We start from the raw sequence: 70277 nt of genomic DNA, 5'->3' as shown, positions 1-70277 counted from the left end.
GCTGAACTGAGCATAAAACTGTAACAATGTTGCAGTGCTAAATTATCAAACAACTATTGTATGAAACTTTTGTTCTTCCTGCCTTTATGAAGCCACCACACAAAAAAGCATTTCAGTCAAGATAAACCCATTTCAAAAATGTTCCATTATGTTTTATGAAAGATCGTAATAATTTTAGCCTACAAGTATTTGGAAAAAAAATTCAATAGCATTTCAGAGCCCTACACTGTATGTTTGATGCATATGAAAGAGTTTGAACTTCAACAAAAAGTGCCTATTTCTTCCACTGTACTTGATTTATTCTTAGCTTTCCCTCTTGTCTCCCAACTCAGTGGTAATGATCAATTTTCCCCAATTAATAAATTTGCTCCAAAAGTTAATTCAGAACCATTTAACCCCTAGAACTGCAGGAAGGAGGCCATGTCAGAAAGATTTCAACATAGTACAGCCCAGAAAATTTGAACTGTGTCTCTGTAATTTCACATAGAATTGAACACAATCAAAGAACCGTCATGCATCTAATCTTTGTTGAGCACATACATTAAAACCAGGGGATGAGTGGTTTCAATGACAGTGTTAGTTACCGGGCAAATAAATGCCCGTGGCCATACTCCAGCCTCTGTAGTTCCCTTCTCTGCTGCCAGGGGGCGCCCTGACTCATGCAGAGAGAGAGAGGCGTGTTGGCGCTGACTGAGAGGTTTGGATGGGGGGCGGTCAGAGAAACTGCTGAAGCCAACAAGGCGTGATGGGGGCAGGAAGGAAGTGTTAACTAAATTAAGGCCCCGCGGGCCCCGCCTCTCTGGCCAAGACACGGTCATCACTCCGCAGGACCTCAGACTGGAGGGGGGGACACACATCACCCTCACAACATTTAAATACAGCTAGTGATAATAGCTAAACAGTCTAAAGACACCTGCATACAAGCAGTAGTCTGTGTATAAGTGTGTGTGTGTATGAGTGTGTGTCAGCCTCTGGTGTCAGCTTTTGAACAACTTTGTTATAAATGTAGATTACTAGTATTTAAATTTATTAGCCTTGGCAACGTCCACAGACTAGCGGTGAGGGGTCTGCAACAGGCTGGAATGTAAGAATCGGATTCACGGGCAAAGCATCTGGAAAGATATTGTTCCATATCAGCAGTAATAGGTAGCTGCCATATTTGGAGGAGGCGGCTTCATTCCTTATGAGCCTGCAAGTGTCCATATCATTACTCTGTATTGTAAACCTACTTTATGTCCTTTGATGTTGCTTCCTGTATGTGGACATATATAAAAGACTTAAATGTGTGTGTGTGTGTGTTTATGTGTGCGGGTGCGTGTGTGTGTTTTGCCAGGGGCTGTTACCAGTCAAACGGTGCTGACATCAAACGCTTTCCTTTTAATAAAGTAATTAGCTTGATTACTAAATGATGCTAACTACACTGCTAAAACACAAGCAACGCAGGAATACTGTTGTCATATCAACTGGAATTAAGCCGAAATGGTTACACTGCATCAGGCGTAAATGAAGTGTCTTCATACTAATGCAATCATACATGTGTGACTAATGAGGAAGAATAGACGGCATCACAAATTGAAAGTATGCAGTTCACAAGAGCAATAAACTTGTGTTTGTGCGTGTGCGTGTGTGTGTGTGGGGGGGGAGGGGAGGGGGGGGTTCAAAGGCTTCAGAGACCTATGAATCTAAATGAGACCTTTGTTTTATTAAGAGGCGGTGTGAAATTTGCATGTCAATTGAAAATGCTAAAATGTTGCCACGTTTGTGTGACGGGGGTGAGCTGCCATTTTACATTCACTCATCACTGCGGTTGAAATTCTGTTTACATGCTGTTGCAGCATTCATTTCACTCATTGTCCTGTCATGTGAGCTGTAGGGCAGAGCTCACCCACACACACACGCACACAAACGAGTCCCCCCACACCCACACACACAGACAGAGCTCCGCCACACCCACTAACACCCACACAGACAGAGCTCCCCCACACAAACAGAGCCCCCCCACACCCACTAACAACTACACATGCAGAGAGCACCCCAACCCCCACTGGCACCGCCCCCACCCCACACACACTCACATAGCTTCCCCACACCCACTGACCCCCACACGGACAGGAGCTCACCCGCACACCACAGACAGCTCACAGACACACAGACAGCGGGAGTTCATGAAAATATCAAATGTCGTTAAATTCCATTAATGGGGTCTGGTATTGTGTATTGTGTGAGTATGGCATTTAGTTAACTTCACAGGACAAACACGTGTTGCGTTTGTTTGCGTTTTCATGTTATGTTTGTGACCGAAACCCTCATACCTCCGCTTACCTTTGAGCCAGGAGGAGCAGTTAGGCCCAAGAAGGCATAGACAGCATAGTCCTCTCGGGCATCAAAAAACGCTTCGTAATTCTGGGAACATACACAGAGATCAGGGTATTAAATGGTGATGTGCATGTTTCATGATGACCATAACTTCCTGTGGGAGCACACTGCGAGGTCTGCAGGAGCTCATGCGTATATCAGATAAAGTCAGTGGTAAAGGCAGAGGGGTGGGATTTGTTTCATTCTAAGTGATGGAATATAAAATATATATCTATATCTAAATATACAGGAATATTTCAGGTGTAGGTGTGTGTGTGTGTCTAGCAGTTCTGTTACTCTGTACTGACAGAAGGAGGTCTGTGTGGATTGGGTTGCATACTGTATTTAGAGGATTGATTGTTTTGTTTTTTTTGTGAAGTCAGATGCCATTTCTGCTTCTTGGCAAAGATCAGGTATCTGCACGTTCTTCAAAGAAAAATCTAAGCGTTGCATATTTTTTGAGGAATAAATCAATCTCATAGATCATTGTGTAAAGATATAAATGTACAGATCATCAGAATCTGATTTTGTCGATTTCTCTAAGTACTCCTCACTGGCATTCCTTGGCTTACCAGGCTGTTTGTGATTTTTGAGCTCACCAGTGCTCTCTTTCTTCGTAATAATTTTCCAAAGTTGATTTGGTTAGCCTAAGGTTTGGCCAATGTCTCTGACTGTTTTTTTTTTTTTTTTTCATATTTCTCAGCCTTATGATGGCTTCCTTGACTTCAACTGGCACAACTCTAGTCCTCATGTTGACAAACACCAATAACAGACTCCAAAGGCAATCCAAATCCTAGAATCAAAATTAGACACTGAAAGCTCTCATACATCTACACTAAGGAAGCAAATGAACACACCTGACTAATCAGAAACATCAATGACACCACTTGTCCCAAACATTACGACACCCTGAAATGGGGGGACTATTTATAAAAAAGTACTGTAACTTCTACAAGGTGAAACCAAAATGTATAAAAATGCCCTTAAATAAAAGCAGAGAACCTAACCAGATGTGAATTGTTTGATTACAGAATTAAAAATTGTGGAATACAGAGCCACATTAAAAAAAAAAAAAGAAATGTGTTTTTGTCCCAAACATCATGATACTCACTAAGTGCATTCTCATAAGCACACAATGTGTTCTCACTGCCCAGCGTGCTGGGCAGTAGTTGCGTAGCTGAACATGGATTTGGACTGCATCACAGTGGGACATGTTCAGTGAGCTACAATGCATATTACTGACATCATAAAAAAAATTAGAATCTTAATTTTAAATGTGCACTGTTGTGTGGTTATAAAATATGTAAAACACCAATTAACTGAAACTCTCATGTAACGTAATAAAATTTTGTCTTAGTTCCTGAATAGCTGCCTTTTTTTGCAATACAATTTTTTGTTGCTTTTTTGTGTTCTTTTCCTTACAGCGCTGAAACTATGTAAATAGTTGTAAAATGAAAGCACTACCTAATAAATGCAGTATCTTTGGCCTGGCCAGCTAAAGGACCATTAGCGCCTTTCCTTCTGTGAAAGTCTGTCGTGACTCGATATGGAAGAGCAGTGGGTACTAGGCCTAACGGTTAAGGAGCGGGGCCAAACAAGGATCTTCAGATCCTCGGGCCCTCAGTGGAGTGAGCCAGGGTTCAACCCAACGCCTCAGCGCAGTCTCTGAGCTGTGCAGGAAGGGGAGACGCACGCTGCTCACCCCGCAATACCGCTCCTCGTTGAAGATCTGCGGGGGCAGGGGATTCCCGGCGACTGGCCGGCTGTTCTCCGGAACGTTCTCCCGCATCCACTTCCTGTTGTCCTCGTTGACGACGATGTCGCACTCCTCAAACTCGATCTTGTTGGCCGCGAGGAAACCCATGACATCCTGCTGCTGCTTCTTGATCTGGTGTTTGAGAGGGTGGGGCCAGAGTGGCAGTTTGCATTAACAACTGATCATCTTAAGACGTTTTGCAACTTCACAGGCACAGGCACAGATACAGGTACAGGCACAGGCACAGGCACAGGCACAGGCACAGGCACAGGTACAGGTACAGGTACAGGTACAGGTACAGGCACAGGCACATGCAGGGTATTCCAAAGACATTTTCCTCCAGTTGCATTTTACCGTGGCGATATACATACATAAATATACACAGTTAAAAATATTACATTGACAGTGGTGGGATAATTACCACTTACTGGGTGGGACATCTGCACACAGCAGGCAATTGGCAGATGCCTTCTACCCATAATGTTGCTCCGCATCCTTTTAGCAAACACTCTCCTCGGGGTTCTGCGCTAACATTTCTTTCCAAGGAGCACTCGTACTCCGATGCTGAAAAATTTAAGAGCACACTAATGCATCCCAGTCAGTAGACGTGCTCCTAAATTAAGAAAGTAATGGAACTCACTGAAAAGATAAACTACGACCCACAACTCCCGACTGTAATTTGCATCAATTTTCAGGAGCAAATGGTTCTAATATGGGAGCACTGTAGAGCCCTGCTCCTCCAGAGTGACTTGGAAGGCAAAGTACATCAGCATTTTCGGTTTATTAAGCTTTCTTTAATAACAGAAAAGTACAGTTCGTCTAAGGGTCTTATCCAAACATAACCTCTTCGGATAGTGGAAAGACACTGAAATGCCTGGGGAGAACAGGAAGGCGCACGCAAACAGAGCCAGATCTGAACCCTTAACCTCGTGCTAACAGCCTTATCCACCGTACCACTGTGCCATCCTACAACCGGCAACTTGCAACGTGCATTGTCACCGAAGCTAGCACAATCCACAACAGGCGGAGAGAAAAATAGGCCTACATCTAAATCCCGGGTTCCGCTCTGAAGCCCGAGTTGCTGCCTAAGCTCTGCGACTCCCCGCAGAGACGCGCCGCTCTCTCTCATTCCTCAGACCCACGACCCCCTGGGGCTGCACAGCCTGCGTCTCACACATCCACAGCAGCTCACCTACCGGATCTCCAGCAGAATCCAGAAGAGCTGATGTGCGAGCGAGCGGACTGATGGAGCCGAGCGCAAAACAAGCCAGGGCCCCTCATTAGCCGCCCGAGAAAACAGCAGGACGGCCGGGCGTGGCCCCGTCCTGCCTCTGCTGGGGGCACGCGGGCAGCGGTGGTCACACAGACACCAGCCCGATCCAGCTCAGGTGCCCCACTGAGCCGGACGTCCAGCTGGCTATGCAGGAGCATTACAACAGCACTTCGCAAATGTCCCAATTGAGGACTTCGGCTGGAAATGACTGACCACGCTTACCTGATGGACAAGCCCGCTATGAAGTACGTTCTATTGGTAAAAGAGCTGCGCTCTCTAAAAATAATGTTTAGGCCTACCAGGCTACAAACATGCGCATCTCATACATTTGAAATTCATTTTGTAAAAACTGTAAGATGAGCAGATCTCTAGACTTGTGAGCTTTGAGATTTATGGAAAGGGAAAGGGAAAGGGAAAGTGAGACTCATCGGTGCCTTTGACCGAGGTTTGTTATGACCGCACGGACCTTGACCAGGAGACACTTCACTAAAAATGAGCGTGCATAGTTTCATGCATATAGAACCATGCATAAACTCAACTTCCTGTGAGTTTATGGAGTTTTATGAGGGTTCAGTGACACATGGACCAAAGACAGGTAGGTCACAGTGTCATTAATGAGTGTTATAAAGAGGGTAGTGTAGACAGACACAATAATCTGCAGCTACACACCATACAGTCCTGCACGTCCTTTCAGCCATAAAATTAGACTACATCTACTTAGATGTCTGGCTGGGTTCCACGCAGTGTTGTACTACTTGAAAGCTGGTGTTCATTCAATACATGCATCTCTCTTTAAATAGTGAATTAATTCATCTTAATTTGGTTTATTTTTTAGTATAGTTTTATTAGTCTGCATGTGAAACACTATTCTAATCACTTAGAATTTAAATTTTAACTGAAAATTCATAGGGTGGCTTTGAACACTGTACTTTTCAAGTTTCAACTTTTTTGTTTCAGAGGCAAGATACAGGAATAAAATGCAGTTGGTTGCTTGCTACTAGATCGTGAAAGTTCCAGCTGTAACTAGTCAGACACCTACCCAGCAGGAGAGGCTTGGTCCCTCTATAAATATAGACCGTAACAATCTTTCTCAAACTGGCAGATGACCATCTACAACCTACCGACCATTGCTGTTGATTCAGAAGAGTGCAGACAAGCATGTGCACTCCTCCAAATCACATGATGCCAGCCACAGCTTCTTTTCACACTGTGGTTGACAAGTCTGAGGAAGGTGCTTCATGTGCAGCTCAATGGTCTTGAGGGAGCCTGATCGACCAGCAGGGGTCACTGGTGCGCAATGAGACAATGTCATCCTGACCTGCTGAAACCCTCTTTCTTTTCTCTTAAGCAGCTCTAGAGCCAATTTTGCATCATCATGTGGGGCTTCCAGCCAGTCAAAACTGGCATGGTCTGGATTCAACACCAGACCGTTGGGCCTCTCCATGCACTGGAGCAGTGCTTTAGCACGAAGCTTTAGAGAATAATTTACGTGCTGAGGGCTCCTGAGGAAATGGGGCCAGAGGAAAGCTGGATGCCTGAACAGAGCGCCACGCCCAAGTTTATGTAGTGCTCTTTGGAAAAGTCAACTCTAGCAGTCAGCAAATGGCAGATCCACAGTCCCAAAGAAATAATTCAGGAGCCAATGAGGACAATATAAAAATTAAAGAGATAAGGTCAAAGCTGCCAATTAAATCACATGACAGAAAAGAGAAGCCAGTCCTATAACACAAAGCAGGAAAGACCTCCGCCTTGCAGCTGTGGGCCTTTGGACAGCAGTACCTGAAAAAATGAGGAAAGGTACAAATGTACAAAGAGACAAGGAAACTGGAAACTGCAGAGTCATGGGAGGAGAACAGATAATGGCCAAATATGGCCAAATCAGGGGAGCCCAGTGTCTGATTGCTGCCATAGAACCTTGTCTCTCCAACACCAGTCTGCTCGCCTCAAATAATCCAACTGTTACAATGCTTGCTAAATAGGCTAAATATTTTTCTATTTCTCACAGAAGAGTGAGAATTGGGCATGTCTAAATATTGTTTTGGCTCTCCCTCTCTAGACTGTCAGGAAAGGGAAGCTGCAGTTTGTGAGATTGGTTCGACTGCAATCCTGCAATGTGATTAGTGCTACTAATCTAATTTAACTCCTCCCCCTGACTTTTCCTGTTGTCCACAAGCATCATTAAAATATTTGTGAGACACATGGAGATTACTGATTTTTTGTGTGAATTTTTTCAAAAATGAATGGCAATTTTTATTTCACACATTCTTTTCCAGAACTGAAATACCTTTGCTCAAAAGCTCATTTCATGTTGAAATTCATCGACATGCAGGATACAAAAAAAGTCTGAACAATGAAGTCTGGCCTGAATTATCAAGGTTTCCGCAGTATCAAGGTTTAACACACCTAACAATTAAGAAAAACAAAATCCTGTTTCATAGATTTATTTTAGGTACTGAAACCGCAACAATTCTGAAGAAGCAACTGACAGTTGGTTTATTCGCAGAGCACATCTCTAGAAGTGCTGGTGAGCTTTGTGTGTGTGTGGGTGTGGGCGAGCTTTTATTATCCGTTCAGAGAAAATACAATTTATTCTGGCATCTGGGCCAGTGGAAACGTACCTGGGGCAAGTAATACACTGACCTAACGGCCCGATTGTGCAGTAGAAAAAAATTCTTAAAGTAGGGCCCTAATAAAAAATATTCCTTGCTTGCAGTAGGCTATCTTCTATGCTATGGCAGAAATTTGCAGTTTATAATTAGTATAATGTTGCATGCAGAAGCTCCTGATATCAGCCATTCCTATTTAGTGAGCCCTCGTGTGAACTCCCTCGAAGCTTTGGAGGAGACAGGAGGGCATTTCACAAACTTCCTGATGAAAAATGCAGCGAGGCTGTAGAGTCAGCGGGCTGGAACCACCAATCCTTCCAGACGCACACACCACAGAACAGTTTTACTGCCGGTGTAGAATGATCTTATGTTAGGTCATCCTCTCATCCGTCTGCAAGGTGCAGATTTGATTATACGCTGGTGCTGTTCAAAGGTCAATGGGCAACTGCACATTAACCACAGCTGGTGTACCCTCAGCCTGGACAGCTTCAGGGAGTGCTGCACCCGAAAGATACTGCAAGCATTCACTTCTGTACAGGAGCACCAATTTTATGAAAGCACACTTCCATGTTAATGGGGAGTAGGATGGAGAGGCTGTACATCAACAGCACAACAGCCAGTGTGTTCTTCAGTATAGCGGATCTCACTGGGGTTCTTCGACAATCAAATACTGTTCCTGCCATATTAAGCAGGCCTGCACAAAACAAGTCAAACTGTATCAAATGTAATATCTTGAAGTCAGGTAGAGGTTCGGTGAATAGAAATCTCTCATAGAACTTCATTGTGCTTTTCTTTTGTCACCCTGATCAGGACCTCCTGGTGTGGTGTGGGCAACACATCACATTACTTTCTTAAATAAAATGAATTTGTTTTTGAGGCAAATGTTACTGACTACCACATGTTAGCAAATTACTTTATGCACTAGGTAGAATCAATGAGCCTGTGTAGACATGCTTTTCAAACGCAAAAAGAATTTCCACAAAAAGCTAAAATTTTGCTTTACTAGTATGCCATGACATGACCAGATATGCACACCTCATGTTGATATGCGTGTATGGTGTGCGCGTGGTGGGGGGGGGGTGCATGTGACTTTCTTTTCCATTTTCAACAAATGAGTTGTGCACTGCAGTATGTCATGCTGTGACAGATTGGCATACTACACAAAGTGTACATCTGTACAATAGCCAACTCACACTGTAAAGACAAACTATGACCCACAACTCCAGACTGCAATTTACATTAAACTGTTTGGTGTACCTCTCCATTTGCTAAGTAGGAGACAATTAGTTACACTTTCAACCTTTCCTGATAAATATACCGTATTTGTCCTTTTTAATAGGGTAGTAAGGAATTAAGGGTCCAGTTATCCAGCTGTTCCTGAGGACCAGTAGTGATGCCACCCATGTTGCACCTAGTTCAGGTGCCAGTGGTTCAATGGACAGAACCCATTTTGTTTTTAACACCGAAATCCTCACAGCACAAAAGTTGAACTCTCAGACCATGCTCGTGTAGGAGCTCGAGATAAGGCACACTGACAATGGCCCTGCAACAGCTTATTGAACGTATCTTCAGTCTCGGTTGGGCGTTCCTTTCGTAACGGATTAACGGCAGTTAGCTAAACCACGTAGAAAAATTAAGTGAAAACGCAGTTGAATAGCTAACTTCCCGTCCATTTGCGTAGAAAAGAAGAAATACGACATACAGCTAGTAAACTCCATACCAAGCAAAGTACTTCGCTACGGTGAGAACTGAACGACCGGGAAAATGTAGCTATCACGGGCATAGCTATCAAATTATGTACCTATCACAAGCATAGTAACTGCAGGCTGCAAGCATTACACTGGCAATCAAGCAGAGTCTAGCGAACGCAAGTCATTGTATACTGAAAGGTATTAGGCCTATTACATCTCTTGTTAGCCAGGTACCCACTTGCCAAACTAAAGTGAATAAGCATAAACTGTTATCACAAGCATGGCTAAGTAGCCATCGTTCAGGCTGAACGGTTTTCTTACCGCACTCGATCCAGAGGAAGATGCGATGTAAACTTTGATCACCATGGTTGTTTTTATCCCACTCTAAATAAGACGTCTTATCTGTAGCACCAATTCCCAACACAGTTACGACTTTGTAAAAAAAAAAAAAAATTAGGTAAGTTACTTGGACAGTGAAAATACCCGGGGCGAATAAATCCACAGCAACGTGCATGCGCTATCGTTAACTAATAGCAAGATTCTCACTCAAAATTTCAGTGAACCTTGAAGCTTGAGTGAAGTCTCTCTCTCTCTCTCTCTCTCTGACTCGCTCGCTCGCTCTTCCTCGCTCTCCCTCCCTCCCTCTCTTCCTCTCTCCATATTCTTTTCCCAAAGCAGATTTTTTTTCTCGTAAAAGCGTTGTTATGACACATGAACACAATACTTTTCTACGAGGAAGTGACCAACACCGGTCATTGGTATCTAATCTATCAGATTATTTTCGTATATCAATTTGTCTGACTCTGTATTCCTCCCCTCCTCCCAAATCACCACCTCTTAATGAATAGCTTGAACATCTGGGTGTATCTTTTGCACCTTAACTAGGTTGGCCTAACCAGGGGTTCCCATACGTGCCCCTGGGCCTCCCCTGTATGCTGGTTTTCATTCTAACCAGTTGCAATCCCAGAATTTTAACAAGCAGTTATTATTTTTTTTAATTAGGTGCATTTCATGTTTAGAGGATTTATTTGTCCTCTTAAACCACATTATGGTGGCTACACATGTCATAAAGAATAAAATGCCCTTGTTCATGTTGTCCTCAGTGTATTGGCAAACAATTGCATAAAAAGCGATACAACTTCTAATTAAAGACTGTGGTGAACCAATAGGCTCTCAGTCGGTAAAACCACTAGAGATAAAAAAATAAAAAAGAAATAACAAGGCAGTCCCCTTTCCCAGGGGTGCCACCAGGGATTCTGGGCCCCATGAACAGATCGCACATTAGACGCCATCACCCCAGAAAGTCCTATGTTCTCATATTTTTTGAGGGCCCCTGTCAGTCAGGACCCTTGGAATCATCCTAACCTCCCCCCTCCCCCCTTACAGCACCCCTGCCCTTTCCCAAAGGAGGGCTGAAACTGACACATCAGGTTGATGATTATGGTATTTTATAATCCAATAACTGTCTGCCTGCAACAAGTCAAATAACTGCTAATACTACAGCAATGGAAATTACATCACCTGAATCCCCCTCTGAGCCATAAGCAATCAATCCACTCTTTGTACATAAGCTAGGAAAAGTTGATGCATTATTTCCATTGAGCAGAAAGTGTTTTCAGGAGCACTTATATGTAAGTAAATATAATTTCACTTTAAAAAAAAAAAAAAAGAAGCAACTTCTTGCCTTACAAATGGTGAAAAAAATATCTTAGTTAGACATTCCAATGCCAAGTAAATTTCCTGAAAGCAAGCTGTTACCTGAAAAACATTTACGCTCTCTATGATCTACCCATCCTGACTTTTACCTCTACTTGGAAATGGCATATACATTACAGTACTTTACAGTCTCATATTCTTCAGGCTTATTTCTGCTGATTTTGAAATTTGTTTACAGCTTCTTTCTAGCTGAAATAATCACTGAGATAGTATGCTGCGTAACCAGCAACTTGCAGGAGGAGGGTTTTGCAGAACGCATGAGGTACAGCTTTGTGCATGCACCATCTATTGTTTATAAGAGCTTTGTTAATTGGCATATGCTAAACAAAAGCCAAATCATGCAAGCAAAGGAAGACTTTGAAGAAAGTACTGAAGGAACTAGAGAGTGACATTAGCAACAGTGGCTGTCACTCTGGACTGGAGAGCTTTGACTTGGTAGAAGCAGCAGCATATGAAGATGGCTTGGATTCTCTTCATGACTTGTGAGTCCAAACTGTTTCTATTAGTTGTTTACTTATGTTACTACAATTGTGTTACTATGTCATATAATTTCATCAGGAAAGAGACATCCGGGAAGAACAGAAATGTTTCATCATGGGATGAATGAGATCACTCAGAATAACTTTGTATTGATTTGCAGTGACCTTTCCCTCTTTGGGGACAAGTGGACCCAAACCATGCCAGGAAAATGCTCCCCTCAGCATAACAGAGGCGCCAGACCCCTTCACTGCAGGGGTCAAGCATTCAGGCCGGTATCGTTCTCTTTGTGTACGCCACACATGCACTCGCCCACTTGTCGAGAACATGGTGATGGTTGACTCATCTGACCATATCACTTTTTTCCACATCCCTGTAGACCAGTACCTATGGTTTTTGCACCACTGAACTCTCAAATGTACATTCGTATTTGTAAGGAGGGGTTTATGCACTGCAACCATACTATAATATCCCTCTAAGTAGTTGTCGACAGTCTGTTCTTGCTGACAGTCTGATCACGTCCTGCATTGACATTTTTAGTCACCTGAGGAAGAGCTGCTATTCTGTTTTTTCCTTACATATAACACTAATGCGCGATTATGAATAGCAACATTTGTGAAACACTACAGAAAAATGTCATCCCTGTCAAATTTAGGTGTGGGTACCAAAGTATGTTATAATGCTTTTTGTAATGTCATTTGTTTCTATCCTAACATTTCTCATGGGGCTCTGGTGAAAAATTGACAAATTTAAATGCTTTATAACAGACCAAAAGCATTTTATTCATTTTCAGGGAGGTTTTGAATAGGGTTTGGACGCCTACATATCCATCTTCCTATACTGATTAAAAGATGGTAATTCCCACTTGAAAAGAATGCAAAGGTGAGTTTCATTAGTTAAAATTGTTGATTTGTAGTGAAATATATGATTATTTTATGATTTACAGCAATGCAGAATTTAGCTATTTTGGATAGATTTTGCTTCAAATTTTTTATTTATTTTTTTTATTTTTTTTTAAGTTTTGCTTCTTGGATCTGTATTAGTTCTGCAAAACTGCCCTCAGGTATTGCACATCTCTGGTAACAGTTTATATTACAGGAAATGTAGTTTTACCTGGGTAGTTTAGTAGGTAAACAGGTATTTTTTATTTGTTTTATTTGTTCATTGCAAACCAAAGGAGATCAACTTCATTTTTGCTAATTTGGCACTTAGTTTGTGCATAAATTATGAAACTAAACTAATAGTATTGTAATGGGTTTAATGATCACATTCTCTTCAGATGATAAATGAAAAAAAACACAGCCAAGTCGAATTCAATAATTTAGGAAAGATTAGGTAGCATTGCGTTGGAATAGATTTTGTTTAATTTGTGTGAGCAGCTAAGATAGACAATATAGTTTATTGTAACTTGGCCTCATTTTGATATCAATACTTACAACAGCAGGCCTAGGTTTAGCCAGGTTTTATCAAAGACGTATTGATAATTCTTTGTTTGCTTGAGGTACCTGGCATTTTTGTGCGTTGAGAACGTTTTTGTTTAGATATATTTGGTCCCTTACGGCAGAGCTGTACGTGTACTGGTGTGTCGTTCGTGAACGATTCGTTCTTTTTGGTGAACGAATCGTACTGACTCTCCTCCATGTAAAGATTCGTTCATTTGGATCGGCTCTCAGTAAGTTTCGAACTTACTGATTCTTTTTAATTAATCGAACTTCTCGACACTACGGTACTATACTAAAGTAGCCTACTGTAGTGTCGCCGTACAACCACGAGGGGAGACATTTTTCAGACGAGTCAAGTCATGTATCTGCTAAGGTTCCGCTACTAGGTAGCAATCGCTCGACTACGCTACTGTATCTAGGTAGTCGAGAGATTGCAGCCACCAATAGAAACCTGCGTCTCACAAGGCTGAAGTTTTTTAGACTGAGGAATTTGGTTAAGCAATCAAACAAGAATTGCTGGGCGCCATGTTGGAAATATAAGCGTTCCATTTCCTTGTGGCTCATCATTTTCATGTTATCAAAATCACCTGCATTTGTACCTGACTAGGAGCTGTTATTAATGTACATAAGTTTGCAGCTGTGCGTAATTGGGTTATAGGCTAGGGGTTTATGCACAGGTAGCCTCACCATATTCCCAAAATAGGTTCCTAATTTCTAATATATAATCCCTCCCCTCGCATTCAGTATTTCGCGCGTAAAAAATTCCCAGCATTGAAATTCCAGTACTTATGCGGTTTCTTTGACTGTTTTCTGATTGGTTGAAAACAACATCAGTCTAGATTTAGCCGCACCCCTCCCCCCATTCAACCACTAGCTAGGTTTAATGTTGCCGTGTGTTTACTACAGTATTAGTGTAAAGGGAATATTCGTCTCTTTCATGCTGTGAACTCTGCTTGTCAAAACAGAGCATTTTTGTTTTATTTTAAAGAAAAAAGCTATCCAGGAGTCCAACATGCCCAAGAGAAAGGTATGTAACAGCCGTTTGCAATTCTGTAATGTTATACGGATACACTTTCCCTCCACTGAAATCAGAGCGCCGTATTAGGAATCCTTCCAGATAACGGATATTTAATTGTAAAAGACGTTTTGCGAATTAAAATACAGAATGGAAACACAGATAGGAATGCATGGGGTTTTTTGTAAATTATTATTATTATTAAAGTCAACTTAAACGCTTTCAGCCTCGTTAGCGTACTCCTAATCTTGTGGCGAGTCTGAAGTCAAGCTTGGTCTCCATGCTGGAGAAACCACAGGCAGCCATGCTTTGCAGTTCTGACTAGCCGTCGTGAAAATGACCAAACACAAATTCTGCGTTTTATTCACATACATGCTGTTGCTAGATTCGAGAGAGCGCAGTAAAATAATTTATGGTATTTTTTATTTGTCCGCACGACAAATTACTTTGGCAGTCACATAAATATATACATTTTAGTTATTCTTCCTTTGTTCATCGTGCTGGGTGGTTGTAATAACTCCTTCTTGTCGGCAGATGGCGAAGTGTAGTTGATTTTATTCCAGCCCCTCCCCCCGGCGCAGTAATACATTGGTTTGAAGAGCTGTATGGGATTTCGGTTTCTGTGTCCGTTTCATTTTTATTTGCTAAGACTGCATGCATAACTCTTGTTGGATGTGTGGTCTGTCTGTTATAGCAGCCTAGAATCTAGACTGGACCATTTTGGTTTCAGTCTCCGACGCTTGTCTTGGAAGTTATCAAACACCACACCGTTTAGCTAGGGGTTTGGTTTTCTGGCAAGCAGAATGAAATGACGAAAGTCTGCTTTAACTCAGTATTGTCTATTGTGTTTAAGAATGAGAAATCACGTAGCTGTCGGCATAGGCCCATTGTAAACATTACAAATGAGCTATACTACACACATTGCATGTGCATTTCTGGCTCTTATCAATTGAGCTTTTTTGTAGTTTGCATATTACGCAGCTTGCCATCGGCTTTTGCTTGTAAGAAGCTGGTTAATTAACGTAGTTGGTATATTGACTGTTGTGGGTTAGCTACAATTCTGACGAACGGAATGGTCGACACCTTGTATATGTTAACGAATTAAACTGGAGGGGAAAATAATGTTAAAAGTAACACGCCATCAAAGAGCGCTAGTGGTGGTTACTTGGTCGCTAGCTGTAATTCCCTTGATTTGGATTTCCCGCCGGAATGCTACAGTACTGTAGTGGTGTAGGCTTTGTAACAACCATAGCTAGGCCGTTAACGTTACACGAGTTCTGTTGGTCTTCTGCGAACGTAGACTTTACTTAATCGTGTCATATTCTCATGTTAGGTAAAGAACTGTTTAAAAAGTAAATAATGTATTTTATGACATTATGACTCGTCTTTTTCAGACACAGGGAGCTGAAGGGGAAGTAAAAGAAGAGGTAAGAGATGCATATTCACATTATTATACATTTCTGGGAAAGGCTTTGTGGAATTAAAGAATGATCTTACACAGATTATTTGAGGTTGTGCATTTAATAAAAAGTGAACATTTGAAAATGGATATTGAATTTGTCTGAATTTCATCATTTAATCAAGTTCGTTCTTTATTCTCTTGATTGCTTCAGCCCCAGAGAAGATCTGCAAGGCTATCGTTGGTGAGTGAACTATGCATTTATATTCTCACCATCTCTAGATCATATTTGTCAGTAATATAACCTTTTTGTTCACACATCCGTTGTCCAGGTGTCTGTCTGCATATAAATTATATTGTACACACCACAGTGAAAAGGGCGCTGAATATGCTCAGTCTATTGACTAAATTCCTGGTATTAGACTTTAAGATCAGGAGGGTGCAGCTTCAGGCAAAACTAGCCTTTACTTTATTTAGCCTTTGAGCTAATTTCAATATTGATGTCCATGGTATCATCCTTTTCAGAATTTGATGATAATTGTAATAATTGAGTTATTTTGCAGTGCATTGTAGTGACATTTGTACACCTGACATTTTAGGAAGCCTTTTCACATCATCTTCTTTGTACAGAAACCAGCACCCCCAAAGGCAGAGGCAAAACCCAGAAAGGCAGCAAAGGTATGTGCTTTCCCACAAACAGTGACCTAGGGCAGGGCTATATGGCTTAAAAAATAATATCTATTTTTAAGCTTATTGGCGATATACAATATATATCTCTATGAATGCATTCTCTGAAATAGCTTGACAGTGACTTCCAATCCGTATTATATGCTTAATGTAAACCGCTTATATTTACTGTAATCAGATGTGCACAAGTTAAGCATTACATCTTTTAAGAGCTGACTCGATAAAACAATAAGTGCTCAGACAGACCTATGCTTGCATTAAATATTGCTCTGAATTAAAATAAATAAAAACCTGTGTGCAAAACGAGTCGCGTCAAATGCAACATACTAAACTAATTCATAACTATCAAATGAATATAAATTATTGCAAATTGACATAGCATAAAAAGATAAACAAAAAGTTCCCCTATTTTAGTTTATTTATTTTTCAATAGATCCAAAATATTGAGTGGGGTCTGTGGAGTACACAGACAGAAATAGTGCACACTGAATGAACACAAAATACATGCTAAAAAAGTGCAAATTAACAGGTAAAAAAATGGTTTATTGTACACATTAATTTTTTGAGTATTCCTGTTTATGTTTGTGTGCATGGGTCCTGACTCTTGTGTAAGGTAAACTTGTTCTCTGGCTGCTTAGCTGCTCTTTTTTTTAGCCCGGAACACAAGTCTGTCTAGTTTCTGGCTTGAGTGATGCTTGGTGGCATGGCACAGTGTTGCCACTGGAACCAAATGCCCTCCGAGGGAGAACGACAAGCTGACGGGGCTTGTTCAAAAGCCCTGTCGCACTAGAGCGTTAGTGCGACGGGGTTCGTTCAATTAGCACAACTTCAAAAGGCGTCAGTTCCTGTGCAGCCCACAAGAATCCCGCTGGTGGGCTGAGCATAGACGACCGCTTTTGCTGCTAACCGACACGCTGCACCTGGCACGCTTTGCTACCGCTACTCGTATGCTCTGCTTCTGGTGGAATATCAGAAGGCTACATTATTTACCATTTCATTACATTTATTTGGCAGACGCTTTTAGCCAAAGTGACGTACAGTAAGGGTAACTCATTGCTCCCGTACTCCATGACTGCCAAACAGATACATCTCCTACATGCCGCGTGGTTTCGCAGTTGATTGGCTGGAAACTAATTTGGCCTCCTAAAAAAAGTGCAGTATAAGCACAATGCGATATTATGGATGTAGCTTAATTTTGTATTCCCTACAAAATGATATTGAATATTATTCAAATACCATTTCACCCAGCCCTACAGTGACCCCCCCCCACTCTCAGTGAGTCCCCCACAGAATGCATTGAAAAAGCTGAGCTCTTGGAGTGAAGCTAAGCCCATACCTAAAATGTATATTTCTTGCTGAAATCATAGTTAATGGCGAAGTTGTAATTTTTTGGTTGGCCAAATTAGCTACTAAAACTTTCATACTGCAGTGGGTTGCTGGTGTGGGTTCAAGTTTGCAGGAAAAATGATTGGACCACTAGCACCGCCGTGAACAAATAGCAACTGTAACACGCTTTCATTGTAGCAGCGTCAGTTGCAAAGATCTGCAAAAGTGGCAGACCAGAAAAGGAATAATGAATACTCTCTTTTCTAACTTCACAGAAAGAGAAAGCGGTGAATGACAAGAAGGAGGACAAAAAGACAAAGGGAAAGAAGAAGGCAGAGGAGGAGACTAATGAGGAGAACCACTCTGAAAATGGAGAGGCCAAGAATGATGAGGTGAAAGGAGAGAGGCATTTGATTGTGTTAACATTTGTTTTGCTGTAACAATTATTTTTGACTGTGAACCCCAAAGGCACTTCTGCTTTTAAGGAAGTAAAAAAAAAAAAAATTATGATATCTTACTTGAGGCAGCCTAAAGTTGGTTCAGGAGATTAAGTTGGTTCACAAATCACTACAGTAGAGTGTTTTACACTATACTATAGACCTCAAGTTAAAGTATACTTATCAGAAAAGCACAATACGAACATAAGCATGTCTTTGTCTTTATTGAAGTGGTAAACCAGTATTGATGCACATACATTCAGTTTATTATGTGATCAATTTAAACTTAACTCGTTCTGCACTTGTGGTCTATAAGGGACTAAGGCCAAAATGGTTGTCCATTAAATGCAAACGCAAAACCCCATATGGATGTAATTAAGATGAGAACCATTGTCCCTGTCAGTGTGCAAGTGATACAGTCTGTGTGTACAAACCCATCCCCAAGATCTTTAAACCTCTCCTAGACATGTTATTGCATCATCAATTATTTGTATTTCCACCATTGAGATAATGAATTAAAACAAGTGGAAATGCCCCAGAAATATTCCATATGGCTCATTTGCTCCCAGTAAGGTTTAGACTAACCCACTCGTTTAGACTAACCCATTGATTGTGTCCATGTCAGATCATTGAGGATCAAATTTATTAAATCCAGTTCAACAAATGCACCTTATTTCTGCCTGTCTTTGGAATGGTTGAAACCACTGCTGGTCTGAGATCACTAAAGCCGAGATGGTCCAGAAGATGTCTCAGACTATAATCGCATCGTTGCAGGAGTCTCGTAAATATGAAGTTCTGCATTAAGGGAAAGCTGCTTTGTGTGGTTTTCTATGGTTTCCAGAGTCCCATACCCTTGGTTTATCAGGTCTGACCAGCTTTTGAATTGTTAATTGGCAGGTTGCCGAGGCCCCAGAAGAAGCAGGGAAGGAAGAAGCAAAACCTGAGTAGCAACACCCCTATCCAGCCTCCACCACTGATTGGCCCCCAGGTGTCACATGGTACCCCTAAACCTCCATGATGTATTGTTAACAGAGGAATATTTTTATCAACAATTTTATATCACTGCAGGTTTTAGCACAAGACAAGGCTAAATATGGAGGACCTTGCAGTTTTGTGTCAACGAGCAAGACAAAGAATACCATTTTTTAATTTTTTTTAAATGGCATTATGTGGTTGTTGGTAGTTTGTTCAGTGTAGGAAAAAGAATACCAGTTGGTAATCTTTGAGTGTTGTCACATGTTACGTTTCCAAATCCATTTCACTGCTGTAGGCTGTCATTTTGTTTACCTTTGTGTGTGCAGTGATTTTTTTTTTCTTGTTTTACATTTGGGGGTTTTTAACTTTTTTCCTTTTAAAATGGATTGTCTATAAGAAAGAGGAATTGTGTAAAAGAAACTGTAAACATTCCAGGTAGTTACGATGTGGACTGACTTTTTTTTTTTTAATTATCATGTTGAAAATTATTTTGATAAAACAAAAATGATTGAAAAAGAAGCTTGAAGGTCATACTGTCAGGCGTGACCTTAAAAATGTTCTGAAATTTTTTTCTTAACAAATTCGAACATCTGTGGAAATATGCAGTTGTCTGTGTACCAACTTTTGAGTTCTGGGTGTCTCTTAATAAAGTAATCTTGGAATTTTCCTCATTCAGTTTCACTCCGGGTTACTTTTCTGATGCATTTGGGGTTCAACACAATAACCATCTCTAATTTGTTAGCTACTCAAATTTAGTATTCTAGGTTATTTTGTGTTCCCGACCACTGAATGAGTGTTCAGTTAAAGACATCTGAAATCATCTAATAAATTGAAGACAAACTGAATGTTCTGTGACAGAGCAGAATTCATAGTACCATCCTGTTAAATGTATGTGGTCCAAGGATTTTGTTCCCATTTACTGTCTTCTCTTCAGATAAGCAATGGTTCAGACTGCCAGTGGGCTTTTCTGCTCAAAGGGATGAACAATATTGCTAAAGTGGTTACAGTAGCCTAAATTGGTGGTTCCCAAACTCAGTCCTGGGGCACCCTTGTGTATGCTGGTTTTTGTTCCAACCACAATTGCCATCCCATAATTTTAACAAGCTGTTAAGTTTTCCTAATTGAGTGCTTTCTTTATTTCAAGTGATTATTTACCTTCTTAAGCCACATTGGCAGGAATATTTATGCATGCCACAAAGAATAAAATCCCCATGTACATATTGTGCTATATTGCGATGGATTACATAAAGGTACATTTTTTGATGGAATGAAAGACTGAGGTTAATATGCTCCTAATTAGGTTCTTGAACACATAGTTACTCTCCATTATCTAACCTACTAATTCCTGGTCAGGGTTGTGGGGAGCCCAAAGCCTATCCCAGCATGCATTGGGCGAGAAGCAGGAAAACACCCTGGTTAGGTCGCCGGTCCATTATAGGAGGCACGCACCATTTGGAATCACCAATTACCAAAACCTGCATATCTTTGGATTGTGGGAGGACATATGGACACGTTTCTTTCAGAATCGGTTATTTTATGCAATTGTTTGCAATATAGCACAATATGAACACGTGAATCTAATTATTCAGGGCATGTATTGCTATTCCTGACAATGTGGCTTAAGAAGGTAAATAATCTCTCTGAAAATTAAAAGCACCCAGTTACACAAAATTAACATGTTGTTAAAATTCTGTGGATTGCAATTGTGGATGTAACAAAAACCAGCTTATACAGGGGGGCCATGGGACAGAGTTTGAGAATCACTGGCCTAAATAATGACAATGCTTTCCCTCTACATTGCTGTCACTCTTTCACTCACTGTTATTTAAGTTTTTGGTTACTGGTTGTGAAAACGCCACTGCAGATTGCTGTGGATCCAGGTCCACCCTGTCATTACTTCAGCTCCCCTATTTGGGAGGGGCTTGAAGTAAGAGTGACATGTCCATACAGATGAAATTGGGTTACATAATGAAATCACATCTTACTTATCAGTATTATGCTGTAAACTTTGTGTGGTAAAGTTAAAAATGGGCAATTATGTAGAACAAGCCTGTGGCCATTTTAGTAACTGGGGATTTGTTCGATGGAAAAACACTAGGTGACATGGCTCCTTTTACTAATCTGCAGTCTCCAGTTAATTCCCTTTCACTTCTCCCAACCTGTACTCCTGTGGTAAAATTTCAGAATACAGGTGTAGAAGATTTCCATCAGCAAATAAGTGTATTTTTGGAATGTAGGTTCAGAAAATGTATGAAATAGGACATTTCTCTGAGGTTTTAGATGATGGGTCACAGGTCTGTGGTAGGAAGCATTTATTTTTCTTTTTAATGTCCTTTCATGTAAAGAGAAGTTCTTGAAGCTTTAACGTCATTGTGTTGACAACACTGGCAGAATGTATTCAGGTTAAATATTTTCTATTCCACAAAACCTTCTATTTTAACTGAAGATATTAACACCTTTGCTACAGTATTGTGCAGAAGGGAGAGACCACCATTTAATTTATTCAATTTCCAGTTAAATCAGCCATTCAGTGCATTTTTTTTACAGTGTCACAAGTAATAAGCCTCCACCGCTACATATAATATCAAATCTCTCAGTATTTGTCCATTCTTTCTTCTATGCACTCTGCTACCACTTTAGGTCTTCAATCTTTCCCATCAACAAAATTTACGGCTTTGTCCTCCCAACAAAAGTTGTTTCCAAACTGATTTGATTATTTTATATTGAGCCTTTTGCCTTAAAAAGGGACTAACGTTCAAATAAACACCTACCCAAAAACGCCTGTCTTGTCACGTGCATCTAAAATGACTAAAGGAGATATTTCAAATGAGATTAGATATACAGTGCCTAGAAAAATGATTTGCCCTTTCCTGGTTTCCTTGGAAGGAGCTAAATACTTTTACAGATCTTTAGACACAATGTAATATTAGACAAAGGGAACCTAAATAAATACCAAACACATTTTAAAAAAATAATTTTTATTTATTTAATGAAAAAAGTTATCGAACATCCATCACCTATTTGAAAAAGTAATTGTCCCCTTAAACTTAATAACTAGTTGCGCCAACTTTAGCAGCAATAAATGCTTCCTATAATTTGATATCAGTCTTTCACATCGCTGTGGAGGAATTGTACCCCACTCTTCTTTGCAGAACTTAACGCAGACAAATTGGTAGGTTTTTGAACATGAACTGCTCGTTTCAAGTCCTGCCACAGCATCTATTGGGTTGAAGTCAGGACTTTGACTGGGCCATTGCAAAACTTTACTTTAGTTTCTTTTCTGGTATTCATATGTGGACTTTCTTTTGTGTTCTGGATCATTGTCTTGCTGCATAACCCAATTACGCTTCAGCTTCAGCTCACAGACAGATGACCGGACATTCTCCTTTAGAATTTTCTGGTGCACAGTAGAATTCGTGGTTCCATCAATAACATCAATTCGTCCAGGGCCTAAGGCAGCAATGCATCCCCACACCATCACACCACCACCACCATGTTTGACTGTTAATATGATGTTCTTACTGTGAAATGCTGCATTTGATTTACAGGAAACATAATGGGACCTCTGTTGTCCAAAAAGTTCCACTTTTGACTCACCTGTGCATAGAACATTATCCCAAAAGGCTTGGGGATCATCCAGGTGCTTCTTTGCGTGTGTGAGATGACCATTGATGTTTCTCTTGGTTATCAGTGGCTTCTGCCTTACTATTCTCCCATGCCCAGTCTCTTTCTTATTTTCTCTTTCTTGTTTTTTTTTTCTCAATATCTGTATTGTCAAAACACAATTGAATGAGAATGTGGATTGTCAGTTATGGGAACTGCTGAAATGGCCATTATATTGTACGATGCATACTGACTGTATTTTTGTTTAAGATTTATTTCTGCTCAAAATGGGACGAATGGTAAAATATGGAAATTTTAAAGCTTTTTTTATCCTGTTTGCACAAATGCAAATCATTCTAGACTGGAGATACACCCTTTCATGCCTCCCCCACTGGTTAACTATAAGTAAAAATGAAAAATGTTTGTACAATAAGAGTTCTGTGTAAATCTATGTATTACATATATGAATTGAAATGTAGTAGTTATATTATGTGGCCCAACTCACTGGCCACAGGGGCTGCACAGATAAGAGTACACCATTTTCAGCATGGCAGTGGTTTCTTTTTGAAAACTACATTCTGATGACAATGACTCAGTCCCCCACCCAACCTGCATTGAAAAGTTAATTGAGTTTAAAAGCTTAACTATAATTTTTCATTTCAATGTGTTGTCCTTCCTCATTTCTTATGTTTTTTTTTCTGTGTAAATCAAGAAGCAACTGAATACTGTAAAAAAAAAAATATTAGGCTACAAGCACCTTTTTTGTTTTCAATAAAATGTTTTCTTTCGCTGTATTTGAGACAATTCAAAACAGAGAAATGTACCTTTCACTGCAGCACTGCCCAGACTCAGATTGATGGACAGATACAGACAATATGCTACACATAGTGTCCTCCATAATGTTTGGGAATTTTTTTTCTTTTTTCTTTTTTTCTTGTACTGCACAGTTTTAGATGTTATCAAATAATTCACATGTGGTTAAAGTTCATTCGCTTTTTATACATGTTGGTGTCACCATGTAGAGATTACAGCACTTTGTTTTACCTAGCTCCCTCCCCCATTTCAGGGCACCATAATGTTTGGGGTATATTAATGTTATGTTTAAAAAAAAGTGGTCGTGTTTAGTACTTTGTCGCATATCCTTTGCTGAAGTCTGTGACCCATAGACATCACCAGGTGTTGAATATCTTCTCTGTCATGTACTGCACCTGTACTGCAGCCATCTTCAGCTCCTGTTTGTTTCGAAGGCCAGTTGCTTTTAGTTTTCTCTTAACCATATAAAACACATGTTCAGTTGGATTCTGATTAGGTGAATGGCTTGCCCAGTCAAGAATTTTCCTGTTTTTGGCTTTGAAAAACTCTGCTTTGGTAGTATGTTTGGGATCACTGTCTTGCAGTGAGATGAAGTGCCATCCAATGAGTTTGGAGAATGTTTTATTAGCATGTTTTATTAGTGGATGATTATCAATCATGGATGCATGCTCTCATCCAATTTCCTTGATTGCCTTGTGTTTTGAGTAACCCGTAACTCTGAACCTGAAGTTTGGCTTGACTCCATAATATTTTGCTTTTTTACAAATATCCAGCATGAAGATGTGGCATTTACCTGCATTCCTCGATAAGCACATGGACAGCTGAAAGCATTTACTGTGGTCTAATTTACGAGCGAACCGCCTTTGGTGTGCAGTGTGCGCAGGTAATTAGCTGCCTGAACCAGGGTGACTGGTTACAGCAAAACCGAAACCTGCGGACACACCAGCCCTTCAGGACTGGAGCTGCTCACCCCTGCCCCAGGAGGACGATGACCCGACCTGGTCCTGGAGAGCCACGTGTCTGCTCACTTCCCTTTTACTCAGTGTTTGAGTCATTAAAGCCGTGGGTTAAACAGAAACCTCGCCTAGTTCACTGTCCCTAATTTGGTTCCTCGGTTGGCTTGCAGGGTAACGTTCCTTATCACAGAATTTGGCATCTCTCAAGTGAAAGCCCTCTCACTGGAAATCTCATGAATTTCTGTAAAAGTACATTTAGCTTTCATCATACAGTTAAATGCAAAAGTACTGGGATAGTCATGGCAAACTGGTTGTTTTTCTTCTGTACTAAGCACATTTGTATTTCAAATCAATCAGTCAATGACTATGAGGCAAGATTCACAATTTCAACATTTATTTCATGTGTTTTTTTTTTTTTGTTTTTTTTTAACAGACATTGAACTATATTGCAACAGTGCAATTCAATGAGTCAAGTCCTCTAAGTCAGCATACATATTGGGCAATGTAAGTTTTGACTAATTTAGTGAATCGCAAGATCAATATTTCATTGCATAACTCTTACATTTGATGACTGTATCAAGTCTGCGACTCATGGACATCACTAGGTTTTGCCTTTCTCAGTCTTCACCGCACAGTGTCCTGCAATAATTTCATCCCCTATGTTTGGAGATCATTAGCAATTGCTCACCCTGACAATTTAGGATTTTTTTCACAACTCTTTTTATTGTCCTGTCTTCACTTTCTGGCATCTTCCATGGATTGTCTGATCGCTGGTGATTCCTAAGTCCTCCAGTCCTTAGATATTCCTTTAGGACGTTCCCTAAATGACTTTGAAAATCACAAACATTCTGCAATAGCTCTAATTCATTCATTCATTCTTATTTTCTTTCATTCTCACAATTGCTTTCTTGGATGTCATATTCAGTTCTCTGGTCCTCATCTGCAATTTTCGCTTTTCACTTATAAAGCCGACTGTACAAATGCTTACATGTGCATATAACCCATGCCCTGACTCACAGCTTTCTATTTTTAAATTATTAGAGTAACATGGTAAACCTGTGAAATTTTAATCAGCTAGTGGTCATTTGTCCCAATACTTATGCTGATTTGGAATGGGGGATCTTGACTCATTGAATGGCATTGTTGTTTTATAGTTCAATGTCTGTTTTTAAAATAAATAAAAAAACACGAAATAAATGCAGACATTTTTCTCGTAGTCATTGTTTGTTTTGAAATACAAAGTACAGAGGATCTGACACAACTGTCCCAATGTTCTTGCATTTAACTGTATGTACCTCAGTGAAGACTATTGCAGTTCAGTCTGTTGCTTGAGATCTGTGCTGAGATCTCCACCCACAGGGTTAAAATCTTTAATGTGCCCTTTCAGTTTTGAGTAACAGCTTCTTGATTATTATTTTTTACAAAGGCCAGGTTAGGAATTTGTGTGGTTTTCAAAACCAGATAGGTCAGACACCCTGGTTCACGTTTGTATAGCAGGTTCTTGGACGGGAAGAGTAGGTGACAATTATTCTCCGCACAAACTGATGGGTGGCAACTTAATGAAGCATATGGCTTAGCATCACAAAACTTGGGCTCCCAGACATGAGCCGATCTATACAAATCCTTCATCTGATCTGCATAAAAGATTACAGTCTCAGCATTCTCTACTTTAATATCCCTTTCTTGTCTGTCCCCTTGCAGCTCCCCAGGAACTGTCAAAGACAGCGAGCTCAAGGTTAAATCTGTGCACAGCACCTCGAATGTAAAAATGATCGTACACACACCTTACCCGTCGAACGTTAAGAACGACCAAATTCCTCTTCCCTTGTTTTCCAGTAACGTGCCCCTGAAAAGGAGTAGAATTATTCATGGAATTTGGGAAAAGCCATACTGCTCGTTTGTTCATGAGAATATACAGTGGTACTACACAGCTGAGTAACAGGCTGCTCCTCACTGCCCTGATGAGCAGCTGGCAGCTGAATGAAAGTAGAGTGTGTGTGAAGCTGGGCCTTTGTTGTGAAGGTCTGTGTCTGGGAGGAGGGGGTTGTGTGTGATCTAAGAGTGGGCAGGCAGCCGTCCATCGCCCAAATCCCCCATCCCACAGCGAGGCGGGACAGGGCAGGGCGGGAGGCTTGGCCATCCTTGTCAGGGACGTGGCTCTTCCCACCAGAAACACACATTGTTTCAAATAATTTTGACAACTGGAGCATGAGAAGTGTGACCTACTTATGTACAGGATCGCCTGTGCTGTACATGCGGCGAGGAGACCCTTGTGCTGTGCGCTAAACTGTCGAGCGAAATGCGTCCTTCTCTCTTTTAGAGCTAGGGGGCGCAATTGTGCAGATGGGCATTGATGATGATACTGTGTGACAAGAGGATTGCTGCTAATCGGCTGACATCTACACCCAATGTAGTGTATCAATTACTACATTCCAGATGGACGCTACCCAGGGGACCAGGGATTGGCATTCTCTGTGAAGCTCGCAGACTCCAGTGGTTGCCCAAGGTACTGCAGTTTAGGAAGCCTCTGGTGGCAATAAGCAAATTTCCCCATTGAAGTCCATTCAAAACTATGAATCTACCCTGTCCAAATGAGTCAAACAGTAATGTTGCAGCACAGAAAACATGGTTAGTGAGATGCACATGATGATTTATTCTGATTTGGTGGGCACAGTGTAGTGCCATTCACTGTCCAAATGTCGAAGCTGTGAATGTCAGATAAAAGGGACATGTGAACAGACGCCATGGAGACAGGCAGTGTAAGCGGTGGTGCAAGGCTAATAAAGTAGTACAGACTGCCGACTCCATGTCTAGTTTCAGCTTTGGTCAGCATGGTCTTATTTTGTTCACCAATTTGCCACAAAAACATGCTACCACCATTATTTGATCAAGTCCTAGTTTTATACTATATTTTTTTCTAAGTCTCTAAGTCTCTAAGTCTCAAGGGTCCTTTTACTTTTTATTAAATCTAGGAGAGTGTCTGTATGCATATAACAGGCATAAAATGTGTTTGAATCCAACCTCCGTGTAATATCGGGACAAAATACAAACCTGGCAGTGGGCATTTGTTCTCTAAAAACTACAAATCTATACAATTATTTGAATGACACTAGTGATAACAAATTAGAAAAAAGACACTATAAAGTTAGGTATATTTATTTTATTCTAAAACTTTGAAAGTTATCATAAATTTACTATATACACATGAAAAGTGATATGATTTTGTTATTGTATGATGTGGAGTTAATACATCTATTATATTTTCAATTTTGCTTCCACTGCAAGAAATTAAAGTCATTAAAACTTCCAATGGGCAAGATGCAGCTGTATCACTGTGAGGATTTGGGGCTATCCCAGTCTGTTGCTAGTACAACTGTGACAGAATGGATTAATTGAACCAATTCCAGGAGTATCCAAGAAAAGCAAGCTGCCTTTCATGTGGGAAACCCTGAAAAGATCCAAACTCAATGCTGCATGAATATGACTAGAAAGTGTTCACAATTTGGACAGAAAACGAAGAAACCTCTTGACAAAGAACAGTACATGTTTAACATGCAAACTACCCAGCTCTTCACTTTACATATATGACACGAAACAGGACCATTGCATGCGTCTTACAGGCATTACAGGATTTTATCTCATGACATGATGGAATTTGGGGCAACAGAGCTGCCGTCCAATAACACCACCTCCTCCAAAGAAGCTCTTTGTACTGAGAACAGGCTTTCCATATACTACCTGCTCTCCCCTCTTAATAGAATACATAAAATACAACAGATCATAGCCAATGGATGTAAGCAATTGTACATTTTGTGCCAAACCACATGCAAAGCATCCTTGTGAAGTAATTATTCAAATGAATTCAAAAGGAATATACTGTTGCACACCTCCTTAAGTTGTTTCCATTGGGCTTGATCTCTGCTATAAGACTTGCATCCCGCTCTTCCCTGACTCATGAGAAACGGGTCGTTTCCTGGAGAATATGTCTGTTTGAGGTCTGCCAGTCACAATGCTGAATGACTTGCCACAGAAGTCTGGAGGCTTGTGGACTGCTGGGGAATCCTGTGTGGATCAGTTGCTTGGCCAGGCAGAATCCTACAAAGAGAGTGTTCCTCATACACTTACACCGTCACATAAAAGATTTATAGTTCCCTTATGTTTGAACTCATAATGCAAGAACCACAGCAGAATTCATCACAAGCCAAATGCTATTCCTCTCTAAATAAATGAATTGGTGAAGAATTTCTGTTACAAATATATTAATAGTAAGACTACTGCAGTTACAGTGGAGTCCTGCACTTCAAGTTGCAGACCTGGGTGTCTCTCCACCAATTCAATACAAGTCTTTATTTTCCCAAGAGCGAATTTGATTGCAGTCAGGATTTTAAGACATTGCCAAGAAACACACCAACAAAATCACATAAAAACACAATAGGTCACTACATCTACATGTACCAGGGTTCAATTAAAATGGATTAAAAAGCTGCACAAAATATCACATAAGAAGAAAAAAAAAAACATAAATAAATAATGTTCAAGCTAGGCCTACGTTTTATGTGCAAATTCTACATATTAATTGCTGTGCAAACAAAGAAGACTCTGAAACTCCTATGAGATGGGACTCTGTACCATTGGCCAAATGGTAGGAGCTCAAACTACCTAAATAGGGGGTGGTCAGACATTCTTACAGTACGACATGGGCCTTCCTTATCCACCTGCCTGTTGTAAATGTCAGAGAGGTGAGCTTAAAGGCTCCCAAGTCTTTTCTTATCGGCCCAAGTCAGATTTTCAAACCAGACAACAATTGAAAGGGATAGAAACACATTTGATTTTTAAAAAATCATAAAACAGTCATCAGAACAGTACACACAATCAAATAATTAATTTTCCTCATAAAGTAGTTGTTTTTTGCTGAAGTTTTATTGAATAATTATATTTAGGATTCAACGTATTCCCATCAAAGTTAAGCATGGGGTGCACTCACCTATTGGTGAGAACAGTGTTGTGATCACAACTGCTAGGAAAATTTACGTTACTTGCTCTAGGCCAGGCATTTTAGCATGGAGGTAATGTTACTGCAGTGTGGAGTGGAAAACCAGGCCTGACCGCTCAGCCTTGGAAAGAGGTGATGAAGAGGTGAAACACACCTCAATCGTCGCCTGGCGGTGCACCTGTGTAGCCCTCATCTGAAGGACATACTGCCACCATTTTGCATACATCCCCATGGGTGGGGAGGAGTGATTTTCTGGGAGCCAGACTGAGCGAACCAGGTTGGGTCTCTAAGGGGGTACTGGGAACCAGTGGCGCTGTGCCCATTCAAACTGAGGGGTCACAGACAAAGAGGACCGAGTCAGTGAACCAAGAGAGACAGGCAGATGCGTTCTGGAGGCATGCAGACAGACGTTAAGGTTGGTACCTAAGAATCACTTTTGGTTGCTCTCTATCTCTCTTTTTAACACACACCATACTATACACTATATGACCAAAAGTATCTGGACACCCCTTAGTCTGGGGCTGTTTTTCATCATTTGGGCTCGGCCCCTTAATTCCAGTGAAGGCATGATGATTTTGCGCTTCCCCAACAGTTTGCGAAAGGCCCTTTCCTGTTTCAGCAAAACAACACCCCTGGACACACAGCAAGGTACATATAGAAATGGTTTGTCAAGAACGGTGTGGAAGAACTTGACTGGCCTGCACAGAGCCCTGACATCAACCAACACCTTTGGGATCAATTGGAAAGCCAACTGTGAGCCTAATCCCCCAATCGGTGCCTGACCTCACTGATGCTCTTCTGGCTGAATGGAAGCAAATCCATGAAGCAATGCTCCAACATCTAGTATAAAGCCTTCCCAGAAGAGTGGAGGGTGTTACGTCAGCAAATGGTGTACCAACTCCAAACGAATGCTCATAATTTTTGAGATATTGGATGTCAGGTGTCCACATACTTTTTGCCATGCAGTGTAAATTTAAGACATAATATTTCTGTGCTGACCCATGCAGCTCTTTGTTTGCTTGAAAGAAAGTATAGAATTGAGTTATGGAGTACAGTACTCTACTTATTGCAAAATGTGAACTAAATATTATCATTGTTGTCCTGATATATTTATAGCAGCACCATTTAATACAATATGTTGTTGAAATATTCTATGTGTTTTATGGTGTGGTGTTACTGTTGGAAGTGTAATACCATCACTATAAATAGCAATAATTAGCAGTAAAATAGGGGAAACAAATTATTGAAGAAAAATGTAATTGTATTGTGGACATAATCCATGAATATTTTGTTTGAGTTTGTGACCCCTTAAAAGTTTTGGGGGTACTACCCTCTGCTGGGAACTCACTATTCTGTGTGGCTGACTTGGCTTATTAATAAGGCACTTCTGCCTTACCTTCATTTAAAAAATATATATATAAATAAAATAGAAATACAACAGGCAAACTTTGTCAAATATTCAGTTCTCACAGTTAAAATGAAATACGGGGACTACCCACTCATGTAGTACTCCCCAGACATTTATCTAATATCCACACCCAAACATGGGGATCTAATATCTTGACAAAGGAGTCATCGTGGAATCACTGAGCACGAGCGCCCCCTGCAAGAAAATACTTGATCCTATTTTAATTTAGTTGAGGGCTGCTCCTCTCGCTTTACGAGAAAAACGTCAGAAACACATTAAACAGCTCAATTTGAAAAAAAAAAAACAAATAGCTCACACCAATATAATAACGTTCATTTCTGACCACAAAACAAATAATTTGTGTCTTACATTAGTAATCTTAGTAACAAATAATTATGGTTATACACTTTGTTGTACGTCGCTCTGGATAAGAGCGTCTACCAAATGCTTGTAATGTAATGTATATGTAATGTTTCCACTTTAAAAACTAGTACCATATCACGGGATTCAATGTGTATTTGTTTTACCTGGAACCATGCGTGATTAGTCTAAGACTTGTTTAGAATTTACAGGAATTCCAAGAAATTAATTTAATTTCGCAATACTCCATATCACATTATGCAATTGATGAAGGGTGGTGTGCTGTTAGACACAAAAATACAGAAAATATCAAAACATTTGCATGCGATAGCTATGATCTAAGAAAAACTTTGAAATCCTTCAAGATGCCTCTTCAAAAGAAATCGTCCCTCCACTACCATGACCTCCCCCACGCCGGTGACACTGGGAATAACTCCCAGCGGCCGGCGATGTAACTGCAGGTGCGCTGATGGTCGAGGGAGGGCGCTAACAAAGCACAACGCGATGTCGTGAAAGCCTGAGAAAGGAAAAAGGCCGAACGCCGGGGGAACAATCCAAGAGGCTATTTTGCGAATAGAAATTTCTGTATATCAAAATCCACCGTCTGGATCGAGTAATGGCAGAAGACCCGTGTTCACAAATCGAAGCTGGTGGGTGTCGTAGCCTTTGCGACTTGTGTTGTTTTTATTAAAATGGAGATGCTAGCTACAGTTTAAGGCATGTATAGTTAGCGTACTAGCTAGCTAGGTCTGTCCGGCTTTTATAATGCTGTCCTCTATTTTCAGAACTGTATTACCTCATTGCTAGATTTCTCCAGTCGGGACCGTGCAAAAAATCGGCACAGGTAAGCGGAAAGATAAGTCAAGTCGAATTGTTGTTTCGATTACTTTTCTAAAGAAGGTATATACAGAGCGGCTTGCTAGTTGGCTAACGAAAAGTACTGTGTTGCTTTGCAGATCCTAGTAGAGGAACTGGAGGAGTATGAGGTAGGTTGCGCTCGCTCTCGTCTATTAGCTAATTCTCACGTCTCGTTTCCGCGATATCGCTTTTCTAGTTTAATATTATATAATTTAGTTCTAGATGGGGACGGCTTTGAGGACGGGAAAAAACACATGGTTATGTACATTGAGCTTTCGTGTATTTAGCTAACCGCGTGTTTCCTTTTTAGCTTATCCCCAAACGATGGAGTTGGGATGGCAAACAATATAAACGAAACTTCGAAGACTGGGTGAGTATTTGTTAAAAGTTTACCCTCACTGTCAAGTGCATTTTCAACTATAATAAACTTTTGATATAAAACCTGAAATTATATTTTTAACGAAATCCGGTCAGGTGAAAATATTTGAGATGTTTTATAGGATGGGGGGTTGGTGTCTTAACTTGTTTTGTCGCCATATTTAGAAAATAATAATATTTACGTTTCGGATTGAAATCGGTATTTTGTGTGGAAATGAACGCCTTATTGTGTATCGCAAAGGGGGAGGGGGTTATCCGAGGGCATCTAGAACGAGGCTGGAACATGGGCGAGAATGGGGGAAAGAAGCGTCAGTCTCTACCGGTAGCCAATAAAAAGCCAGTTACTATTTGAGTAGTTGGAGAAAACAACGAAGGCCGATTCTGATTGGCCCATAACGCCTAGACGCCTAACTGCAGTACGTGTGTGAATATTCATTAAACGCAACAAGCAGGCTAATGGTGGCTGTGTGTATGGTGAAGAGTGCACAAAAGGAGACGCTGCTGTAGTGTCTACAGTCAGCTATTGTTTACGGGAAATGGGTCCAGAAAACTAGCGTTTGCTGCATTTCCCACGTGTAAATCCATTTGTATGCCCTTGAATTACATTTAAATATAATTATGGCCGAAATTCGGTTCCTTTCAACACCGGATTTAACTATTTTAGTATAATACTTTATGTCGTTTGATGATTGTAGCTTTTTACGAGCCCAGACATAATCTCCAGCAATATTGTTTCAGTCTAAGTTCATTTAGCAAACTAATCGTTTTTACTGACTGCGCTGTAGTACAAGTTATTCGCAAACACGGGCCATTGTTTTGTGGTGGTTTGTATTCATGGGCCATTGTTTAGCCCGCTGTGCACGACGTTTCATTTTGTTACAACTATGTTAAATTTAGTTTCCGTTTTGGATTAGTAACTATGTGAAATGAGTACTTAATCCTCTTTGATAGAAGTCTGTTGTGTGTCAGGAAAACATGAAAGTGAAGGTTTTCTGTCGTAACATTTTGTACAGCTTCACAGATGGATAACTTGGATAATCTACATTTACACATTTAGATAATCCGTTTATACGGCTAGATAGTTACTTAAATGACTCGGGTAAAGTACGGTTCTTTAGAGTACAACGGCAGTGCTTAACCAGTTTCTCTCAATGTTGTCCCTTTAAATAAAGGCAGGGCAACGGTTTCTTAAAGCTTATTTCAGTAAATTGTCGTTAGCTCTATTACATTTTTTATTTTATCATAGCTGATTTAGTTGCTTGCTAGTCTGTGTCATAAGTGTGGTCTTTATAACCAATGTGCTAAAAGAGCACAAACAGAATGAAATGCCGTTGCCCATTGTATTCTGGCTGCTGAAGTGCATTGATTAATATGTCTGCCTAAATATCAGAGTTAAGGAAAGTTAACTCCAGATATGCTCAATTAAATGCTTGAAATAACCTGGTTTATTTGGAGCTAATTTGGATTAAAGATTCATTCATTAGCCCTGGGCAGAGCAGTGATTGTGTCAATTACAATTTTATCCATGTGGATATTGATAGTATTTGAACAGGATGTTTCTTTTGGATAATATTAGTAATAGACTGTTAACCAAGCTCAAAAAGATCATGGCTGTGTGACCTTGCCTTGTGTATGGCAGTGAGACGGGTGTGTAGATTCTTCCTCCAAAGAACCCCCCCCCCCCCCCCCCCCCCGCCTACTCTACACAGCAGTCTTGTGTCTGGATGACAACAGTTCCTCCTCACTGGTCTCCTGACCACGGCACCCCTGTACCTGTGCAAAATGCCACCAGACAACTTCCTGAGTTTTCTCAAGTCATGCCATGACCGTCCTCATTTCACCTCGCTGTTACGGTTTCGCCTCAAGTTTAAAACCCCTGCAGTAGCCTAAGGGGCAGTGAGTGGAGCAGATCCACTTTACCTCCAATCTTAAAACTCTACACGTCGGCCGGCCAGGTCTCGTCATTCCATAACCTCGAGGAAACTGGTTCTCCCCTCCCTGTGTGGTCACTTATCCCAGCTAACACAGAGAGGGGAGACTGTTTCTTGGATCACCTCCTGTCCTTACTCCTTACTTTTACGTTTTAAGCCGTTTTATGGTTTTATGCTTCTCGTCTTAGGGCTTGTTATCGGTGTAGTCCATATGTGCTTATTATTTTGTACTTTGATTCTTGGTTTGCATAGTGAACTTGCTGCAGTGCTTTAGTGATGTAGTGTCTTTACTCGCTAGTCTGGGAATGCTGTTAGCCAGCTGTGGCGCTATCGCTCATATTAATCAGGGGACTATGTTTTTGTTTCTCATATTGTACATAGCTCTTAATAAAAACATCTGCTAAATGAGTATAGTGCATTGCAGGTATTGCACAAAACTTTACATCTCCAAAAACATTTTCAGAACCCATTACAAACCGCTTACTTTATCTGCTTATCAGTACAGGATTGTGGTTTAATCCCATGGGGTCAACTTTATTTGTTGAATTTTGAGACTTTTACGGTATGTTGAGATGGCTGAGAGCATTCAATTATAAAATGGAAATGCCAGGTTTCCCGCTCCTGCATGACACAGAGTAAATATTTGTATCTCTGCACGTGTATATTTGTCTGTACCTTGTTTTACTGTAGATTTTGATTTTTTTTTTTCCAGACAGTTAGTGATGATCGGTCTGTATTTGAAATGATCTTTTCTGTGTTCAAAATGATCTTTTCTGTATTCTTTAACATGTATGTGCTTGAGGACTTGCAGAGAATACACTGTGTTCAAATGTCTCTATCTCCCTCTATCTCCCTCTCTCTCACTCTATCTCTATGCAGGTGAAGCTCAACCAGCATATCCCTGCAGATTACCTGCTGCGGTTGTGCCAGAGGATCGGCCCACTGCTGGACAGGGAGTTTCCCCCCAGCGTCCCTGGTGTCCAGACTCTCCTGGGTCTTGGGAAGCAGTCCCTTCTGCGCAGTGCCAAGGGTAAGCCCCACCTCTGACCGGACCTTTCTGGGTAGTCTGTGTGGGTAATAGGCGGTGTAGTGTATAATTCTTCCCAGTGTATAATCTTTCCCGGGCTTTTTTGGTTCCCTAGCACTGAACTGTATCGACAATATACGCTCTATACTAGCTAGCGATCTATGAGTCTGATGATTATTTTTGATATATTTGTAAAATTAACCAGTGAATTAACTTTCGTAAAAGAAACGTATATCATTCTTGTATGTGCAGGTATACACGACCTGCTTCAGTACATTTATTACAGATTTTAAGGGTATGTTTTTATAGACGGCTGTTCGCTTGGTAGCTAGCATTAACTCTATCTTCAGACCTCGGGAAGGATCAGAAAGCTAACTGCTCTTTTCATAAATTTGCATAAACATTTTTTAATACATGGATCTAATTGGACATTGCGTGACTTCTCAGTTGTAGTTGAGCAATGATAGGTTATTTGTCAGCTGAGAATGATGGAATTGGAAATGCCTGGACAATGTTAATGTTGGGAAGAATTATACTCTACATTGGCCCATGCTTTCTGTAAAGATGCGGCATCACTTTAATCTGTTATAGATGTGTGTCGCTTAACTTTGATTATGACTTCTGATTTCGTAACTGCAGGGTTAAAAAAGAGTTATGTTCGCTGCTGTACTGTTTTTAATAAAAATATAAAAAAGACCAATGTTTATCTTTTTAATGGTATGATAATTCCAGGGAAAGTCATGAAATTTCATCCTGAAAAATTTAGGGGTTTTTCTTTGTTTTTCACAGAAAAGGGTCATGTTTGACCTGAGTACAACTCAAAGGTTAATATATCTGTATTTGAGCCCTGGTATTGAGAATAAGGACTTTATGTTGAGTGATGTATGGCAGGCTTTCTCACTTGCATGGCCGCACACACTTCTGACCTTAACAGTGTGTGAAGTTGAGGTTAAAATGTTATTTCCCCTGTTAAAGCACCCAGCTGAGGGTCTGTAACTAAGGAGACCACTGCATTCAAAGTCATTTCACAGGCACTTTACATTGTAAGTGGCCTCTGGATAAGAGCATCTAGGCAATGAATGCTGTGTAATCTCCAATAATCTCTGACACATGAGGTCACAGGTGTCTCCCGGTGGGGGCAAAGTAGGTTGTAACAATGATAAGCTTGGAAACTTTGCCCACCTGGCATTGGGTGCGTGAAACTCAGCTTGTTTCTTAGCCCAGCAAGAGGACGATATTGTTCTGTCTGCATTTTCCCCATGTGTGAATGCGCTCATCGCTTGTGCAGGAATGTGAAGCCACACAAAGGCTCCTTGGTTGTCCTGGTCCGTGTGGAGTCTGTGTCGTGGGGGCTGCTATTGCCTGGCTGGGCGCTGCTGTAATGTGATTGTTCTCCGCTCTCTCTCTCTCTCTCTCTCACAGGGTGTAGCTACACAGTATGGAGCGGCACCGCCTTCGCTGCTCTGCATCGGGGACGGCCTCCGGAACCGCCGCTCGTGTACGGAGGCCCGCCCAACGTCGGTGAGCGCTCTTCTCCCGTCTCGTTGTCTTCAATGTCTGTCGCCCTCCGTCAGCACCGATTGTACTGGCTGTACTTTGAGCCTGACCAGACTGAGACTTATGAGAGAGCTTAATCCTCCCCAAATTCCCGGGATGTACCTTACTAATAATCCAGTGGACAGGTCATGACTTCTGACAAATCTGTATCATGGGTAAGTGAGGTTCCAGTTGAAGGCAGCAGTACAAGACAGGGTCAACTACTGACCTGCAAGGTAACACTAAAACTAACTAGAACCAATTGGGAAGAATCTGAAATTATAATGTACCTTCCAGTCAGTCGAGGGAGTGAGCAAGCACCTGGGGGCACACACAGCTCTGCCAGTGCCTCGGGGGAGCCTGTAATGCTGAACATGATTGCTGTTTTGCATGGAAAGAGTGAATCTCCTGAGTTTGAGCCAGCTGTGGTCGCACTGATTACTTGTACGTGCAGACACAAGCTTCCCATCTCTCTGGAGCGCAGACATTATTTAGTTACTTAAATGTTTAACTGAGCATTCGGACCCGTATCGCATGCACAGGAACTCCCGGGTGCTTGTGCTCTGGAAATGTATGATGTGAAATTTGGATGCGGATCTCTGAAGGTTTGAAGATGTCCTGATGCTGAAATGTTATTTGGGCAGGACAGAAGAGCTCTGGGTGGTATGTTAGCTTACTGTAATGCAGGCCTTATCCTGAAGGGCTACTGGGTGTGCTGGTTTTTGTCATTACTTAGTACTTCATTTAACAGTTAATGCAGTTGATCACATTGTTAACTTATCTCACATGGTTTCTTGGGTCTGAATTGGTTGCTGATATTAAGATAAAGTTAAAAATAAAGTGAAATTTAAAGCCCTTTGCTCCTCATTATTCTTATCACCGAGGCATTCAAGAGTGGCAGGTACTTACCTGATGCTCTCTCTCCCCTCCAGCTGCCATCGTGGGGTCCCGGCAGGCCACAGGCGTGGCCCGCTTTGGCCACGCCCTCCCGTCCTCCACCTACCAGCACATGAAAATGCACCGGCGCATCCTGGGCCACCTGTCATCCGTGTACTGCGTGGCCTTCGACCGCACGGGGCGCCGCATCATCACGGTAAGCGCCCAGTGCATCCTGGGAAACGGAGTCCGGGAACCGACACCGAACGTGGCCGAACAGGGCTAGCCACGTCCCCTCTGACCTGTCCCTTCGGCCTCGGTCTCCAGGGCTCCGACGACTGCCTGGTGAAGATCTGGGCGACGGACGACGGGCGGCTCCTCTCCACGCTGCGCGGCCACGCGGCCGAGATCTCCGACATGGCCGTCAACTACGAGAACACGCTCATCGCCTCGGCCAGCTGCGACAAGGTGATCCGGGTGTGGTGCCTCCGCACCTGCGCCCCCATCACCGTGCTGCAGGGCCACGCCGCGTCCATCACCTCCATACAGGTGAGGAGCGCGACACCGCCCCGGTTTAGACAGGTGTGCAGGGGACGGGGAACAACCTGGCTACCCAGGTTATTTCCTGTTAACGCTGTCGAACAACCAAGCCTGTTTTCTGCAAATGCAAATTCAGACGCGGATCACTAATCCCACATGATCTTTCTCCTTGTCAGTCTCATTCACAACCTGCACAATGGGGTCTCGTGACCTGTCTGCCATTAGGGCATGTTTTTGACCAAAGGGGCCCATGGTGTACTTCAAAGGCCTTGTGGTTGCCAGGTTTTCATTCAGTGAAGTGGAGTAGAGTAGATAACCTATGACTTCCTGTAGCCTGTGCTGTGGGTTTTGTCATGTGATGACCGGCTCTCTCTCTCTGTCGCCCGCGCTCCTGCAGTTCAGCCCGTCGGTCCGGGGAGCGGCCCGTTACCTGGCCTCCACGGGGGCCGATGGGACCGTGTGCTTCTGGCAGTGGAACGCCCTCAGCATGAAGTTCAAGTAAGTGTGCGAGGCGCGCCTTCTCCGAATCTCTCACCCGGCCCGGTCTGTGAGGTCTCAGTAAGACCTCTCTCAGTCTTAACGGGACATTTGGCCGAATTGCCGGTAAGACCCAGCCTCTGACTAGTGCTTAGGCTAGTGCCTGCTCTAAAGCATACGGTTTGGTTCATTTTGGCAAAACGTGGCCGTGGTTTTGTACATTATTTCAATGGCTCTTACCGTCGTTTCGATATGAAGGACTTTTTATTCGTGAATGATTTTTAAAAATTATTATTGTGAATTACTTGCATGGATTGGGGGATCAAAGCAAAAGCAGCAGACAGGTAGTTCCAACACCTTGTGTAAACAAGAAATCCACTAAAAGAAAGCCACAAATAAGAACCTACAAGCTGGTGACAAGACAGGATTCCTGTTATCTTTACAGTAAAGACAATGCCAGCCCAGCTGCTGTCTCCCAGGCCCCAATGGTTGCCTTGATCTGTTGAGTCTGCCTGTAGTTCTTTCTTTCTGTTCTATCCATTACATTACAGGCATTTAGCAGACGCTCTTATCCAGAGCGACGTACAACAAGTGCATTGGTTCACGGTGTAGAGGTGCAAAAGAAACACACTAGAGTGAAGTAAGGATCGTAGTGCCAGAAGTGACCACATCGATCAGGACTCCAACCCTGTAGAGCAACCTGTTCAGCAAACAATCCTACCAAGTACAAACTAGTACTGGAATTACATTTGCCTAATCAGACAAAAACAACAACAACAATCCTGCCAAATAAACTAACAATCGTATTATCCTAACTAGGTACATTGAGCTAAACTATAGGCTAGGGAGGGATGGGGAGAGGGATGGTGAGAGGTGCAGCCTGAAGAGATGAGTCTTTAGTCTGCACCACTACACTACACTACACCACACAGCACTATAAGTTATTAGGGATTTACGTGAGGGAAGGTATGGTCTTCTTTGCAGTGGTAGTATCTGCAAGAAAGATTCTTTGTGTGATTTATATTCAGTGAAGAATCATCCAGCATCAGCAGAATAAAGCCTTTGACTAAATTTCAGGCAAAAAAAAAAAATCTTGGCTTGTCTTGTCTTATTCCAAACTTAATCCCAGATGTTCATATCAAAACCGTTCACATCTGTTGTTTTTCAAATATGAACAAGCGTCATGGAAACTCCGTTTTCATTCACGGTTGTGTTCCGGTTATGTCCTGTGCAGAGCTTTGATGTGAAGTTAAAGTTATGGTCAGGTTATGTCCTGTGCAGAACTTGCTTTTGAAATCACATTGAGGTTCTTTTCCTACGGCTCTTAAGTTTCGAATCCTGACAATTGTTTCTCCCTGCAGCGAACGTCCTGTCAAATTCACTGAACGGTCTCGACCGGGTGTCCAGATATCTTGCTCTTCCTTCAGCTGTGGTAAGCTCTTCCAAAATCCTGGTTTCTTGTTGTGAAGAAGGTTCACTATTATGTAGCTGAACATCTAGTTACAGTTTAGTATCTTGTCCTCGTTCCCCCCTCTATGGTTTGTTCGAATAGCAGTCAGGAGCTCTGCCCTGATTTCTGCTAATGCAGTTGGAGTATGTTGATCTGTTGATTGCATGCATGCACTTCTATGAATACACAAGCCCCCTTACCTCCTGACCTTGGTCCCGCTCTGTTGTCAGGTGGGATGTTCCTGGCCACTGGGAGCACTGATCACGTGATCAGGGTTTATTACCTGGGCTCTGAGGCACCTATGAAGCTGTCTGAACTGGATGCTCACACGGTAAGAGCACAGATTCTATACACACACCAGATATTCAGCTCTGTCCCCATAACCATGGAAGTTCTGCCTCCACCATTAAAGCCAAAACATTCCAATTTGATGTATCTGTGAATATGCATGAGTGGGAGTAGCCAAAGAAATACTGTGGTAATTGTCCGTGGGAACGTCTTTGTAAGAAAGTTAGAAAATTGTACTGTAACCTGGCCTTTCCCATTGCTGAATGCCACCTCCTGTAGTTAGGAAGCAGAAAGTACTGAAGTTCTTGATCTTGTTAATCTAAAGAATCTGTGGTGAGAGAGAACAACAGCCCTGCACCTGCAAATTACATTCTGTGACATACTGCGAGCTTCCTGTAACTGCACATTTTAACTTTAATGTGACATTACATAACTGCCCATTCTAACGTTACTGTCATTTTACCGTACAGTTTCCATAACCACACATTCTGACATTACAGTATCTTTGCAGTGCACTGCAAAGTAACTGTAACTGCCAGTGCACGTTGTGTTTCTATCCCGGTCACCATTGTAACTTCTTGTAATTTCTCTTCCTCTTTCAGGACAAAGTGGTTGCCGTTCAGTTCTGTAATAACAGTGACAGGTGAGCGGAGACTCATTTCTGCGAATGAATGTCTATCTTGGTTTTTTGTCTGCGGACGGACGCCCCCCTAGTGACGCCCCCCCAGCGATGTGTGTGTGATGGTAGAGAGGCCGTTGTCATCCCTAAAATATGTGGAGCTATCAGTGACTTGTGCGCTCCGACCAGTCACAGGGTTTTCCTCTGATAAGCAAAATGCTTTAGCTGGTTCCTTGGGGGATTGCAGTGGACAGCTGGTAGCTCCTCCCATTTGTACGTGCTGATAAAGGCAGTCTCTCCCATTGGTACTGCATTCCAGCAGGTTGTACAGCATGACCAGCTTCACAATGATACTTTAGCTGTTGTGTGCCATTATGTTTTGTTCTAACGGCGCGTAGGCTTTCATAGATGGCTGCTCTTCCAAAACATGACCGTGTTATTGAAGCAAAATGGGCAGCTACGTTCCATATCGAATCGAGTGTTGGCTCCAAAAAATGCCACTGCAGTTACACACTGTGCAGCCTCAGGCGAGGTAACAGGACCGAGAGTACGCAGCCAGCCCCGTGATCTCTTTGACCAATTGCAGGCAGTCTCCTCATTGATGTTGATGTGCGACCATCATGGCTTGATTGACCAACAGGGACGTGCCCACTGCGGTGGTCGAATTCAATGTAGATTTTTATTTTTGGTACAAACGTGCCATTTTACGTCATTTAGCTTGTACGTACTAGCTGAAGTTCTGAATGGCAGATTTTGTTGGTGCTGTTTGTCCATGTGTGTTGTCCTCATTGGACTGTGGGCAAAGTTTGTTTGTCCTGTACTGATTGGACTGCATGTAGAGCTTGTGAGTGTGTCCTGTACTGATTGGGCTGTATGTGGAGCTTGTGAGTGTGTCCTGTACTGATTGGGCTGTGTGTGGGTCCCCAGCCTGCGGTTTGTGAGTGGCAGTCGAGACGGAACCGCCAGAGTCTGGCAGTACCAGCAGCAGGAGTGGAAGGCCATCACCCTGGACATGGCTACCAGGTTACCTGGGTAAGTGGGCCCCAGCCTGGGAGGGGGTGGGGGGTGGGGTCAGCTTGATCATGTGCCCCAGCAGCTCATAGCGGAAGTGCTTTAATGCCAGTGCTGTGTGTGTCTGTGTCTGTGTCTGTGTGTGTGTGTGTGTGTGTGTGTGTGTTACAGGAGTGGTGTTGCCTCTGGGGACGATAAGACCAAGCTGGTGGTGACCATGGTGGCTTGGGACCGTGGGGACAGCTCGGTCATCACCGCTGTGTCCAACTACCTGCTCAAAGTGTGGAGCTCCACAACAGGCCAGCTGCTGCACGTCCTGTCGGTGAGCAGAGCAAGAGCGCTGTGCCACTATCACAGTCTCCCTCCCTGTGTCGCTCTGTCTCAGTCTCTCTCACTGTGCCACTCTATCACACTATCACAGTCTCCGTCCCTGTGTCCCTCTGTTTCTTTCCCTATGTCTCTCTGTCTCAGTCTCTCTCCGTGTGCCGCTCTGTCTCCCTCTCTGTGTTGCTCTGTTTCTTTCCCTATGTCCCTCTGTCTCAGTCTCTCTCTCTCTCTGTTGCTTTGTCTCAGTCTCCCTCCCTGTGCCTCCCTGTCTCAGTCTCTCTCCCTGTGTCGCTCTGTCTCAGTCTCCCTCCCTGTGTCGCTCTGTATCAGTCTCTCTCCCTGTGTCGCTCTGTCTCAGTCTCTCTCTCTCTGTTGCTTTGTCTCAGTCTCTCTCCCTGTGTCGCTCTGTCTCAGTCTCTCTCCCCGTGTCGCTCTATATCAGTCTCTCTCTCTCTATCGCTTTGTCTCAGTCTCCCTCCCTGTGTCGCTCTGTCTCAGTCTCTCTCCCTGTGTCGCTCTATATCAGTCTCTCTCCCTGTGTCGCTCTGACTCAGTCTCTCTCCCTGTGCCGCTCTGTATCAGTCTCTCTCCCTGTGTCGCTCTGTCTCAGTCTCTCTCCCTGTGTTGCTCTGTCTCAGTCTCTCTCCCTGTGTCGCTCTGTCTCAGTCTCTCTCCCTGTGCCGCTCTGTCTCAGTCTGTCTCCCTGTGTCGCTCTATATCAGTCTCTCTCCCTGTGTCGCTCTATCTCAGTCTGTCCCTGTGTCGCTCTAAGTTTACCATGCCGCTACCTGTTACTTCAAACGTGAGTCTGCCTAGCACCAGTGTTAAACAGCAGTCAAACCAAATTTGGTTTTATTTATATCTTCATAGTTTTATTTAGGCAGAAGAAAGGTATTTAAAAGATAGGTTCAGCATTTTTGAACCCACGCCCCATATTCCTATAATCTGGATTTTATCCTGTGTAGTAGAGACCAAAAATTTCACTGATCGGTTAAATTGAGTTTGATTCCTTTTTGTTGCATCCTCAGACATGGCTCCCCTAGGAATACCTTTAAAAAAGGGAAAACTTTACAGCTTTGCAGCCTTCAAAAACCATGAGAAACGTGTCTTTTGAAAACCTTATTCATACATGTCTTACCATATTCTGCTGACAAAGTGTTCACAAACAGCTACATCCACAAACGATACATGATTTTACAGCTGGCTGGGAAACATTGCGAAACTGTTCGAAACGATTCATGAATTTCTGACAGACTGCTATGAATATACTGTGGGCTTCCCGTTTTTGAAAAATACTTTCAGTTTTTTGAAGTCTGCGAGTCCAGTGTTTTCTTATGGGAGCTGCGTCTGAGGATGCAACACAAAGATAAAGTTTTGAGCGACTAGCGAAATCTTGGTCTCTACTACACGCGATCATCCGAGATCATCCAAAAATAGGGCCCGGGTTCATAAATCATATCAGAATCACGTGGTGCGTGTGCAGACCAGTAGGGACGACCGACCGGAGTCGCTTCAGATTTAAACCAGAGCCTCACCCCTCCCTCCCTCCCTCCCCCCCCCCCCCCCCCCAGGGCCACGATGACGAGGTGTTCGTCCTGGAGGCTCACCCCTTCGACGCGCGCATCATGCTGTCCGCGGGGCACGACGGCAACATCTACGTGTGGGACCTGTCCAAGGGAGCCAAGATCCGCAACTACTTCAATATGGTGAGCGGGCCGGTGAGCGGGCCGGCGAGCCAGCAGAGCTCTGGAACCGAAACCGAAGACCCCGCGGGGGGGGGGGGGGGGCGTGCGTTTGGGCCTCCGCCCGGTTGGCGGCCTCTGTCTGCCAGCCACCGGCCGAAATGCGCCTCGCCGCGTTGCGTTCCGTCCGCAAAGGCCTTGCCAAGCGTTAAACGAGTGTGGAGCGGTGCCACCCCCGTGCATTTGAACTGGCAACCCCCTCCCATCCAGGCCGTGACCCCCCCCCCGTGCTGCTGGCTGAATGAGTTCCACATGCGGACACTGTGAGGAAGACCGCAGTCTCTCCTGTGTTTAGCAGTGTGTTTAGCTTCTTATCCAGTGTCATGCTGTCGGTCGGTATCATGCTGAGGCCAGTTCTCAGCAGCTGAAGTTCTCAGCGGCCTTCTGCAGTCAGGGCCTTTTGGCCGCGCCGCGCGCAGCGAGGTTGCCCGGGAGATGCCGCAGCGAGGTTGCCCGGGGCGACACGGCGAGGTCAGCCTTAACCACGTTTCCTGTGTTTTTTTCTCTCCCCAGATCGAGGGCCAGGGTCATGGGGCCGTCTTCGACTGCAAGTTCTCGGCGGACGGGCAGCACTTCGCCTGCACCGACTCCCACGGCCACCTGCTCATCTTCGGCTTCGGCTGCAGCAGGCCCTACGAGAAGGCGAGTCCCGCCTCCCCCCGCAGGCCCCGCCCCTGAAACCACCGCGAGAGCGCGACTCCGTTCGCCCGCCTCTCTGGGCACCCGACCGTTGCTCCGCCTCCCTCCGCAGAGCGCCTCGGCCGATTGGCTAATCTGATACCCCCCCTTTCAAGTCAAGTCAGTTTATTTATTTGGCTCACCCCCTCCCTCTCCAGATCCCAGACCAGATGTTCTTCCACACGGACTTCCGGCCGCTCATCCGCGACTCCAACAACTTTGTGCTGGACGAGCAGACGCAGCAGGCCCCGCACCTCATGCCCCCGCCCTTCCTGGTGGACGTGGACGGAAACCCCCACCCGACCCACTATCAGCGCCTGGTGCCCGGGAGAGAGAGCTGCAAGGAGGAGCAGCTGGTGCCCCAGCTGGGCTACATGGCCAATGGTACGACGAGAGAGCAGCGTCACCACAGAGGCTGTTCCGTACAGTGGCACGCTGTACTAGCCTTTGAGTCACTTTGCTAATATTCTAGCATCTTAAGTCGTATACTAGTATTATAAACAAAAGAAGCATTATAACTTGCGTTATTAGTCATAAGTTAACATTATAAGCACTATTAGCATTAGAATGCATAACTAATAGTAGAAGTTGGGATATTGAACAAATAGCCTCTTACCAGATGAGGTAAATGGATTAATCTGTATAAAATGTTTTGAATGCTATAATTCTATATTAGAGAGTGAGTATTTGGTAGTAATAGTTCATTTGAAAAAACAACTTTAGTCATGTTCACTTAAAAATTGGTATAACCATTTGTTCACATTTAAGTAACGGCCAAATGTATTTACTCGTCATGAAAGTAACCAACGAAACATTCGCCAAAAGCAGTACCGCTTTGTAATTGCTTAGGTGAAGGTGAGGTGGTTGAGCAGGTGATTGGCCAGCAGACAGCGGGGGAGGAGCCAGAGGAGAGTCCTCTGGATGGGCTGATTAGACAGCTGCAGAACCGGCAGGACGAGGCCCAGGACTCGCAGGCGGAGCCTGAAGGTCAGTGCATTATGGGTGATGGAGTGCGCAGTAACACGGATGGACATCTCTTGTCATTCAGTCTAGTTTCCAAGTGTAAATATCATTTCTCAGGTTTAGTACCACGTTGTCAATTTAAATACATTTGAAAACTTACTCATAAGTGATTCCTACCCTGAAATTTATGCACAGTTGCTGCTTCCTTCCAAACGTTTGTGTATAGCGTTGTTTTATTCATTAATATGTGTGTGAAGTGCGTTGACGCACAGGAAATCCCCACAACCATTTTGCGCCACTACATTTGAAATGGGGGGAAAGTGAGCTCTTTAGTTGCCGGCCAGTGCCTCCAGTGTGTCGTGTTCCTGAGGTATACAGCGTTTCTCGGGTTGCTAGCAGGTTTTACGTTTGGGGAACGTTTTCTGCGGTGCGTGACGCCGCCTCTCTGTCCCTCAGCGCCCGGGTCACCGGGGGGCCTGGCCTCGCCCCCGAACGTGGGGCTCCGGCGCAGCGGGCAGGTGGAGGGCGTGCGGCAGATGCACCTCAACGCGCCGCGGAGCCAGATGGCCACCGAGCGCGACCTGCTGGCCTGGAGCCGGAGGGTGGTGATCAACGAGCTGCCGCACGGCGTCAGCAGGTGAGGGGGGGGGCGGGGACTGGGGGGGGGGGGGTGCAGGAGCGCGGGAGACGCCCGGGCCAGACGAAGCGGCGCCTCGCGGCGGTTCGTCTGGCGTCTCGAAGCTTCCTCTGAGCTTAGCGCGTGCCGTTCACAGCGTGAAGTGAGCGCTGTTCTGACCTGTGTTTCAGGGTGATGGAGGAATGCCGGCTGGTGAAGGGAGAGAATGAGTGTGCGCTCTACAACATGGAGAGGAGGAAGAAGCCTGCGCACAGCACCCCCAGGGTGAGCTGCCCCCCCACACCCCCCCATGTCTCTGCCTGGACTCTCCCCCCAGCCCCATAGACAGACAGACACAGTCTGAGAACACTGACAAAGTGAGAGACACACACACAGTCAGAGACACACACACACATGATTCAGGACTCCCCCTTCCTTCCCAGCGAGGTTGTCCGTATACCCCATCTGCCCACCCACCCAGCCTCCTCATCAGAAGCAAGAGATGCTCTTTCCCCGTTTCCCAGAGTAACAGTGTCTCCTCCCCCCCTCACCCCTCCCCCCTCCCCCAGAGTGAGCAGCAGGCCCCGACCATGCGCTCCCTCCGGCGGACGAGGCACAAGCAGCAGCGCCACACCTACCACACCCGCTCGGCCATCGAGCGCCGCCCGCCAGACAGGGGGCGCCGGGCGGGCAGCGGCCACAGCGCGGGAGAGACGGACAGCGACGACGAGGTGCGTGCTCAGGCTCGGCCACGGCGTTCAGGCTCTGCCGCGTTCAGGCTTGGCCACGGCGTTCAGGCTTGGCCGTGTTCAGGCCGGCCGGAGGCTCCACTCGGTGACCTCAACACACGCTCAGGTTTCTTTTACACGGCTGGGTTAGAGCCAGGTCAGTTACTGTGTTACAGTCAGGTCAGTTACTACAGTCTGCCAGACAGCTGTTGTTGTGTTTGCAGTCCTCCACCAGGGGGCGACCAACCTGCATGTATTAAACAGCTGCACTGCCTGTTTCCAGAAATGTACTGTCCTCTCCTGGACACTGATCATTTGTATTCTATAGTAAGGAGAGTGAAAATTCTGATATTTGAGAATTTTGACACCGCTAGTACCCTGTTCAACTGACTGGTGAGTCATATCCTTGACCTGCGTCTGTGTGTGTGTGTGTGTGTGTGTGTGTGTGTGTGTGTGCGCGTGCGTGCTCCAAGCAGGCTGAAGAGGAGCAGGCGGAGGTTACAGACGGGTCGTCAGACGGTGAGGACCAGTGGCAGAGCGACAGCAGCTCCAGGTCAGTGTGTGACTCAGAGTTTCACACGTTCACCGCTACTCGATACCCACCTGACCCTCACAGGAAACTGTAGTGCGCTTTATTCTGACTCGCGGTTGATGTCATTGACGGGCCGATTTGAGCTGCGCTGCTGCATTCTCAACTCCAAGCTTTACAACACAAATGAAATCTTTAGTGTGCTCTGTTAAGGCAGCGACAGACATTGTTGGGAATTCTGAAGAAATATTCTGGGCTAGCCTACGCCAGTGTTACACAGTGTAGCTAGCCTACGCCTACTACACTCTGAGAGAGTAGTTTTCTTGTTCTATTGAATGTTTTACCAAATGGACAATTTATGAAATAACCATAATTATTGCAGATGCTGAGCTAATATAAACACGATAGTCTACTTGCTTGGCCGTTCTGTTTTTTTTAGTGCTCTCAGTTTACATAATCTTTCAATTGGGGCTCTACAAACTTCATTGGACATTGCGGATCGTGTTGGTTTTAGAAGTGTGACACTGAAGTAGAGAACTTCATTTACTAACAGTCTGAAAAGGTGGAACAAAAGTTGGAATTTGCAGGGATTCAAGAGAATTTAAGATCAAATTTTGTAATGTGTACCACACTACCCTACCCAGCATTCATTTGGCCTTGTATGGGATGTTCCTAATACGTCACAGGGAACTGTTGTCACCCAACGGAAAATATCAGCGACATTCGCTACTCTCAAGTCTTTAATAAAAATATTATGTTAAATCCCCACACACAGGCCATTTGATATTTGTTTTTCATACAGTAAGCTTTTTAATATAACAATAGACCATTTTGGTTTAAGCTGCCACCCTAGGCAATTGGCTAGAAATGTATTTTATTTTTTTTTTAATGCTTTTTCGGCCGTTACCTATACAGCCTGTGCCTAAAGCTGCTAGTTTCAGGAAATGCACTGAACCCCCATCCTCACTCCCCCCAGCGCAGTACAGACCAGGCCCTGTCACAGCATGGTGTCCAGCAGACCGGAACATTCCATCCGAAAAATGCACACGCGACCCCAAATAACCTTACTCATCACCTTTCGCAGCGACTCGTCCAGCGAGTACTCCGATTGGACGGCGGACGCGGGGATCAACCTCCAGCCCCCGAAGCGGCCAACCAGAAGGCCTACACGGCGGCCTGGCAGCAGTAGCTCAGAGGAGGAGGGGGAGGGGACGGGGGCAGGGGAGGAGGCCCGGAGGCAGCAGCCAGAGAAGAGGAAGAAGTCCAAGCAGAAGGTGAACGCGTCTGTCCGTCTGTCTGTACAGCAGCCGTACGTGTCCGTTTGTCACAAAATGCAAAGCTTGGGTGTCAAAAGGCAAAGGGAATGATTCATTGATTGATTTTTATTTTTCATTCGATGTAATGCATCATAAAAATGCCCTGCCCTCATGGGCCTATAAGATGCCATTATTTTTTTAAATAAAAAGCAAATCAAAGATATATACAATCCAAGAAGCACTGACAATAAATGGTAAATAATAGCGACAGTATTACAGGAAACACGGTTCTCTTATTAGAAAACACCAGAAGGAAAGTAACAGAGGGTTGGTTATTCTAGGGCGTGCCTCATCGCATGCATGACCGAGCACACCAGAAAGGGCCGGTACACCCACACATCGACTCTCGCCCATTTCTGACTGAGTACGAGTAAACCAAGAGCTCAAACCTCCCCGCATGTACGCAGCCAAATTAAAAGGCCTCACTCCATATTCAGCTGGTGCAATGAATGTGTTGGATTTCCAGGGCCTACAGTGATTGACATCACCCCGCCTTTCAGCGGTGATCATTCGCTCACATTCGCTGCCCCCACCCCCCCACCCCACCCCGGAAACCCACGCGTGCGCCAGCCGTGTTCTGACCGTGCTCTTCCCCCCTGCCCCCCCACACAGAAACCCGGCTCTTCTCTGTCGCTGGGCGGACGCGACGCGCAGGAGTGGCAGCCCCCCTCCTGGATCATGGAGACCGTCCCGCGCCGCTCGCCCTTCGTACCGCAGATGGGGGATGAGGTGAGGGCGGCAAAGTCGAACGCAACGCAGCCAGGTCGGATGAGGGCCGGGTTAGCCAATGGGTGGCACCGTCAGGCGGAGGGACGCGAGTGACGCTGGAACTGAACCAATAGGGGAGGCCCTCGGTTCTGAAAGCAGTGGTCCAGCTGGGACCTCCTTCAGGATCCTCCCCCCTGGAGAGAGAGACATTATCCCTCCCTCTTTCATTGCCCTTCTCTTTTTACTTCTTTACTTTTGCAGAGGATCTGGCTGTGCAGGTTTCATCCAGAAGAAAAATCAATATTGACACACTGAGGTCGCACACAGTTGTGGTTGTCTGATAAATTAGAGGTTTAATTAATTTCTCCTAGGCCCTGTACCAGTCAGCTATTTGAGCAATTTACCTTAAAGATGAATCACTTAATTAGCTTACCTCATGTTTAATTAATTGCGTTGAATATTAAGCAGCTTCTCAGTTTCGTTCTCTCTCTCACACACACACACACACAAAAACCTCTCATACTGCAGGGCAGTTGTCTGGATTCCCAGACGTGTTCTTGTAGGAGTTCCATGCAAGCCAAGAGCTGTTTTAAGGGGAACTGAGGGAAAGGGAAAGCAGTCACGGTGTCTGTACACAAGATTGTAGGACAGTGTTATCACTGGTGTTCATGGACCTAGCCCAGACTAGGACAACTCAGCTGTGACCTGAAGACTGAAGTCTAGAAGATTCCAGCTGTCTTACAGCATTAACTTTCTCACAGCTGGCAGTGGTCCAGTGGTCGGTCTCAAATCCCCCTCTCTCTCCTCTTCTCTCCCCAGCTGATCTACTTCCGTCAGGGTCACCAGGCTTACGTCAGGGCGGTGCGGAAAGCCCGGTCCTACAGCATCAACCCGCAGAAACAGCCGTGGAACAAGCTGGACCTCAGGGTGAGAGAGAGAGAGCGCTATGGAGCGATCGCCTGTCCTTCTTGAGCTGTTTCCTATCCCAGGGGTACCTAGGAAATGTTTGTTGTTCCCTTTAAAAACGCAGGCAGTGTTGGTTTTGGGGGAGGAGTAGGGGGTTGTGGTGTCATTTAGTCAGATAGTGACTTTACTTAATGGAAAACAGGTGTTATTTAGTCAGTGACCGAACTTGATGGAAGACAGCTGTTATAATCAGTGAGTCCTGAAAAGCCCCACTACAGCAGTCAGCCCCAGGCCTCCAGGTAGGGAGTTGCCGGTCAGAGGCTTTTGCCCAACTTGCATTCTGAGCCCGACTCTGTGTGTGTGTGTGTGTGTGTGTGTGTGTGTGTGTGTGTGTGTTTGTTCCTCAGGACCAGGAGTCGGTGAAGGTGGTGGGGATTAAGTACGAGGTGGGACCGCCCACCCTCTGCTGTCTCAAGCTGGCCTTCCTGGACCGAGTCTCAGGCAAAATGACCGGAGACTCCTTCTCGCTCAAGTGAGTCCCACCTCTACCTCACCCCAGACCTGCCTGGGCCACCTCTGCAGCACTTTGACCTTTCGGTTGGGCTTGCTGGTGAAAGTGGGTTGGCTACTCCCATAACTTTACGCTAATACGCTGATGTGAGAAGTTGCTGTTTGCATGCTGGTGACCAGTTACTTTTGACGAACCGGGATCCTCTGTGAGCAGGCCTCCAATTGGACGCTGCAGTACCAGCAACTCAACCATTGACAATGTTTCTGTGCTGGTTAAAGCTGGCTAGAACCAATCGGACGGCTGCACCCGCCCTGTTACCCTCATACCTACAGCTCCACACTGTAGAGCTGTCTTGCATTGTAGTAAATGGAGCAGTATATGTTTCTGAGCTTTTGCACTGGTGTAGTATAACGTGGGCCATTTCCCTCGCTGTTCGCAGGTACCATGACATGCCCGACGTCATCGACTTCCTAGTGCTTCAGCAGTTCTACAACGAGGCCAAGGAGCGCAACTGGCAGCCGGGTGAGCGCCCCCTACTGCCGCCGGTTTGTAGCTGCCCTAGGAGAGCGTGTGTGGGCAGACAGGTGTACTCACTGCGCGCGTGCGCCCTGTTTTCCCCCCGCAGGGGTCCGTTTCCGCAGCATCATCGACGACGCCTGGTGGTTCGGCTCCGTGGAGAGCCAGCAGCCCTTCCAGCCCGAGTATCCGGACAGCCTGTTCCAGTGCTACGCCGTGCGGTGAGTGTGAGCCGCGGTCTGTCGCTAGCGTACGTAGCATACGCGGCGCACATGCTCTGTCTCACACACACACACTCGAGGAGGAGAAAATCGCACACAAGAAAAAAAAAAAAAAACTCTGAAAGGAGGAATCGCGCGCGCAGAAAAATGAAAGGTTATGAACGGTACTGCGTGTGATTTTGTTGAAGTTTACGTGCGGTCTTAGGCATGAAACTAACTTCAGTAGAAGCCGACTGAGAGTGCCTCTCATAGGCGGCTTGAGAAAAAGCGCTCGAGAGACATTTCAAACGAGCACGGTCAGCGCTCTGTCGCTCCCCCGCGGCTGTGCCCCCGCCTACACAGGGGGGGCGGGGGCTGCGGGGAGGGGTACCGATCTGCTCCCGCCGGCGGACCGGCCGAACGCCGCCTCCGATCGCACGAAGGCTCTCCGAAGCTCGTTATCTCCCCCCCGCCGACGCAGACCGGATCTCTTTACCGCCGCGGCGAAAAGAGCCCGTCGCTCGGGGCGATGAAAGGCGGGCGGGCGGGCGGGGGCGACGGCGGCCCGAGGCTAACGATGAGATGCTCCCTACAGGTGGGACAACGGCGAGAGGGAGAAGATGAGCCCGTGGGATATGGAGCCCATTCCAGACGAGGGTAAGAGAGTACACCTCACCTTCCCCCCCCATTCATCCCTGTTCTTTATTTAGCACAAACTGCTGCTGTCTCTGTCACGCGTAGTGCTGACGCCTGCTGTAATTACCCTGCTGGTATCCCCCCCCAGCGCTGAGGTTTTGCTGAACGAGCTGAGTGCGTTAACGCTCCCCAGGCAAGCGCGTCTGTCTCTGGGAATCTACTTCCTGCAGACGAGCGTGCTTTCCACTGCCGTTTCCTCCGGCCCCGACCTCCGCGGCACCGAGCCGATTGCGTCTCCCCTCGCTCTGACGCGCCTGTCCGCCCCCCCTCCCCCCCTCCCTCCCTCCCCCCCTCCAGCTTCGTTCCCCGAGGAGGACGGCGACGGGGTGCCCGTGACGGAGGAGGAGGTGAAGTCGCTGCTGTACAGGCCGCAGGAGGGCGAGTGGGGCCTCCACACGCGGGACGAGGACTGCGAGCGCGTGATCCAGGGCATCGACGACCTGCTGATGCTGGGTAGGCCCCTCCCCTCCTCTCCGCTTCAATCAGCAAGCGGAGCGGTGGTAGAAGAATCGGTTTCTCAGCTCTGCCAGACTTGACCATTCATAACCACCTTTCTCTGTGTTGCTGCTTGTTCCCAGAGGTGGCCAAAGCCTTCTCGTCTCCAGTGGACCTGAAGGACTATCCCCTGTACTGTACCGTGGTGGCCTACCCCACTGATCTCGGCACCGTCCGCAAGAGGCTGCAGAACCGTTTCTACAGGCGAGTGCCCCCCGTCACTTTCAAAACCACTCTTCTGCTTATTTACACTGAGTGGCTAGCATAGCTAGCACCCAGGAGCTTTTAGTAGTTAATATAAAGCTGTTTCCCAGTCCCATGTGCGCTAGCATAGCTAGCATCAGGAGCTTTTAGTAGTTAATATAAAGCTGTTTCCCAGTCCCATGTGCCTTGTGCGCTAGCATAGCTAGCGTCTGGAGCTTTTAGTAGTTAATATAAAGCTGTTTACCAGTCCCATGTGCCTTGTGCGCTAGCATAGCTAGCATCAGGAGCTTTTAGTAGTTAATATAAAGCTGTTTCCCAGTCCCATGTGCCTTGTGCACTAGCATAGCTAGCATCAGGAGCTTTTAGTAGGTAATATTAAGCTTTTCCCAGTCCCATGTGCCTTGTGCACTAGCATAGCTAGCGCCCAGGAGCTTTTAGTAGTTAATATAAAGCTGTCTCCCAGTCCCATGTGTGCTAGCATAGCTAGCATCAGGAGCTTTTAGTAGTCAATATTCAGCTGTTCCCAGTCCTCTGTGCATTGTGCGCTAGCATAGCTAGCATCAGGAGCTTTTAGTAGTTAATATTCAGCTATTCCCCAGTCCTCTGTGCATTGTGCGCTAGCATAGCTAGTGCCAGGAGCTTTTAGTAGTTAATATAAAGCTGTTTCCCAGTCCCATGTGCCTTGTGCGCTAGCATAGCTAGCATCAGGAGCTTTTAGTAGTTAATATAAAGCTGTTTCCCAGTCCCATGTGCCTTGTGCACTAGCATAGCTAGCTTCAGGAGCTTTTAGTAGTTAATATAAAGCTGTTCCCAGTCCCATGTGCCTTGTGCACTAGCATAACTAGCGCCCAGGAGCTTTTAGTAGTTAATATTCAGCTTTTCCCCAGTCCTCTGCGCCTTGTACGCTAGCATAGCTAGCGCCCAGGAGCTTTTAGTAGTTAATATTCAGCTGTTCCCTGCCCCTACAGGCGGATCTCGGCCCTCATGTGGGAGGTGCGCTACATCGAGCACAACGCCCGCACTTTCAACGAGCCGCAGAGCCCCATCGTCGCCTCCGCCAAGATAGTGACGGACGTGCTGCTGCGTTTCATCGGGTACGACGCCGCCTCCACCAATCAGATCGACCCGTCCGTGTGGTCATGGTGGGAAACTGAGCGTTCAATAATCTGTGTGTGTGTGTGTGTGTGTGTGCGTGTCTTCCTCTCGTAGGGACCAGAGCTGCACAGACATACTGGAGCTGTACCACAAGGTGAAGACCGAGGTCAGCAGCGACGCTGAGGCGGAGGTAAGGGGCGGGGTTGCTTACGTGGAGACAGCTGATTGGTGCTGCCGGGTGTCTGGGGGCATCCCACGTCCGTACTGAATAGCGGACAGTTTGGTGAGAGGTGAATGTTAAATTCCCTCTGTACCCGTGTCCCCTTTCTGTGAGCCTTAATGCCCACGTCCTCTGGTTCTGCAGGACGTGGGAACAGACGTAGAAGTGGACTCCGACACTCCTGGGACCTCCACTGGACACCGGGTGGGTACAACCAGAGCGTGGGCCAATCCAGCGGCTCTCTCAACAGGCTTAGGAAAGGCCCTCTTACAGGACCCGAATTCACCGAGGAAATCCATCTCTTGCCCCCCAGGACCCAAGCACAGCAGTGGATTTATCCTTCCTTACTGTGGCTTTTATCTAGAGTGTGAAAGTGTGTGTGTGTGTGCGTGCGTGTGCGTGTGTGTGTGTGCGCTGCTGCATATTGAGAATCCCCTGAGGGAACTGAATGGATGAAACTGACTGGCCGTTGCCCACGCTGACACACACAGCGCTGGGAGTTGTAGTTCTGTGTGCACAGAGTTCCTGAGTTGTAAGAGCAGCGTACTGTACTCTCTTTGCTGTACTCGGTCGGGGGAGGGGGGGTACTGGCTGAATCTTTTCTTACGCCGTCGCGTTCGTCTCTCTCCCTCTCTCTCTCTCTCCTCGCAGCAGCGGGCTCAGTCGTCCTCGAAGAAGCGCGGGGTGGCGCTGGACGTCAACGCGTGGCGCGGGCAGTGCCGCGAGCTGCTCCGCCGCATGCTGGAGAGCGCCGACTCGGAGCCCTTCCGCCAGCCCGTCGACCTCTTCGCCTATCCGGTAACCTCGCCGCGCCCGCCGCGGACGCCTTCGTATGAACGTTCTCTCTTGTACAGCTATTTTACTGTAACATAGCATGTTGTCAGCGTTCCGGCTGCGTTACGGTAAAATGTTAGCCTAATGCTAACGTCGGCGAAATTCCGACCGTTGACGTTCATTGTGCAGACGTTGCTGTGATTGACGCTGAGCCTCCGCCCCCTCTCTCCCCTCTCAGGACTACAGGGACATCATCGACACGCCCATGGACTTGGGCACCGTGTCGGAGACGCTGGCCGTCGGGAATTACGAGAATCCTGTGGAGTTCGCCAAAGACGTCCGGCTCATCTTCAGCAACTCCAAGGCCTACACCCCCAACAAGAAGTCTCGGGTGAGCCCTGGGGGGACCGCCCCTCAGACAGACAGACAGACAGACAAGCAGAAAGACAGGCCGACAAGCAGAAAGACAGACCGACAAGCACAATGACTGACTGACTGACTGACTGGCTGACAAACTGACTGACCGACAAATAGACAGGCAGGCTGGCAGGCAGTTGGGCGTGCAGACAGATGGACGCACAGACTAGTTTCAACACTGTATTGTTCTGCATTTAAAATTTGGAGCAGGGGTGTCTTATCCGAAAAGACTGGTTAGCCTTATCAGTCTTATCCTGAGAAAGGGCCGGTGTGGGCGTCCTGGTGCTGGGCTTGAACAAAAACCTGCACCCACGCCGGACATTTCCAGATTAGATCAGACACCGCTGGTTTAGAGCGATACCCACACCTGGTCACGTATCGTTGGGCCTCTCAGCCTGTTCTCGAGAGGGGGATCGATCGTGGGCCGACCCCCGGCGTTCATTTGGACGGACCCTGTGGCCCCCCCCCCCCGATTCTGGAGTGAGTCGGTGCGCAGATCAAAGCCCTGAAATGGAGGGTGGGGGTTGTTTGCTTTGTTTGGAGAGCCCACACACTCATCGGCGTGTGAGTCAGCCGCCGCCGGCTCTCTCCGGTGAATGGCAGAGGCCACCCGGGCAGAGCTTCGGTGCGGATGTTTGGCAGGCCAGGGCTGGGCTGGGCCACATGGACAAAAATATCACATCCTATGATGTTTGTAATCTTATTGGACGTATACCGGTATTTGGTTTTCCAATACAAACCGGTCTTGTCTGTGTTTTTAAAAGCCCCTCAGCAGCCAGAAATATACTCCAACTTAGACTCGGGACTGTGACTCAGGGAATCGCACTGCACGATTCTGTTCTTCCAGGCGGGTGTGTTTAGGCTGGGCTTTTTGTTCTCTTTTTCAGATATACAGCATGACCCTGAGCCTGTCGGCGTTCTTCGAGACGCAGGTCCTGCCCATCATCTCGGACTTCAAGTCCGCCCTCCGGAACCAGAGGCGGAGCCGGCAGCACCTGAGCTACCGCAAACGCCTACGCAGCAACAGCAGCTCTCCGTCCGCCAGCCGGCCCTCCAGGTGCGCCCCGCCCACACCTGCAGTCCCCGCCCCGCCCACTCTCCTGCAGTCCCCTCCCAGTCTTCTGCAGTCTCCTCCCACTCTCATGCAGTCCCCTCCCTCATGACCTTCATATACCCCGCCCACTCTCCTGCAGTCCCTCTCCTTATGACCTTCATATACCCTTTTGTACCCTGCGTGCTGCAGTGTGTGTACCAGGTTTCTGATACCTTCCTCTTTGTCCTGTCTCCAGTCCTAAAGGGAAGCACAAGTCAGGGAAGACTCATTCCAAATCGTCCTCCAAATCCTCCCTTTCCGCAGCCAGGAGCAGGTCCAGGAGGTCATCTCAAGGTAAGCCGCCCAATCGGTCTCCGCTCCTCTTCCTCCCGAGGGCGGAGCCTGTTAAGTGAACTGCAAACCGGTTGCGCGGGGTGACGATGACATCGCTGTCTCGCAGCGTCGGAGGCCAGCGGCTCGGTGGCGGCGGAGGACGAGGAGGACGACGGGGACAGCCAGCCCTCGTCCAGTTCAGGGACCGCCACCCGACGCCGGGGCCAGGGGCCCAACAGGGTGACGCGAAGCCGAGCCACGCCCGTCAAGAGCTCAGGTACTACTGCTCGTGTGCAGTAAACCCTCCTGTGATCAGTCTCAGTTTCAGTCTGTTTAAAGCAGAATGAGACTTTCAGATACGGCGTTATGTCGATGCCTTTGATTGGTTGTCATTTCCAGTCTGCCTGGGACACACAAACTGGGTCCAGACACGTTTTTGAGTGGAAATGGGTTTTAGTTTGTTACCCGTCCTGAAGATTTGTGTTTGCAGAACTAAACAGGGGTGTGAGTGCAGTTACAGTATCGGGGCTCTCACGCCTGTTTTCATTTGTCTTTGCTTTGCAGAGTTGCTAGGCAACGGTCCCCTGACCAACGGCGCGGGTCGGGGCCTGAGCGCGGCCACGCGGCGGCGGCTGGGCCTGCGGGCCGAGGGAGGGGCGCCGTCGGGCGGGTCCAGCAGCAGCTCCTCCTCCTCCTCCTCCTCGTCCTCCTCTTCGTCGTCCTCCTCCTCGTCCTCGTCGTCCTCCTCGTCGGACAGCGACAGCAGCTCCGAGTCGGAGGTGGCCGAGTTCGTGGACGGCGGCGATCACGACTACAGCAAGGCCCCGCGCCTTCGCCCCCGCCACGGCGGCAAGGGGGCGGAGCCCCACGCCGGGAAGAAGAGGCGGAGAGAGGACGAGGGCGCCGGGGGCGGAGCCAAGCGAGCCAGGGTGGAGGAGCCGGAGCCCCCGCAGGAGGCGGCAGAGGAAGAGGACGAAGAGGAGGAGGAGGACGAGGAGGAGCCGGAGGAGGAGGAGGAGCCCGAGGAGGAGGAGGAGGAGGAGGAAGAGGAAAACGAAGAAGAGGCGGAGGAAGAGGAAGAGGAGGAGGCTGAGGACCAGGGCGCGGCGCTGAGGCAGAGGAAGGCGCGGCTCAGCCAGCGCAAGTCGGCGCGGGTGAACACGCGCAACCAGGGCCGGCGCACCGTGCTGTACAACGACGACTCGGACGACGACGGCCTGGCGCCCAGCGAGGACCCACTCAACCTGGGCATGTCCCGCTCCGGCCGGGTGCGCCGCATGACCGAAAAGGCCCGGGTCAGCCACCTGATGGGCTGGAACCACTGACCCCGCCCCCGCCCCCGCCCCCGTCCCGCCAGCTTCCCCCCCCCCCCCCCCCCCGTTTTTACCTGCCAACCTGTTGTGACCACCAGACACTTTACTCCAAATGGATTGACTACGTTTATACTGCAGGGAATTTTATTTTATTTTTTTTCCTTTTTTCGTGTAAAGTTTTTTGTTCTAATTTGCTTGTGTAGGAGACTGTTAAACGCCTCTTCCACCAGCAGTGGTGCTCTCCCGTTCTCACCAACAAAAAGCCCTCATCGGCCTTTGGAGTTCCTCATCAGAGCGAACCCCCCCCCACCACCCCGCCCTCCCCTCCAGCTTCCCCACGCCCGCCTTACTGCACTCCAAGGCCTTAAAGCAACCTCCCCCTCCCCTTCCCAATGTCCTGTACACGCAAGGCCCAGGGATACCAAAAAACACATGCGCATATATTTATTTTTTTGACTCTTGGTGCAGCAATTTTCTCTGTGTAGAGACTTGAGCCTCGTTCTCTCCGTCTTCGGGTATCAGTGCTTCCCTTAGCTGTCAGTCTGTGTTTGGATGTCGGTCCATCCCCTGCCCCAGTCCCCGCCCGTGCCCCGCCCTGTCCCCGCCCACAGGCCTGGTGTGTCATCGCAGCCGCAGTGTTTGACGTCTGGCGTCTGAGGTGCTGACCCCCTGACATCTATGGCTTTTTTACTTTTCTTCCCCCGCTGCGCTCCTAGAGAGATTGTGCAGGACTACAGCGTTTTTAACTCTTCCTTTTAAGAATCAGACGAGTCTCTCCTAGAACTGAAAAACGAATTTCCATCCCTCTCTGCAGCACGTCCACCTGAACCTGCGTGTCTCGCACTGAGGCCTGCCTCTGCCCCCCACGGACAACTATGAATCATGAAGAGAGTGTGTTTTGAGGGTGGAGGTTTTTAAGAAGGAATTACACTTCGGTTCCACGTGTTTTTGGCGCTGAGAATCGATGTCGTTCGTTCCGGAAACTCAACTCATTTCATTTGTAGCATCGAGTCTCGATTTTTTTTCTTCTTCTTCTTCCCATAAATCAGCAGCATGGTTCATCATGGAATTTTCCGGAAGCGGCCCCCCGCCACACTTCCGCCACATGCTGAAACACTTTTTACTATAGAAAATATTTATATTTTTTACACTATTGTATTATACACTTTGCGACGGGTTCCTACCGTCATAATAAATGTAAAGACAAAAGTTTGCACAATACTATCAACTGTTTGTGGCAGCTGGAATCGGGAGGCCCGTCTGAGACGGTCGTGCCGCGCGCTACCGCCCGCCGCGTCCGGGGGGCGCCGCCGCCGCCGAACTGAACGCCGCGAGCCGCCTGAACGCCCGCGACTGTTACCCGCCCCGGCGCGACCCAGAACCGCCTCTGACAAAACGGTGCCAACTCCCAGACCCCCCCCCCCCCCCCCCCCCCCCCACCCCCCACACCCCACCGCAAGACGCGTCCAGGGCGGTCTGCGTCCCCCACACCCCACCCCATCGTGTGTCGGCATCCAGCCTCAAAGGCGAGCCGCCCTTCGCCCGCCGCTGGCTAGCGGGAGCCGGCCGTTTTTTAGCGGCGTAGCCTGTGGCGCTCGCTCCTTCCTGCCGCACACCCCGAGCTCGGTGCTGGTTCGACAGCTTTTTACTCTCCTGGAGCCGCCCCGCTCCAGCCGCGAAGGCCCCTCCCGCCACCCCTCCCGGGTGCTTTTTTTGAGCTTGGTCGGCGGCCATCTTGGCCCGTCAGGGCCTGGCCTCCCGAGTTGTGACCTCATTCACACGAGACTGTACTACAGCACGCGTCACCCCCCCCCCCCCCCCCCCCCACCCAATCCAGGACCAGCATTACCTGCAAACGCCCCAATACGAATGGCACAGGAACTCAGCAGGGCGTGCGTATTGGGCCTGTGCGTTCGCCTGTTGGTACTCCGTGTGTTCTGGGGTCCTTTGCTCTCCCTGTAACTGACGCTACGTGGATCTGCCTCTGGACTTCCGGCTAGCGCGGGTCCGGCAGCGATGTCATTCTGGGTGCGGCGAGTTACCGGCGTGTTTCTCTGTTAGGTTTTTTGGTTTGCTTTTTATTTTTTTTATTTTTTTTAATACAGACATTTCTCTTGTGTTTTAATTTTTTTTTTAAAATATAAATCAAAATAAAGGAGCAAGAACACGTTTCTCCAGTCGGCCTGGTCTCTGTTCTCATCCCGGCTCGGCCTCCTCCGCGCGCGCTCCCCTGTCGCTTACACGCCGCTCCAACCACCCGAGCGCCCCGACACGCGTCTGGAGCTGACGAGGCGCCGGGAACTCTGGGGCGGCCTGCTCACCGGCGAGGACGTGACCGGCGCGGCCCAAACCCCGGGCCGAATTGGAAAAAGGCGCCACCCTGTGACCCTCGGGGCCGAAGGTCGCCCGCCACCCGAGACTGATGCCTGGAGCCTCTCATCGACATTTTCCAGATTTTGCGTCTCTGATCATGATTTTCCTGAGGATTTAAAAAAAAAAAAAAAAAAAACGAAAAAAAAAAAAAACTTTATATTAAAAAGGCTCAACTCAATATTGTCTTTCATAAGGCTATGCAGGTCAGAGTTGGAAAGGTGCATAGGTGTCTGCTTTCAGTGGGGAAGCTGTTTTAATGTGACTGGTGCTCAGTGAGACGACTACAGCACGTCCTCTGAATTGCAAAGAACTTTTATTCTGAATTTTTTTTGCTTTTGGGGTTTCTGGTAGCATGGGCTGTAGAATCGTTTGTGCTAGCTCTGAGCCACTGTGTTCTCAAGCTTGTTGGAGTTATAGGTGTGTGGGACACCAGCAAAGACTGGGCTGTACCTTCTAATCTGGGGGGAGTGTGGCTCAATGCAGTTAGCCTGTGTTCTCTGCACCACCGTATTAAGGGTGTGTTGCTTAAGGGGAAGTTAGAACTAGGGTTGTGTCGCTTGTGATTTGAACTTCGTGGGATACGCTGCTGCACTGTTAAATGAACTCGACCCAAACCGGGATCTGATATCCCAGGTTGGTGCTGTTGACTAGACGGTAGAGTAGCCTCGCAACCACTGAGAACGAGCGGCTGTTTAGGGGGGGTGCCGTTGTTCCTCCTGAACGGGAATCGTGGGAGGCCGGGCTCGTGATGGACGGGGCTGCTCGAACAATCTTTTTTTCTAGGATCCAAGCATTATGAGTCACTTTGTTTACATAACTTCTTTTTTTTGTGTGCGTCCGATCTGTGAATATTTGTATTTTTTGTACCCTTTTTTTTTAATTTTGGAATTTTACCTTTTCACCAGCTATTGTGTGTGTGTGTGTGTATATTATTCAAAGGAATATGTGATCATGTTTTGTTATTCAGGGAGTTTTCCTGGCTTTGGATTCAGATGAGGGGCGCTTTGGATAGAGTGGGATAGAGTTGATGATCACGGACGAAACGCAGATTGTAATCGTTCTCCTTCCGGCCTGGCCTGGGTGCCGCTGAGCGTGTTCAGCCGTTTGTTCATTCTCGCACGGCCTTCGCGAATTTGCCGATTCAGGAACAAATCCGAAACCGATTCTTGGAAGCTCCTGACCCCGGCCGGCACGATCTGCGGTTTGAATCGAATCCTGCCTTGGCCTTTTCAGATGGGTTTTTTGTGATTCCCTCAGTGCTCTGTTATTGGAGAAATAAATATCTATTTGGAAAGCGATCCTTTTCTCCCAGTACTTATTTCATTTCATGCCTGTGTTACGTGGTCTTACAGTCTCCTTCAGTATTGCTACTGTATGGATCTGAGAAACGCAGATGCTCCAGGGTCCTAATAACTGGCCTGGAAACATCAGGTTGCCATGCTTTTGGTGAAGGATCTGAAAGTTGTAATTTGATGCTTCTGTGGGTGTTGTCAAACGCTCTCTTGAACATGAGCAGGGCTCCAAATGGACCTCTGTAACTTGCACAAATGAGAACTAGAACGGATTCAGATTGATATGCCCAAATGACAAGCTGCATGGCTTCTCTCGCCTGATTGGTTGAGGTGCAGGGTGAATTTTCCATGGATACATTGTTTGCCAGGTGTACAAAACCTGCCACTGATTAGTTTTGTACAAGTATTCATAACTGCATGAGTGGCATACTTGAGTCCATAATCAGAGTCCTATTAAGAGCTATCCATAAACATTCAGAGGCGGTTCATATAATATGATGGCTTATTGGACATATTCCAGAATGAGGATCAGTGGTCCTCGTCCTGAAGACGTTTGGATCCGTGTTTTGCTATCAGTGTTCTTTGTCCTCTGTCACAGTTGTGGTGTTTGTAGTTTGTAGGAGAGTGTTGGGGATCAGAAAAACCTGATCAGTTCTCCCATTGTCTTAAGCTATTAAGACTTAATCGCAGCTCTTCAAGCGCTCTAAAACCGCTCCTTTCTCTCCGGCTTCAAAGCCGCCATTTTGTATTGCGTTGGGGGAATTGCTCATTCTGTTACCCTGACATCACTTTTTAGAAATATCAAGGTGTATTGCACTGTTTGTAAAAGGGGGGGGGGGGGGGGGGGGGGGGGTGATTATTGTGATGACGATTAAGGCTCAATAAGGTTTGAACTCAAGCCGACAGGAGCTCGTGACTCGTACCACGGTGGGGCAGTCTCCTGTCCTGAGTACGGACCCTCGCCCGCCTGTCCAAGGTGCTAAACTCTGCAGACCTAGTCAGCCTTACACAGCAACCCAACAGAATCAGGAGCCTGGAACACTCACACACACTCACACACACACTCAAACACACACACTGACCATGAAGGCTGTTAAAAAGTCATTCAGTCTTGATTATGTGATTATTACTTGATTTACAGTCAACCTGAGTTCCATTTCTCTCTAGTTTTTTTTTCCCCTTCTCCCCTGACTTTCTCAGCCTGATCTCGACTCTGTGGGTCTGGCTGTACAGCTTTCCCCCCTCACACACAAACAAGTAGATTCCACTCCACCTACCAACCGTCTCAGCCTTTCTCGAATTTGTCCTCCGACCATTACAAAGGAATCTCTGTCCAGGCTGTGAGTACCGGAAGCAATAAGTCCTTTCCCTGTCTGAAAGTACAGGTGCTGCTGTCTCCGTATATCAACCGGAATCCCACCTGGTCCTGCTTTATGGTCGCTGGGGGGGGGGGGGGGGGGTTTTCCCCCCTTAGCATCATATGAGGAGAGGTGCGTTCCAGGGGACATAATCTCTGCCAAAATCTCAACTTTTGCCCATCTCTCAGGACCCTTTGTGAGAAATCTAATGTTCAGGGAATCTAGTTGAATTGCCGTTGTGGCAGACCAAATGTTAGTTTATATGCAATGAGGGTTGTGGCTTTTTTGTTGTTTTTTTTTTTTTTTTTTTCTGTTTTTTTATTTCTTAATGTAAGCAACAAAAAAGGACAAATGACAAAAAAACCTGTACATTTTTGTAAAGTTTTCATTTTGATAGAGGTTCTGATTCTAAATGAGTATATAATGTACTTTGTAGCTGGTTTCCATGTTCACTGGTAGACTTAATAAAACTGGTAGATTCTGTCAAAGAACGGTGTCCCCCTGCCTTTTTTGTTGTTTTTTTTTTAATAAACGCTGGCAGATTTGGGTTAAGACGAATTCTAATGGTAACAACTGCGCATTTGTTCATTCGCGGGGGTGGGGTTTGAGGTTTTGAAAACTTAAGCTTTGTGATCTCACATTTGAAACATCGCAGTAATACAGTGCTACTATTATCAAGCTTTTTGAAAAGTTACTTTGGGTGTAGAATGTATTGTATATTAAAACTTTTAATCATTTTTTTTTTTCATTTAAATTGCAAAGTTTGATCCTATAAGGCAAATTTATTTAGCTTTGCATTTATAAAGCCTGCGTCATTTCAGAAGAACTACAATGACCACTATTCAGAGACCTGTGAGAAATGGAATTTTAGTGTGTAGTTCCTTACATTTGTTGTTTGTTGTTTCTGAAAGTAAACTCGGTTAAACCCAGTATTCTGGAACCGAAGTACGTCATCAGTGTACCTGTCACCCTTGAGATTCACAGATCTCTGAGTGAAGTCCATATGACTCATCTCGTATTATCTCTCTGCATACCCTCCCCAGAAACAAGGATCAGTCCCAACTTCTAAGACATAACATTACCTATTCCAGTATTCTATGCTTCATTTTATTCATATTTATATTTATACATATTTATAATATGAATGGTTCAATTGCACTATTTCCATAGAGTAAGCCATTTTTTCACAGTATTACCTTTTATATTTTAGAGGGTGCCTGAAACGACCGTGAGTGTCATAGTTATTGCATACTGTGCTGCCTAGATCAGTAACTATGGCCCTTTCAGCAGTCAAATTGGAACGTGGTCAGTATAACTGGATCAGTACTTGTGGATTCAGGGTTTGCATCGATCTCGAGCTGCAGCAGGTACATGCGTGACCTCCAGACTTCTGCCGCACTTCGCCAAATTCCTAGCATGGACTACACGTTTTTTAGTCAAGATTTTTTTTCCCCGATGGCCGTTTAATGTCAGGCGGTCAGAGACACTTTTTGTAACTTGTGTTACCTGTACCCTACACAACATTAAAGGCTTTAAAAAAAAAAAAAAAATTTATTTCTCACTTCAATCTGCGCAAGCGAAAGCAGTGTAGCTTAATACAGTAGAATCCACTTAATTGCAGAACGGGTTATCACATGATTTGGGTAATTTTATTGAATTCCTCAAACCATTTCCCATTCAGCCCATTGTAAAGAGATTGCATATTCGCATAAACCATTAGCGCATATCTTGAATATTTTTTTGGATTTATGACCAATTGCATATCATAATGGGCAGATAATGGCATAAACTGACAATTGCTCTATAGTCATAAAACTGCAAAAAATATACGAAGGTAAGCAGTTTCTGCTGAAAATCGTGTCGATAGCGGAAGCCTAAGAGGTCATTCGCCTGCGTTTCATTCTTTTATGCAATTAAGCAGTTTCTATTGTAATTCATTTAGCGTCAAAACTTAAAAAATTTGAAATGCTGTGTCATTCATGACCATATTTTTTCTCTCTCTCTTCTATAGGCAGTTTAGGTGGCCCTCCTAGCACATTTCAATGCAGGAAAAGCCCTGGACGGGCATTAAATGTGAGATGCTCTCTGACAGGCTTTTGAAAGCCGTGTGGTGTGCACAAGGCATAAGAGAAGAAAACGACACGGTTGATTTGAACTTTATGACGCAGAACACAAAGGCTGTGTACGCCTGTCAATATTTGCTTGAAACTTGCGATGGAGCAGGAAGCGGACAGACTGCAGGTTGGAGAGCGCCTGTGACGCACGCAGCAGTCCTGCGTTCTGGCGTCCGGGAAGCAAGAGTCTGGGAAGACGGGAGTGTGGGAGCCGGCGAGCAACACAGAATTTGGGAGCTGGAGATGAGGGATAGACTGGACGAGCTCAGCGGTTACAATGACGACAGGGATGAGACCTTCCTGGACCTGGAGCTCCAGATCCCCGGCTATGCCAACGCAGCCTATCGGGAGGACCTCCCTGCCGGTCTGGAGGAGTTCTTTGATGAGGTGTCCCGGCTCTCGAAAAAACTGGACAAGCTCCAGGACCTCTCGGAGGACATCCACAGCAAGCAGGATAAGGTCCTGTGCAGCACCTCCAGCGAAGAGGTTTTTAGTGAGAAGCAGATCCTGGCTCGGCTGAAGGAGGAGTTCTCCCTGCTGGCGAAGGGTGTCCAGGAGAGCCTGGCCAACATGAAGGAGCAGCAGCAGGAGGCGGCGGTGGCGGCGGGAGGCCCGGCGGGATGTGGCCTGGAGAGCCGCATGCGGCACTGCCAGTTCAACGCCCTGCTGCGGCGCCACACGCAGGTGGTGGGGCGGCACTACTCCTGGGAGACGGAGTACGCGGTGCGCCTGCGGGAGCAGATCGCGCGGCAGATGCAGCTGGCCGGGCTGCAGCTGGGCGAGGAGGAGATCCAGAGGCTGGCGGAGAGCCCCCGCGCGCCGCAGATCGTGGGGTCCGACATTCAGGCCCTGGAGGCCCGCCGGCACCTGGCCCTCGCCCAGGAGAGGCACCGGCAGCTGCTGGCTCTGGAGGAGCAGGTGGGGGAGCTCCACGGCCTTTTCCTGTCCCTGGGGGTCCTGGTGTCCGAGCAGCAAGCGCAGGTGGACCGCATCGAGTACCACGTCCTGCGCACGGTGGACTTCGTGGACGCGTCTTCTCAGGAGGTGAAGAAGGCTCTGCAGTACAAGCGGAGGTCCCGGCTGGCCGTCGCCGCCGGGGCCGTCCTGGGGCTGTGTGCCGGCTGCGGGTGCCTCTGCTGCGCGTCCCGAGCTTTGCCGTGACCAAACCGTCCCAGGAACCCGACCACAGGCCGCTTCCACTCAAACAGCAGAATTGCGAGCGTACCCGGGCTGCGATCTCGACGTCAGGCACGAGCCTTTTACGAGCCACTCTCCATCAACAAAGAACATGGAGCCATCTTAAGGATTCCTTCTCCTGCCTGTGTTTGTTCATGGCCTGAGCGCAAGACAGTGAGACACTGTGACACATTGTTATTGTCAGAAACCAGGACTCGGTGTGCAAGCCAGAAGGGTCAATAGCTGATCAGCAGAGTGGAGGAGAAAAGGAAATGTATATTGGTATCGAGTGGCATGGCACCTTTTATTACCTGTAATTTATTATCATGGATAAACACAGCTAAAGAGAGATCAGGGAGGCTTCATTACAGCTGTTCCTTGGGCAGCTGGAAAGTGACCTCACCTGTGGCTCGGGACCCGTGTGGCATGGTTTGGTCACCAGCCTTCGCCCTCGTGCTGAAATGTGAGATGTTCTGAAAGGACCCATGAAAAAGTGCTCAGGTGTGAGTGTGCGATATCAAAATGTGTAAACACAACTCTCAGTAAGCTGAAAGCAGTGTGTTGTGTCTCTCAGTAAGATTAAAGTTGTGTTTTATGTGAGACTCTCTATAAGATAAAAGGTGTGTTTTGTGCAGGTCTCTCCATAAGATGAAAGTTGTGTGTTGTGTGAGTCTCTCCGTAAGATGAAAGTTGTGTGTTGTGTGTGTGTGTGTCTCTCCATGGGAGTTTTCTGTCCGTTCCTGTTCGTGTTTTGTGCGAGTCTGTCCTTAAGATGAAAGTCGTGTGTGTGTCTCTCCAAAAGATGAAAGCTGTGTTTTGTGTGTGTGTCTCTCCATAAGATGAACGTTGTGTTTTGTGTGAGTCTCTCCATAAGATGAAAGTCATGTGTGTGTCTCTCCAAAAGATGAAAGTTGTGTGCGTGAGTCTCTCCATAAGATCAGTCGTGTGTGAGTCTCTCCATAAGATGAAAGTTGTGTGTGTGAGTCACTCCATAAAATGAAAGTTGTGTTTTGTGCGAGTCTCTCCATAAGATGAAAGTTGTGTGTTGTGTGTGTGTCTCTCCTTGGGAGTTTTCTGTCCGTTCCTGCACCACTAGTAGAACTGAAATGTTTACTTTTTTTTTTTTTTTTGTGCTGGCTTGTTTTTCTGGTTCGCTGGTTAATGGCTTGGCTGATCTCTCGTGGGAGATGAGTCATGTGATTTATTGTGTTGTCTGTTGCATTGTGCTATTAATGAGCCACTTGTTATGTTTTTGGTCATATTTTGTAGTTTTAGTATTTTGAAAGCAGGACACTGTACCCCCTTAAAATAAAGCACTCTGTGATAAACATGGCTCAAAACAAGGATGCGCTCATCTTTTTTCAAATTTATTGTTGTTATGATCATTTTTGGTTGATTATATGCAAAAAAATTACTTCCAAATCAAACGACTGGACAGTCCAAAGAAACTTTCACGGCCCTGTTCCTGAGGTATCAAAACAGACTTTATATTCAGACTCTTCATGCCTGAAGCTTCTCATGTAAATTATGGGCAGAAAACAATGGGCAAATAATGACGAGGTTGCACTTTTCCCCCTCAGTTCAATAGATCATCTCCCTCTGGTTATTTATTTCTGCTGTCACTGTGGATAACAGCATGCATTGCCTAGTACAAGGCTTGTATTTATCATTGGCATTGAGCTTTTATTCAGACTTTCTAATGCTGGAATTTAAGTGGCGATATATACTGATGGGCTTTTAATCTATCGTGTTTTCAATACGACCCACCTGCAAAAACATATTACTGTTATATTTGTCATTCTATAAACTATATCCAAGTCTGACCATTTTGAGCCAAGGCTGCAGTCTGCTTATTTTAAATGTGCTATGTATAGCCAGACAGACCCAGGTCCAGGACCTAAGTAGTTAATTTTATTTCCCCTGTATGCACAGCACTTCGCCTTGTCTGTTTGACTAAGGTGGTGGTTGGCTGTGTGTTTTCACAACCTCTTCCCCACAAAAATTATTCATCACATTCTTACAAACAGTACTTCATGTGAGCAATAAGCACACACAGCATATTTATATTGCCTTTGACATGCTAATAACTGGGGTCTTTCATTGTGAAACTCTCTGCATTAAATACTGCAGGCAAGGCAGCCCAGGGCAAAACAGCTCCTTTATCGAAACCAAGGGTGAGTGTCTGCAGGTTGTTGTGGTTTCATTTCCACCAGGAGCCAATTTTGGCTTTTGAAAATGGGTTGTGTGTGTACGCGCGTGTTCATTCGTGCGTGCGTGTGCATGCGTGCGTGTGTGTATGTACACACGCACCAAAAACTAGCGGACCAGGAATGCAATCTGACACAGCTGCTCCAGGGTATGTATGTGTGTTTTTAAGCACAGAACACAGTACTTTAAAAAATGGCAAGCATTCCACTGTCAAAACTGTTGCTGTACATGAATGGCTCTTCACATTATGATTATCATTGTGTGGCTCATTCTGTATTAAATTGGTTGTATTTAGAGACAATGCTCTCTTGTGCCAGTAGGGGGAAGCATCTCCCCCTTCTCACCTGCAGGGTGGTGTGCCTTTCCAGCAAGAGTTGACTTTTGTATGGCAATTCCCAGAGTCCTTTGTTTTGCTTTCTATAGCTGCCCTGATGCTACAGATACCATGAAAAGTCATGTTCAGGTGATTGGTACTGTACTTCAAATATATTATTTAAATGTTACCTATTTGTAGAAAATGTGCTTTATCATATGAAATTACACACGCAAAAGTCGTATTTGACATTGTTAACATAATTTATTCCTTATTTACACCTTATTTTAGTAAAATTGTCTTCTGTTCTAATTATGTGTAATGAAGATTTCATTTAGATTCATAGAAGGATTTGTGCGCTACTACAGCTTAGTGCAGTTTAAATAGTACCCCTCTGTGGGTGCAGAGAGTGACCTTTTCTACTTTGGGTGTCTCAGAATCTACAGCCTTGGATGAGTTCACCTGTTCATTGGTCTTGATGGGAAACCACTCGAGAGTTGCACAATCCACCGTCAGAACAATAAACTGAGTAATGCTACTGCATCTGCTCTTTTCAGCCCAAAAAAATTCCCAGGCTGAAAAATTATAATTCTGGGGATTAAAGAATTTACAACAGTCTCCACTGGAGGGGAGGGAGTAAGACAGGACAGCACAGGGGTTAAAAAAAAAAAAAAAAAAAAAAAGCATTGTGTTTTCACAGAACTCTCAGGCACAACATTTTCAGTGTTGCAGTGTTGCTGCAATGTTTGCATTAATGTTACATGACAAAAGTAACCTGCCTGCTCAGAAGGAGAGGGCAAGGACAGAAAAGGAGCGACCCAGGTTTTCTACTTCCTGTGTGAGG

General features: G+C 45.7%; 4 protein-coding genes and 1 long non-coding RNA gene across 9 annotated transcripts in view; 3 read left to right on the top strand and 2 right to left on the bottom strand.

Annotated features, from left to right (window-relative positions):
- Window positions 1-10305, bottom strand: part of LOC118235265 (SH3 domain-binding glutamic acid-rich-like protein) — a 12578-nt gene extending 2273 nt beyond the window's left edge. The window contains exons 1-3 of one of the 2 annotated variants that reach the window (XM_035432435.1): window positions 10003-10305; window positions 4058-4243; window positions 2313-2403 (exon numbers count right to left, since the gene is read on the bottom strand). In XM_035432435.1, the coding sequence (XP_035288326.1) occupies window positions 2313-2403; window positions 4058-4243; window positions 10003-10047 (322 nt within the window). In that variant the 5' untranslated portion in view covers window positions 10048-10305. The remainder of the gene's footprint in view (window positions 1-2312; window positions 2404-4057; window positions 4244-10002) is intronic. The other variant, XM_035432434.1, reaches the window with a different exon arrangement.
- A 3864-nt stretch (window positions 10306-14169) lies between these two features.
- On the top strand, window positions 14170-19826 carry LOC118236743 (non-histone chromosomal protein HMG-14A-like). Its single transcript, XM_035435344.1, has 6 exons — window positions 14170-14343; window positions 15726-15758; window positions 15945-15974; window positions 16361-16408; window positions 18019-18135; window positions 19078-19826. Exons 1-6 carry the CDS (start codon window positions 14329-14331, stop codon window positions 19126-19128), a joined length of 294 nt encoding a protein of 97 aa, XP_035291235.1. The 5' UTR covers window positions 14170-14328; the 3' UTR covers window positions 19129-19826.
- Window positions 19827-27672: 7846 nt separating this feature from the next.
- On the bottom strand, window positions 27673-31779 carry LOC118235951. Its single transcript, XR_004766950.1, has 2 exons — window positions 29675-31779; window positions 27673-28622 (listed from the first exon to the last, which is right to left on the bottom strand). It is a non-coding gene; the product is annotated as an uncharacterized LOC118235951 (long non-coding RNA).
- Window positions 31770-58633, top strand: brwd3 (bromodomain and WD repeat domain containing 3). 4 transcript variants are annotated; one of them, XM_035433871.1, is made up of 40 exons: window positions 31770-31938; window positions 32074-32132; window positions 32245-32274; window positions 32457-32516; window positions 35335-35485; window positions 36905-37003; window positions 37951-38111; window positions 38222-38443; window positions 38832-38932; window positions 40273-40343; window positions 40592-40692; window positions 41252-41292; window positions 42196-42300; window positions 42451-42601; window positions 44178-44312; window positions 44862-44990; window positions 45185-45410; window positions 45876-46013; window positions 46446-46626; window positions 46797-46890; window positions 47175-47336; window positions 47810-47886; window positions 48947-49136; window positions 49791-49907; window positions 50706-50813; window positions 51200-51324; window positions 51743-51825; window positions 51929-52040; window positions 52615-52676; window positions 53013-53168; window positions 53294-53414; window positions 54383-54508; window positions 54624-54699; window positions 54874-54933; window positions 55384-55527; window positions 55742-55894; window positions 56808-56977; window positions 57210-57307; window positions 57414-57563; window positions 57851-58633. In XM_035433871.1, exons 1-40 carry the CDS (start codon window positions 31905-31907, stop codon window positions 58609-58611), a joined length of 5340 nt encoding a protein of 1779 aa, XP_035289762.1. In that variant the 5' UTR covers window positions 31770-31904; the 3' UTR covers window positions 58612-58633. The 4 variants fall into 4 exon arrangements, with proteins under 4 accessions (XP_035289762.1, XP_035289760.1, XP_035289761.1 ...); XM_035433869.1 differs by having other exon boundaries at window positions 55381-55527; XM_035433870.1 differs by having other exon boundaries at window positions 47807-47886.
- Window positions 58634-65979: 7346 nt separating this feature from the next.
- LOC118235843 (syntaxin-1A-like) lies at window positions 65980-66897 on the top strand. The gene has a single exon (XM_035433696.1). It carries the CDS (start codon window positions 65980-65982, stop codon window positions 66895-66897), a length of 918 nt encoding a protein of 305 aa, XP_035289587.1.
- Window positions 66898-70277: the final 3380 nt, after the last annotated feature.

Source organism: Anguilla anguilla, chromosome 9 (genome assembly GCF_013347855.1).
Source record: "Anguilla anguilla isolate fAngAng1 chromosome 9, fAngAng1.pri, whole genome shotgun sequence".
NCBI lineage: Eukaryota > Metazoa > Chordata > Actinopteri > Anguilliformes > Anguillidae > Anguilla > Anguilla anguilla.
The sequence above is the reverse complement of the archived record's forward strand: the minus strand, read 5'-3'. Positions and strand labels throughout refer to the sequence as shown.

Coding starts and splice junctions, on each gene's coding strand:
- LOC118236743 (XM_035435344.1), top strand. Junction 15,759..15,944: donor AAGGGGAAGTAAAAGAAGAG/GTAAGAGATGCA, acceptor TGATTGCTTCAG/CCCCAGAGAAGATCTGCAAG. Junction 16,409..18,018: donor AACCCAGAAAGGCAGCAAAG/GTATGTGCTTTC, acceptor CTAACTTCACAG/AAAGAGAAAGCGGTGAATGA.
- brwd3 (XM_035433868.1), top strand. CDS start 31,905: ATGGCAGAAGACCCGTGTTCACAAATCGAAGCTG. Junction 40,693..41,251: donor CTGAACTGGATGCTCACACG/GTAAGAGCACAG, acceptor TTCCTCTTTCAG/GACAAAGTGGTTGCCGTTCA. Junction 52,041..52,614: donor TTCCAGTGCTACGCCGTGCG/GTGAGTGTGAGC, acceptor TGCTCCCTACAG/GTGGGACAACGGCGAGAGGG.
- LOC118235843 (XM_035433696.1), top strand. CDS start 65,980: ATGAGGGATAGACTGGACGAGCTCAGCGGTTACAATGACGACAGGGAT.